The following is a 70,584-nucleotide window of genomic DNA, read 5'->3' on the forward strand; positions in this document are numbered from 1 at the left end:
CCCGATTCAAGAATTTGAGTAGCAATGAAATCAGCACTATCAAGTAAAGCAATGGAACGATCATCTAATGGTGTTCTTCCATTCCTTCCAACAACATCAAATCGACGACCAATTCTCTGAATCATTTCCTCAATTTGAAAAGACGAAGACACAGCTCTTTGAATACTTTGTCTAAAACTCTCAACCCTTTGCGCTTTGGGTCTCGGAGGGACGCATAACCCTAGTTTCTTTTTCGAGTTATCCTCTTTATTGTTTCCTCGACCATAAATCGGTGTAATGTTAGTATCACTAAGTTCGACTTGGCAAACAGGACATGATTTCATAATAGAATAGACATGAAGCCATTGATATAAACATGACCAACAGAACAAGTGACCACAAACGGAGAGAACTGGATCAGAAGCCATATCCAAGCATATATTGCAATCGAAAAAACTCATTTCATCAATATCAGTTTTCTCTTTTTCATCATCTTTATCCAACCCACTTCCTAAAAGATCTTCAGCTACTCTTTTACCTGTTTTATTACTCTCAGCTGTTCTCTCTTCGGCAACACTGACGTTGCCCAAACTCCCCTCTCCAATTTGAGGTCTTCTCTCCCCACCACCACCACCACCACCACCACCAGCAGCAGAACTAGGGTTTACTAACAGTTCTAGAGGAATATTTCTAGGTTCATGAGAAGATGAACCAGTTCTTCTCCTCCTCCATCGACTTCTAGTTCTAGAAGAAACCCCTTCCACTGAGTGATTATGATTATGCCTTCCTAACAAATTAGAGTAATAAATCTCTTCTAGTTCTTCAGGTAATAACCCTAAAGTTCCTAGATTCAGATCGAAATCAGTCAAATCTTCTCTCTCAGTATTATCCATTTAGACTAACAAATATTCCAAAATCAAACCCTAGATTTACAAGAAAAATGAATTAGTACACATAGAAACAAACTTTTCTCATTTTTAAAATCAGGATAGTAAGAAAATAAGAAGAGAGGAATACCTGAAGAAGATCGATTGAGGGCTTTGATTATAAATTTTGTTAGGGTTTGAGATGATGGATCTTCTTTCACTTTTTCTTTGTTACATGTTCACATTCAGGTTAATGGCTTCTTCCTTCGTTCCCTGTTTGTTTGTCTTTTTGGGTGCCTTGCCATGAATAAAGAGAGTTGTAGTCTTTTCTTTTTGTCACGTGTAATGAAATATCATGATGGTATGTTTGTTCACTCACCTAAGATAACAGATAAAATTCTCACAATTGGCCCCTAGTTTATGACCAGCCTCCCGCATAGCCCTTTAGTTTATCGAAAATATCTATATGATTGCCCCCTTTTTGCTGTTAACGTCAAAAATTCATTAACTTTATATTTTATCTTCCTAAGTTATCCAAGGCTCATTAATGATGCAACGTCATAATTTTTCACTACCTCTCTCTAAAAACTCTTTTTAATTATCTAATAAAAATGGGACTGACCTTGATAAAGTTTCATCACTTGAAGAGACTGGTAGTACTTAGTTCAGTTCCGACAAATGCGACCGAGAACCATTAAAAGGGAATTACAGATTTTTGGAGAAGGAGAGAAATTGAGACGGAGAGGTTATTAGAAGGTGGAATTGTGATAGTTCATTTTTATGGTTGGATGTGCACCACCCGCCATGATTCAAACTCAAGAACAATATATTCATCAACAATATATTAATCATAGACTCTGATCAACCCCAACAAGGACAACTCAAGTAACACCGAAACACTAATTGATCATCGATGTCCATCACCAACATCATCTTTCTAATTAGGAAAACGAGATAAGAGGAATCTCAAATTTCAAAAGAAACTGGTGTAATTAAAGAAAAACTATTATGATGATGATGATGATGATGATGATGATGATGATGATGATGAGAGAAAGTGAAGATTTTGATGACAGAGAAGTTCTAATTTTGGTAATTTGAAGAAGATCCTTGAATTGTATTTGATTACTACTTCGATCATCTTTCGATAAACCTAAAGATTTCTTTCCTTAATCAAGATCAACAATCGCGTTTGAGGTTTCTTCTGTCGTGCTTCAGGACCACCCAAAGCTTGAAATGAAGGAAACCATCAATTGCAAATTTGACATTCATAAACAACCCATATCCCTTTGATGTTGTAGTTGATTCTGTTAATCTTCTCCTCTTACATTTTTCTACCGAATTCTCTTCATATCATTTTGTATTATGATAATTATGACCATTAGCAAGAAGAATTAAACAATTAGTCAAATATTCTTCTTCTTCTTCTTCGGTACTATCTTTAAACAACTTTTTTCTTTCTCTGAAAAGGAGAAAGAAATGATGAAAAAGAGAGAGTTTTTAGAGAGGGAGAGAGCTGAAAAGTATGACGTTGCATCAATAAATTAGTCCTAGGTGGCGCGCATTGAAAGGCATGTTCTGACAAGACACATGGGTAACTTTGGAAGATAAAATATAACGCTAAATTTCGTTTGACTTTGACGGCCAAAAGGGGGTCATCTGACTATTTTCAATCAATGAGGGGACTAGGTGGGAAACTGGTCATAAACTAGGGGGTCATTTGAGAAATTATCCAAAAAAATACACCCATCAATATCCCATCCGCTACGGGGAACAAGATATTTTTCGGGGTGCAAATTTTTATCGAGAAATTATAAGAATTTTTTGGGGAAATCCTATTTAAAAAATAGAAAAAATTTAAGGTTATTTTCCAAATGACCATGAACAGCTTCCCGCATAGCCCCATACTTTATAAAAATACTCAGATGGGTCCCTTTTGTCTGTTACCGTCAAATATCCGTTAACTCTCTCCTCCATCTCACCACCTCTCTCTATCACGTCATCTCCCTCGCCACCTCACCATCTTCTTCGATAAGGTCGCCAGCCGGTCAAAATTTCCGACGACCTTCATACATAATTTTTTTCTCTCTCTATCCACTAGGGTTTTGGTTTTCCTCAAACCAGATCTAGGGTTTGGGTTCCCCAAACCCAGTGGAGAGAGAGATATTCTTTTTTTAGTACGAAGGTCATCGGTCGGTCGCCGAAAATTTTGACCGACCAACGACCTTATCATAGAAGATGATGAGGTGGCGAGGGAGATGACGTGGTGGAGAGAGGTGATGAGATGGATGGGAGAGAGTTAACGGACATTTTACGGTAACGGAAAAAAGGGGGTCATCTGGATATTCTTGATAAAGTAGAGGGATACGCGGGAAGCTGGTCATAAAGTAGAGGGCCATTTCAGAAATAACCTAAGAATTTAACAAGAAATCCAATAGTTTAAATATTTCTCAATTTGGTCCTTTCTCTATTATTTTTCTCTCTTTCTTCTTCTACCTATCATCTTTTAAAGTTTAGAGAGGGAGAAGCCTTCCTAAAATTTCAAAGAATCAAAGACACGGGCATACAAGTCAAATAACACGGGTTATTTCCCAAATAACCCCCAACTTTATGACCAGGTTCCCACCTAACCCCTTATTTTATCAAAAATACTCAGATGGTCCCCTTTTTCAATTACCGCTAAACGTCTCTTAACTAGTCAACACTTTTCTCTCCTCCATCTCAGCACCTCTGTCTGCCACCTCATCTTCTCGCCACCTCATCGTCTTCACCGGGGAAGGTCGCCGCCCGACCAATTTTCCAGCCGGCAACCTTCAAACATAAAAAAGAAAAAATTTCTTACTCTTCCTAAAAAAAACAAAATTTTTTTCCACTATCCTTTTTTCTCTCTCTAGATCTGGTGAACCAGATCTAGGTCCGTCGAACATATCTAGGTCTGTCGAACAGATCTAGGTCTGTTCGACAGACCTTCAAAGGCCCGTTCGAACCAGACCTAGATCTGGTTCACCACGAACCAGATCGAGAGAGAGAGAGTAAGGAGAGAGGGGAAAAAAATTTTAGAGAGAGAGAGGAAAAAAGAAAAAATATTTATGTTTGAAGGTCGCCCGACCGGCCGGAAAATTGGTCGGCCGGCGACCTTCGTCCGTGAAGACGATGAGGTGGTGAGAAGATGGGGTGACATAGAGAGGTGATGAGATGAAGGAGATAGAAGTGATGACTAGTTAACAAACATTTAACGGTAACTGAAAAAGTTGACCATCTGAATATTTGATAAAGTATGGGGCTAGACAGGAAGCTAGTCATAAAGTTGGGGGCTATTTGGGAAACAATCCAAATAACATCATCAAACAATCCTCCCCAATAACCATCATTCTTCTACTTATCATATTCTTCCCTATTCTTGATTTTCCATATCTAAAACCTTAATTTTTTTTTTTCATTTCGTAACCTATGGTTTAGATTTGTATTTAGTTTTTGTTTTTCAAAATTTGTTGGATGTTAGGATTTAGATCGGCATTTAGATTGGTTTTAAATGTAGTTCTTTTATAGAAATCACTAAGTCATTGTAATTTATCCACAACAGATCTCACGAACCAGATTTTGTAGGACGCGTCCCACAAAATCATCTTAACCTTGAAGTAAAAAAACAAAGTTCTTAAACTTATAAAGTTTAATATTTTGTACCCTGATTATTTAGAACATTTTGTTGTGTAGGTGTAGAAAACATAGAATGGATGAACCAACTCAGATATGCACATGAAACCCTACCTCTCCCAACAACATCCGTGAAAATTAGAAAGGGAGAAACTGTGGGTGTGCTAGAGAGTGAAAGATAAGAAGAGGAAAATGGGATCAAAGTTGTCGATATCTTTTTGGCGCTTAAGGGGCGAAAACGAACGGCTGGACACTATAGGGCCAAAAAGGTGAGTTGGTCACAAATTGGGACCAAAAACGGAATTAACCCTATTTCTACCTCCCCCAATTAACCATTAAAACTTTAATAGGTAGACCACACTGCTAAGTGGATGGATCATGGACGAAGCTCCCATCTCTCTCATTAAAGTTAGAGAGAGAAACTACTCATTAGAAAGAGAAAGGACCCATCTCTTCTCTTCTCCATTTTGATCTTACTTGGTTTTTTTTTTCACACTTTTCTCCCAAATCTAGGTTTAAAGAAACTACCCATTCGTTCAAACTTCAAGTAATCCTAATTTACACCATCGATGAGGATCCGAAAGAGACCATCTTTACCTTCTACAACAACTCGACCGTCTTCAGAAGTATTAATCACAAATCCACCATTGAAACCAGACCAACAACAAATATTTTTACCCCCTCAAGTTGGTAATAACAATGATGATGAAACCAAAACTACCCACTCCCCAAAACAAGATTTTCAATCTGTAAACCTACCCAAGTTAGCAAAAGATCATCTTCATAACCATCAACATGACCCACTTCCTAAATCCACTTCTGATTTACAACTCACCATCATAAGAGGAGAGGATGGTTGGATCTGCTTAGACAAAGGAGATGAAAGAAGAAATCAGAAAAAGAAAGAGTTGTTTACCATGAACTCAAACTCAAACACAAACCCCTCAATGGAGATGAAAGAGAAGGTAAGTGAAAGGATCAAACTTTCATTTTCTTTTTGTTTTTCTCTCTAGAATTGCACTTGTAACTTGGGGTTCTACCACTCTATTTTGTGCCCATTTGGGTGCAAAAGTAGATTGTTCTTGCTGGTAGCCTATTCATCTTCATGGGGTTATTGTATTTTGCAGAACTTGCACTGTCTACTAGAAGAAGAAGAAGAAGAAGAAGAAGATGATGATGATGATGGTAAATATAAGAGCAATGAGAGAAATCACATAAATACTAGGTAAGCAAAAAAGTAAAAGTTGTTGTTTTGGTTCTTACTATCTTTCTCCAAATCTAATGGGTGGTAAAATAACTAAATAAGTAGAAACTAGAAATACCCATGAACTAAAACTCTAGAAGTAGTCAAATTGATTTTAGTTCTAATATTTTCTCCATGACAAACAATCCTTCTAACCATATAATGACCATCATCCATCCTCTATATATATAGAAATATTGTGAAATGAGTTTTACTTCAATTCATTAGTGAACTTCTTTGGAAATGGTAAGATTCGAATTCTGGTCTCTTCGGTCGAAGACATACATGTTGCAAATCACCAAAGTGAGCTTCATACTTCTTTAGTTAACTAAAGGAAGGAAGTATTGATTGCGCTAGTAGTACGTGTCACCACTTCGAAAGCCTATAGTTTACATCCATTATGGCATGATAAGTTGGTATTTGCTTAAACAAATCATAGTGTGAACTGTGAAGTGGGTTTTGGTTTCTTATCTCTTCTTTCTTTTCACTTGTACTGCCAGAAAGAGAAATGGATCAAATGTTGCAGAAGCTATTTCTGATTCTAGGGTTCCTTCTTACATCTCATTTGACCAAGAAGGTATACATTTTTAGAACATCTTTCTTATTATCAATACAATATCTTTACTTAGCCAAGATGTCAAACTAAAAAAGCATTTGTGTTTGTCTTGGTACTTTTTCTTGTGCTTATAATCATGGGTTAATATACAAATTGAGAATTGAAAAGAAGTTGGAATGAAGTGGGAAGAAGATGAAGTGTTACCAGTGAGGAAGAGATCAAATGAGATGAGTTGTGACAGAAATAAGCCTATTGGTCATATGGAAGGTTCGAGATGCAGTCGTGTTAATGGAAGCGGATGGAGATGTAGCCAACAACCCTTAATTGGGTACTCTCTTTGTGAGCATCACTTGGGAAAGGGTAGGCTGATAAAAGGCATGAACAAACTTCAAAGACATTCTACTTCGATATCCATTGACACGGCTAAAGAGACTAAGAAGCTTACAATCAAAGACCAAGTTACTTCAGTGCTCGAGGAAAATGAAGTTGAAGAAGATAAGCCCTTGTTGAAACATATGAACCAGAAGAGAAAGAAAAAGATCGGCAAAGTGAAGGCTAGATCATTAAGCAGTTTGCTCGCCGAAACACAACATGGTATTTATTAGCACTTCTTGATATTCATGTCATATCTTAACTAAGCTAAGTACATAGTTATATCCATATAATATAGTCTTTTGAGTCAGTTTTGTGTAGTTATGAATTGTGAAGTTGTGATATTTTATGTGATTGTCATCATTAACTCATCACTCTTTAAGAGGTTTTGGGTTTGGTTTTCTGAAGTTGTGGTATTTCATGTGAGAAAATTAGACATGTTTAAGTTAGTAGACTTGTAATCTAAGTAGGTTAATTTACTGGACGACGTACATGATCATGTTATATAGTTTAGCAGTTAGATTGTGCTTATTACTCCCATTCGCTATGTATGTATTATCGATCTAACATGAAGCGGTCATGATTCTTAGAGAAGCATAATTTGTTTCGAGACCCATTTGCAGCAATATATTGCTGATACAGAAGAGGATTGTTCCATATATGGTATGGATAGGCCCCATCATTGGTTAGACCATAGATGTTTTTTTTGGAGATAAACTAGAATTTTCACGCAAAGAAGGATTACGATCCAACAAATTACAAGGTTTTGATTGTTTTGACTCCTTTGAGTACTACATGGATTAACTAAAATAAATAACAACAAGTCACAACAGTAAAGACAACATGAGAGAAAGTAATAGTACAAGATTGCAAAAATAAAATAAAAAGAGCCTAAAGGTCACAAATTAAAGATCCTAAAGATCACTAAAGAGACTCTAAAGGTCGTGAAGATAATTATACTAATGAAGAAAATTGAACCAAGTAGACACTCAACCATGGTGATCAAGAAATTGTTACGATGGATCCATCATCTTTAATCCGAGAAGAACCCTTTTAGTGTTATGGAGATTGATGATGAAGAAACCGTTACCCAACCCACCATCATTGTCTCTATCTCTTTGTTCTACTCCAACATGGATAATATTAAATCTAAAAGATTTATACAAACAAAGAAGAAAATCCGGCATAGGGATCCGCTAGTAAAATTTGAAGATCACGCAGGTAATTGCAGAAGAGAGGTCATTTTATCCTAAACAATTGGTAGCGCCACCTAAAATGAAATATCTCCGCTCCACTCTTTCTCTCTCCTCTAACGTCCTTTAAGGTTGATCATAGATGTTGTTGCCACTTGCCAAGGGATAGATCGGGAATGCTACATGTACAAAGTACTTGACAAAATTCTTGACTTAATGACTCATTTTCACTAAAAGACAAAAGTTGATCGAAGTTTGACTTTGATTGGGACCGTTCACTTAGTATTTTGTCAAGAATCTTGTCAAAGATTCTTTGTACATTTAGCATTTCCCGGGATAGTAACATTATGAATAAATGTTAGAGATATAGGATCTCTCGTATATCAGGGTTCAATTACTTTTACATTGATGAACGTATGCCAAGCCGGGCCTGTATTTTCAGTGGTTCAAAGCGAGCTAAAATTTTGTGGCCCTATTGAAGAGTCTTAATTCAGGGCCGTGGCTACCAAATTAGGGAATCAGTGCCAAACTTTAATCGATCTCTTTTATACAAGCAAAGTAAAATCGATTTTTGCACACGAAATAATAAACACAACTTTTTTTTTTTATAATTTTCCCGTATAAATTATATAAAATGTTTGACGAATCTAAACCAATATATTGTGTTGCCCTATCACGTGCCTATAATATTCAAATAAAGCTTCCTTGATCGATATAGGTTTTTAATCGAAATCATAGTTCCAACTTTGTCTTTTTACATGATCCAAAATCAAAGTTTAAAGAGATAGATTTGATTACAGAGAGAGAAAAAAAGGAAAAAATATTTTTAAAGAACGAGCCATAGACATTTGTGTAAAGAGATTTAATTTGTAGAACGTGAAGAGTTGCGGTGTCGAAGTCCTTAATGTATTACAAGCTCTGCAAATATACAGTAAGTTATTCGATTATCAAAATTATAAGATTTGCAAAGAATGTGGTGACGCGATTTGAAAGGTCTTAAGTATTATATGCTTGCAAATAGTACAAAAGATTATTTTATTATTAAAATTATAATTAATTAAAACAACAAAAGAAAGACAACATGCATAGAGGATAGACTCTTAAAGAATTGGATTGGGTAGCCTTAAAAATGCCCCTTCAAATAGGAAAAAACACCATTAGTGGGGTTCGATCATGCGACTTGTTACTATAACTCCAAGTAGGTAACCAACAAATTATTACACTTTTAATGTTCTAGTCTCGCGTTTAATCATATATTTAGACTAGAATTAACAGACTCTCAAAAGAATGGCCTCTTGTCGTGGGGGTCTTGTGCGGGTGCACGGTCCGCGCACCCCATCCAAGAGTATGTCTCAACTAAGTAAAACGTGTTGTGTATGAACCACCACACAATTAATTTCACATCATTTTCTTTCGTTTTTAAGATACAAATGTTTCCATTCTAGCCTAATAATAAAGATTACAAAATGAACTCATTAAAAATTTATTTCTCAAATTAAAGATAACAAAGAAAAATGAGATATATACGTTGTTTGAGTTAAATAAATGAGAGCCAATTTATATAAAAGACAAACAACCGATTGTAAATAAAGAACAAATATGCCCAAAGAGTTACAAAAACAAAAAAGAAGGAGAACTGCAATTGATTAATGTGAGGTTTTGACGTGAATAAAAATACCACGAGTTATGATGAATATTTTTCAATTTAGTTTCTAATACTTACTTTTAGTATTTAAAATGTATTTAGTGTCTATTTAAAACCAGGTGGTCAGCCGTTTTTTTTTTTATAAATGTATAATCCAAAAATAATTTTTGGTTAATGTATCAATTTTATGACTTGGTCATCCAACTCAAAATCAATTGGCAACGAGTGGAGAGGACCTAGAAAGTATACACTTGGTCATCCAACTCAAAACCAATTCACACGTGCTCCTCAAAACCAATTGATTTTGAGTTGGATGACCACAAACTTAATATGGTATCAGAGCTAGGCCCACATGTGATAGGCTTAAAAACCACATGTGCTCCATGTCACTCCCAAAAAAGAAAACACGTGTTATGTTAGGCTAACCACGCCACACGTAAAGTATATGATTTTTCTCAACCCAAAACCTGAATATTTCATGGTTTCAGAACTACAAAACTCTAAAGAGTATAATTTCAATCCTACTTTGCTTCCACTTACCAGCGACGGTAGCCGCTTCCATGACTACCGTCCGCCGGAATAAGAGTTATTCTTTTTGTCATTTGTTTTTCTTTTATAGTTTTGTAATTAGTTTCGTTCATACTTCTCAATAAATTTAATCAAGGTTTACTGACAAATTTTTTTGATGTTTTTCAATAAGGTTTTAATGATGGAGATTCTAATTATCAATATTATCGATTATGAGTTTGGGAGGTTTTTGTTATCAATGATGGACGAACTATTTATAATGGGAATGGAATTTTCATTCTTAACGAGCTTCGCGGATGGAGTTAAATTGGTGTTCAGGAAAGTTTACAGTTAATTCATTATTGGTGCGAGAACGGTAAGAAAAAAAGAAATCGTATTCTTGACTTTCTTTAAGATCGATTGTCGTTGTTTGTCGTCATTTGGAGTGCAAGGTTGCTGCTTCCTCGTTGGTGTTTTTTGTTAGTTTGTCTTCATAAGGTAGACATCTCGTGTTGTTGCCATGAGCCTTTGAACCCAAAGTAGTTATGCTCACTAAGTGCAATCTCATGTTTTTTCCTTATTACTGCCGTAATAATTCTACCGATCTACACAAAAAATAAAAGCTTCTTCATCAACCAATTCTATGATTGTCTTAATTAAGAATGTGCCAAAGAATGGTCTTATCAAGTTATTTTCCAAATTGAACTTTTGATTTGATCCTTGTTCAATTTGCGAGAGGGTAATAAGGGTAAAAGTGGTACTCAAATCAAATATTCCTATCCAAGATACAAATGAAGGAAACATACTCATATATATCTCCAAGATATAAATATACTAGAATTAGAATTATTTCTATGTAGACAACATATATATATATATATATATATATATATATATATATATATAATGTAGTTATAAACAATGGGGAATATATATAAATGTGGTGTTATAAACTGTTGACAACATATGTAATAACGTTTTGACTTGTTATAATATGTCGAAGACATATATAATTTCTCGGACTTGTTATAAAATGTTAAATATATATAGTTATGTTGTTAACAACATATATATATGCAATACATTAGCCAAAATATAATTTGTCTGTTAATGAGTGTTTCAAATACAAAGGATAATATGCATAACATTTTAATTTTTGCAAAAGACAAATGAAAAAAATGTTTAGTCTAAATGTTTCTAGCGAAAAAAAAATGCGAAAACCACTTATTTCTTCACAAGACAATTGTCTAAAGATTGACCAAAATGTTAGTGCCAGTCTGGGTTTGTGAAATGTAAAAGACAAAATGCAAAATATTTTTGCCAAACGATTTTTGAAGAAAAACGAATTTGTTCAAAAAGTTACAAAATTATTGAGAGCAAACTAAGGTTTGTTAAAAAAGTTTCAAAAGTATTTTACGTTGATTTTGGGAATAAAATTGTACTTTTACAAAATAAGTTTTTTTTTTCAAATATTATTCGAAATTGGATCTGTCCTATTATCCCAAAATTTTGGGTTTTTAAATTATCTTCCCCAAAATATAAGATCTCCCATTAATTGCATAATATGCCTAATATACTTTTTTTAATAAGTAAACGGGTACTAGCAGGCTAATACATATAGGTCAGGATCAGGTGGATGTCGAGTATCACTTTAAAACCCACACCCAAACCCGTATATCATTAGGCCATCTTGGTTAGGTCAGTAGCTATTACTTTGAGTTTTGAGAATAAATTATGATGAAGGTCACTCTTTAGGGGGGGTATTGGATTGGGACTTTCGCGGACATTTGAGAGTTCGCGAAAATCCGAGGCATTCAAATCCAGACATTTGAGAGTCCACGAAAGTCTGAGGCATTCAAATCCAGACATTTGAGAGTCTATGAAAGTCCGAGGCATTCGATTGTCTTCCAAAATGTCCCAGACTTTGGTGGACTTCATAGTTTGATGGATTTTGTGAAGGATTTGGGACAAATTTGGAAGCCAAAATGTCTTTCAAAAAACAAGAGACATTTGAAGTCCATCATGTTATCAAACAACAATAACAATATTAAAATAATAAATGTCTACCAAATGTCCACCAATATCCACAAATATTCACAGATGTCTACGAAAGTCGAAAAATATATATTTGAAATGTTAGTATAAATATATTATTTCATGTGATTAAACAATAATAATAATATTAAAATAATAAATGTCTAGCAAATGTCCACAAATATTCACAGATGTGTCTACGAAAGTCGAAAAATATATATTTGAAATGTTAGTATAAATATATTATTTCATGTGATTAAACAATAATAATAATATTAAAATAATAAATGTCTACCAAATGTTCACAAATGTCCACAAATATTCACAAATGTCCACAAATATTTATAGATGTATACGAAAGTCGAAAAATATATATTTGAAATGTTAGTATAAATATATTATTTTATGTGATTAAACAATAATAATAATATTAAAATAATAAATGTCTACCAAATGTCCACAAATATTCACATATGTCTACGAAAGTCGAAAAACATATATTTGAAATGTTAGTATAAATATATTATTTCATGTGATTAACAATAATAATAATATTAGAATAATAAATGTCTATCCCCAAGACATTTGGTCTATGGATCAAATGTCTTGAAATGTCTATAAAGACATTTTTGTCTACAAACTCAATGTCCTGAAAATGTCTATGAAGACATGTTGTCTATAAAAAGTCATCCGAAATGTCTTGAAATGTCTACGGAACATTTTGTCTATGAAAGTATGTGAAAGTCCCAATCCACTACCCCCTCAGAGATTTTACCTTCTTATCTTTCAAGCTTTTCTTGGTATTGAGATCTGAAATCTGATCCTGAAGTTTGATATTATCAAGTTTCAACTCCAAGTTAGTTTCCTCAAGATCTAGCATTACTGTCTCCAACAAACTTTTACCTTCTGCTATCAAGTTACTTTATAATTTTTCAAGTTCTCAAAATTGAATGAACGGAACACCATCTATGGTATCTATAAATCACTCATTTGTTTATAGTGCACGAGGAAAAAAAAGAGTCATTTTATAAGTTTAGGGATGTAATTTACACCGAAATTTTTCACGAGAGCTCGCTTAGCTTTTGACAAATATTCGTACTAATTTACATCGGTTTTGTATATTTGAATGTTATTATATTATCATATAAACTAACTTCAAACAGTCAAACATGATCTAGATGAGATATATCATGATTCATGAATATATGCATATGTTTAGAATTATAAAAAAGATGTCCACATTTCTAGTCGAAGTTTGTGCAGCTCAATGATATGTAGTTTGGATAATACTACTCGACAAGGCATAAATAGAACACACAGAATTTTCAAAATTTGTTCGGAAATCAAATATAATGAAATGTCAAAAATAATTTACTTAACTAATGATTTGAGCATTGATGAACTTCCTGGATGTTTCTAGAATACGATAAAATGTTGTGGGAATTCCTTTAACTCCGAGGAAATTTATAGTTAGTTTGAGACCTCTTAGGAATTTTCTAGAAAACTCTACCATATGGTTGTAATCTTTTACCTAACTCCGATTTGTTATTTCTTATAAGTAGGACAAATCTTTTTCACTTCTAGTTACCCTAACTATAATAATTTAGGTTTGTTATCTATGTTTTTCATTTGTGGTCTTTATTGTGAATACAATCTTTAAGGTGTTGGAGCAAACTAATTAAAAGGTTTGTAGACTAAATAACTTATATGACTAACTTCTCTATAAAGGTCCGAATTGGTAATCAATTTTTTATTATGAAGATAATTTCTTTCTAACTTATATGATTAACTCATCTTATCAATCTGTTTGCTGGTTAGATTAGATTTCTCTCTACACTCACCCTATTGTATTTCTAACGCTATTCTATTGTCTCAAATATGTGTCTAATTTTTATGATATTGCTTGTTAGATTACATTCATTAAGGGGGAAGAAAAACGAAAACAAGGGAAAGAACAAGAGTCAACAAGTTGAGGATCAGAAATGAAGGTCATAAGTCAACAACCATCAAAACCCTCACAAGATTAATTATGAAGATCTAACCATTTGAATTCCTCACAAGATCGAACAACTTGAAGCTTAATATCAACATTCTTTATTTGATCAGAAAGCGTTTCTCCTCTTATTGATCATTCAATCCTCTTCAGAAATATACTTCGATCTAAATCGTACAGATATTTAGATCTAACCATTAATTCCTTCCAAAATAAAAAACCTAAAGTTGGAATGCAAGACAATTAGGGTTCTTAATTTGAAAACCAAAAGAAAACACACTTGGTCTGTCAACAAATTATTTAAAAATTCTAAGTAAATCATATCAAAGTGTATCCAATGGACAGAAAATTAGGGTTCTTATTCATTTTCTAACCAAACAAACAAACTCTTACATATACCGTGAGTTACCTCTGTAAGAGAAAGAGTGTGTGAGAGTGAGTGCCCTTATAGTCTTTAATGTGTGTTGGTTAGTTTGTTAGGATAACCAACTTTCTCTCTCTATAACGACACTTCTTTAACTGTATATATATGAGGTTCTAGCTCATAATTCACTAATGAAATTCACTCTTTTACTCAATCTCTTTCTTCCTGTTTCTCTCTCTATGTATCTTTTGAGAAATCTTTCATGGTATCAGAGCATCTAGGTTAAGAAAATTTCTCAAATTCGAGCTTCATCAATGGAGTCAGAAAGCTCAGATCGATCAAATTCGTGTTCATCAATCTCAAAATCTCATTCTCCAACTCTAAATATCACAAATTATATCTCAGATAAACTTGATGAATCGAATTTCTTGGTCTGGAAAGATCAATTTGAAGCAATTCTTATTAGTAATGATCTATATTGCTATGTTGATGGATCTATGAGTAAACCAAAGGTTTCAATTACTGATTCAGAAGGAAGAAGTTTACCTAATCCTGATTATATCAATTGGAGAAAACAAGATAATTTTGTTAAATCTTGCTTGAAAGCAACTTTTTCGAAGTCAATTTCAGCAGATGTCTTAGGTCTTCAAACTTCTCGAGAGATTTGGAGCTATTTAGAAACAGTTTATACTGAAGAATTTGAGGCCAAGCAAGATCTTCTTCGTCGACAACTTCAAAATACAAAGAGAGGATCTGCATCTGTAAGTGAGTATCTTCGTAAACTCAAATCTCTTGCTGATTCATTAACTGCTGTTAGAGATAGAGTTTCTGATAAAGAAATGATTCGAATCATATTATCTGGCTTAGGCAAAGAATTCAATCAATTTATAATTACAATCAATAATAGAACAGATAATATTACTCTTCCTGAGCTTAGATCTAAGCTTCTTCATCATGAACAATGGCTTTTGAGCCAAGATCAAGATGATCAATTAGCATATTATGTCAAGACTTCTCAAGGTAAGAAACCTAATTCATATTCAAACACAAATTCGTATAGATCTAGTCAGTCTGGCTCAAAATTCAATCATAATCAGCCTTCAAGACAATATTCAAACACAAATATTTCAAAATCAAATGATTCTCATGTTAAAACACAAAATTCAGGATCAAATTCCAGTCCAAATTCAAACACAACTTCAAATTCAAACACAAATGTATATTCAAACACAAATCGAAATTCCAACACAAATTCATATTCTAACACAAATTCAAACCAGAATCTCCATAACCAGAAGGCAGTTAATTTTGATTTTTCAAGCATTCCTTGTGGAATCTGTAGGAAATGGGGTCATCAAGCTTATAAGTGTAGATTTCGATATGAACCTGATAAATATGCTCATCCTCAAGCATTTGCTGGCTTACATATTTCAGAAGATACTAAGTTTGATGAGAATAAACAAGAAGAATGTAATATAGCTATTGTTGAAGAATGTTTTACTGCTTCTATACAAAATGATTCAACATCAGGAGGTGCTTGGTTAGCTGACTCAGGAGCTTCTAGCCATATGACCAATGATGTTAAGGTACTAGCTAATTCTCAACCTTATTTAGGTTCTCAATCTGTTCTAGTGGGTAGTGGTCGATCTATTCCTATTACTAGTTCAGGAAATGTGCAAATTCAGTCAAACTCTCATGAGTTTTGGCTGAAAAATACTTTGGTAGTACCTGAATTAAGAAAGAATCTCTTATCTGTCTCTAAGTTCACTAGGGATAATCAATGTTCAGTGGAGTTCTTTCCATGGGGATATGATATCAAGGACCTAGCTACTCGGACAATTTTAACTGCTGGTCCTATGTTGAATGACTTATATCCTATAGAATTTGACACTATTATCTCTCATGAAGAAGCCTATGTGTCAAGTGTCAATGGTTCTTTAAGCCTATGGCATAAGAGACTTGGCCATACTTCAAAAAGTATCCTTGAATCTCTAAATAAGTCAGCTCTTATTAGTCTTGATCCTTCTGAGTCATTAGGAGTGTGTGAACCATGTCAGCTGGGTAAGAGCAAATCTCAACCCTTTGAGCTTTCTTCTAGTATCACACCTTCTCCACTTCATATGATTCACTGTGACATTTGGGGGCCTTCACCTGTTACATCTATCTCAGGAGCAAGATACTATATATTATTTGTGGATGATTATAGCAGATACTTTTGGATTTATCCTATGAAACTTAAGTCTGACAGTCTAAATTGCTTTAAGCAATTCAAATTGACATTTGAGAAGCTTCTTTCTGCTTCTATTAAACTGTTCCAAACAGATGGGGCTCCTGAACTCTCTAACGGAGACTTTAAGAAGTTTTTAGATGCTAATGGAATCTCTTTGAGGTGTTCTTGTCCCTATACACCTCAGCAGAATGGGAGAGCTGAGAGGAAGAATAGGCAGATTACTGAGATGGGAAATACTTTGGTTTTTCAATCTTCTGTGCCTAAAGAATATTGGTTTGAGTCTTTTGATACAGCCTCATACATCATAAATAGACTACCAACAAAGGTTTTAGATGGTAAATCTCCCTATGAAGTTCTATTTGGCCATCCTTCTGATTTTTCTATGCTCAAAGTGTTTGGATGTGCCTGCTATCCACACTTAGGAGCTATTAGAACAGACAAATTGAGTCCAAAGTCTGTGAAGTGTGTGTTCTTGGGATATAGCTCCATTTATAAAGGCTATAAGTGTTTGGATATGACTTCAGGCAGGGTATACTTCTCTAGACATGTGGTCTTTGATGAGGATTTGTTTCCATTTGCTATTGCTCAAAGTTCAACCACATCAAATGAAACTTCTGCACAAGTGGTCCTTCCTATCATCACCTCAACTATTACTTCTGGAATTCCAATTTTACCATCATCAAGTGGTTCTTCTTCTCAGCACATATCTCAAGAGAATAGTGTTGCTTCTGCCCCTAATTCATTTCAGGCAGACTCATCTCAAGGGAATCATTCAAGTGATTCAAATAGCTCATCTCATTTTGATGCTATAGAAAGCAGTTCTAATTCTGCTCCTGAACAAGTTATTCAGCCTATACATAGTATGACCACAAGATCCAAAGTGGGTGTTCACAGACCAAAGTACTTACCAGACTTTGTTTCTCATTTCACTGTATGTCATCCATTACCACAAGCATTTGTGAGCCTCTTGGATATACCTTCTGATCCCACCACTTATAAACAAGCATCTAAGAATCCAGCTTGGTGTCAAGCTATGCAAGAGGAATATGATGCTCTCCAGAAGAATGGAACCTGGTCTTTAGTTCCTTCTACACCATCTATGAACATTTTGGGTTGCAAGTGGGTCTATAAGACCAAATTGAAGTCAGATGGGAGTATAGACAGGTACAAAGCCAGATTAGTTGCTAAGGGGTTTCATCAACTAGATGGCTTGGACTACTCTGAGACTTTTAGTCCAGTGGTTAAGTCTTCTACTATAAGAGTGGTCCTTACAATGGCTGTTACAAACAAATGGTTGATTAAGCAGTTGGATGTATCCAATGCTTTTCTTCATGGAGTGCTTGATGAAGATGTATTCATGATGCAGCCACCTGGTTTTATTGATTCAGAAAATTCTTCTTTGGTTTGTCATCTTCACAAGTCTCTTTATGGCTTAAAACAAGCCCCTAGAGCTTGGTACACAAGATTCTCTGATTTTCTTCAACAGTATGGGTTTCTTAGAAGTTCTTCAGATCACTCCATGTTTGTGTATACAATAGGGTTGGATACTAGTACTCTTGTTCTTCTGCTATATGTTGATGACATCATACTAACAGGATCATCATCATCTGCTATTCAAGCTCTTATTGACACTCTGAGTCATGAATTTGCAATGAAGGACTTAGGTTCTATTCATTACTTCTTAGGAATTGAGGTAAATACTCTTCCTGACTCTGATATCCTGTTAACTCAGCAGAAGTATACCTTAGAACTTCTTCAAAAGGCTGATCTTTTGGATTCTAAACCAATTAGTACACCTATCCCATTTGGCAAGAGATTATCAGCTCATGATGGAATAGTGCTCTCTGATCCCACTCTATATAGAAGTCTAGTGGGTGGGTTACAATATCTCACAATGACTAGGCCAGATATATCATTTGGTGTTAATTATGTGGCTCAGTTTATGCACTCTCCAACTGATGCTCACTTCCAATTGGTTAAAAGGATTTTGAGGTATCTTAAGGGTACTTTGGGTTCTGGTATTTCAATTTGTGCAGGAGATCTTTCTTATCTCAAAGCTTATAGTGACTCTGATTGGGCTGGGTGTCCAGACACCAGGAGGTCCACTTCAGGCTATTGTGTTTTTCTTGGCTCAACTCCAATAGCTTGGTCTTCTAAGAAGCAGCCTACAGTAGCAAGGTCAAGTACAGAAGCAGAATACAAAGCTTTGGCCTTTGCTTCTTCTGAACTTCTTTGGATTTCATATATTCTTAATGATTTGGGCATATCACATTCAGGTTGCTTTGAGCTATTCTGTGATAATATGGGAGCTAAGCATCTTGCATTGAATCCTGTGTTCCATGCTAGAACAAAGCATGTCGAGATAGACTACCATTTTGTAAGAGAATTGGTGGCTTCAGGGGTTCTTAAACTTGAGTTTGTCTCTTCTTCTATGCTGGCAGATGTGTTTACAAAGGGACTGTCCAATCCTTTGTTTACTTCTCTTCTCAAATCCTTGATGGTTTTTAATGCTTCTTCAATCTGATTTCTCTCTGCTCATCAGCTTGAGGGGGAGTGTAAGAGAAAGAGTGTGTGAGAGTGAGTGCCCTTATAGTCTTTAATGTGTGTTGGTTAGTTTGTTAGGATAACCAACTTTCTCTCTCTATAACGACACTTCTTTAACTGTATATATATGAGGTTCTAGCTCATAATTCACTAATGAAATTCACTCTTTTATTCAATCTCTTTCTTCCTGTTTCTCTCTCTATGTATCTTTTGAGAAATCTTTCAACCTCAAACGAAAGAAATCCTAAATGATAATGTATCCCTGTTCCATCAAATTCAAATTCAACTATGAAGATCAATAAATAGAGGCATAAATTCGAGGTACACAGGATAAAGAGGGTATTACAACGAAATTAGGGCAATACATTCTAACCACTGCCCAATCATCCTTATATAAGCACTTCTCAACATAAGTCAAAGTTTAGCCGATAAACCTGCAATTAGTTCATTTGTTGACTCGTCGTGAGCCGTAGGCACCTAAAGCTCAAAAGTGCACCCATTAAGCTCGAAAGTGGTAGTTTTGGTTTTCTTTAATATCGATCACCGTTGCTTGTCGTTATTTAGAGTGCAAGGTTGTTGCCTCATAGTTGGTGTTTTTTGTTAGTTTGTCTTCACAAGACAGACGTTCTCGTGTTGTTGCCATAGCCCCTGAACCCAAAGTGGTTATGCTCACCAAGTGCAACCTTTATCGTTGTTATAATGTCATGTTTGTCCCTTATTACTGCCGTAATAGTTCTACCGATCTACATAAAAAATAAAAGCTTCTTCATCAACTAATTCCATGATTGTCTTAATGAAGAACGTGTGAAAGAATCGTCTTATCAAGTCATTTTCCAAATTGAACTTTCAGTTTGGGTCTCGTTCAATTTGCGGGAGGGTAATAAGGATAAAAGTGGTACTCAAGCCAAATATTCATACCAAGATACAAATTAATGAAATATTCTCATATATATCTCCAAGATATGTATACACTAGAATTATGATTATTTCTATTTTTTGTTAAATATTTTCAACCATTGTATTACTCTTCTATTACAAATAATTAAACATGGAGGTATATGGGTTTTCCTCAACCAAAACCTAAATCTTTCATTTTGATTATAAAATTAATATAATAAAACAGAAAGAAAAAAACTGACTATGTTTCAAATATATGGATATTATTAGGAGCCCTTACTCATTTGAGATATAATCCTTTAATCTTTATAGATGATTTTAATAATTTCAGGGTATCAGCAGTTCAGCACCAAAGATCACCTTCCGAAATAATGACCAGTAGGTTACTTTGACTTTACCCTCGTGAAAGACAAATTCGTTTTCGAAAAGCCAGCGCTTTGGGGAAAGCAAAATAGTTTTCGGGGTGTGAAAACTTGGTCAATTTTGTTTGACAATTTTATTTTGGGGAAAGCAAAATAGCTTCTCCACCTCACCTCTCTCTATCTCCACCTCACTTCTCTCTCCACCTCATCTTCTCTCACCCCACCACTCTCTCTCTTCTCCGACAGGTCGTCGGCCGGAAAATTTTCCGGCCGACGACCATGAAAAAAGAAATTTTTTTTTCTCTCTCTCTCTAGAAACTCCGGCGAAGGGGTTTCCCTTCGCCGGAGTCCCGGTCTGTTGAAGAACAGACCGATCTTCGCCGGAGTTTCTAGAGAGAGAGAGTGAGTTTTTTTTTCATGGTTGCCAACCAAAAATTTTCCGGTCGGCGACCTGTCGGAGAAGACAGAGAGGTGAGGTGGAGAGATAGAGAGGTGAGGTGGAGGGAGAGTGAGGTGAGGTGGAGGTTTTTTTTATTTCCCCTTAAAATTTATTTCCCCAGAAAATTTCTAAAATTCTGCATATTCCCTTTAAAATTTCAAACTCCGGAAAATATTTAGCTTTCCCCAAAGCGCTGGCCTTTCGAAATTATACAATGAAATTGGGGGACCCACCATTATTTAAGGAAAGAAATGGATTAAAACCCTTATACACCTCCAGTAAGGATCAATTAAATTGGAAACTCAAAACCTAATTTGATTTGGTTCCCATGTTGGATAACTATTGAGAATAAACTTCTTTTGAGTAGCTCCTCAATCAACCGAACCTACTGGTCTATTGATCAGAGGTAGTGTGACGCCCCAAACCTAGCAGTTACTGATATTGTCCTCCCTTTCGCCACCACCCTCGCACGGATGGTAGGAGGTTTTGTTCGTGACAAGAGCACTCCAAGCTTCCCCAAAAGGCCTCGGCACTTACCGTTACCAAGCTTGAGCATACACCTATAGTCCAGGCTCCGGACACTCTCGTGAGCAATGTGGGACTATCACAGGTAGTCATGTGCAATAAAAAGGGGATGAAAATTAAAATCTTAAGACACCACACAGAGTTGAATCAAGGGGAGGGGGGGGGGGGGGGGGACTGGAATCACCTTGGGAGGAAGTCGGACAGAGCAGAGACAACAACCAAGTTTTGAGATTATTTGACAGCACATAATCAACCAACGAGGATCATATTTTAGGGAGCATATGCCGAAGGAAGAGCCGATTTGGAACTCGGGAACGACGATATCTTCACCGAAAACACTAGTATATTATACTTCAATCTTTTTAAAGCTTCATAAATTATATTTTCTTCATCGAAAATTTGGTAGTCAACTTAAATTATATTTTCATCAAATGGGTTGCACTCAAGAACTACCTGTTGTTTACTATTATTCAAGACATGTTTTATTTTCAGAGATACGAGCTCACTACACCATCGCAATATTGCAATGGTTCCTTGAATTTCTCATGTTAGTCCTAGAGTCTGGGAATGGCTTGCGCAATTTTTTAAAAATAGACTATTTTGACAAATTAGGTGATTTTGTTTGTTTCACAAAAAATTGTGATGCTTCCCTTTTATTAATTGAGATTAAGGCTGGGAATCTGGCCCGAGAGCTCGAAACCCGGCCTGGAATGCTCCGGACCGATGAGAAAATCCCTCCCGAAGCTCGACGCGGGTACTGCCTGCCCGGCCTGACGCTAGGAAAGGGGCGGGTTGGGCTCTATTGAAAAAACCCTCACCCGAGTGCTACAACCGCCCGCGAAACCCAGTTATAAGGCCCGGTCACTAAGCACATTATATAGGCATACCTCTTTTAGGTTTTCACTATAAAAAGGTAGATCTTGCCTCTCTTCTTCCACCGCCCAAACACAATTTCAGAAAGGAGAGAGATGGTAGGGACCAAAAGAGAGAGAGAGAGAGAAAGAGAGACCACAAGTGAGAATGTGTGACAAACAGAGAGAGACCAAGATGAAAAAGAAGCAGAACATAAAGTGCAAAATCATTTACTAGATCTATATCTCAATGTGAAATCATTTTCTAGATCTGATAATTTCAGATCTGTTTTCTATGATATATATTCATTTCTCCCTCTCCATTTCAGTGTCCCTCTCCCTTGTACTTCTCTTTATCTCTCTTTTTGAAAATGAAAATGTTGAAGATAATACATTTATTCTCATGGCTCATATATTTGTTGATCTGAATGTTTTGCTTTTCATCTTTGATATTTATCAATGAAAGCTTAAGGAGGAACTACTTATGAAATAAAACAAATATAGGTTTAGGGTTCTAGTAATTTCTGTTATTTCTTTTTCAATCTTATATATGAAGAATGAGGGAATGATTTCTAAATTTTGTGCAGAACAGTAAAACAAATTGAATGATTTATGTTTTTCTTAAGAAAGAAATGTCGTGTTTGTGCCCGAGCCCGGCCCGCCCGAAGCCCACCAGGGAACCAAAGGGTTGGTGCTCATGACGGGCTTTGTGCAAGAAATTTCCAAATCTGCCCGGCCCGAGCCGGCTTGCTAAGGCATGTAGCCAATGAGTTGAGGTACCCGGAACGCCCGAACCCGAGATAGGGGTACCCACGGGTACCGAGTCCGACCCGTTTTCCAACCCTAATTGAGATCGTTACTTTGCTAGGTACAAAATTTATAGATTAAAGACTTGTGAATGTTGTCTCTTGAACTGAGTTTATATTTGTATGCTTTTTGTAGATTAAAGTAACACTATGCGACTGAGATATTATATGAAAAAGTACCATTCTAGCTTCTGTGAATGTTCCAGTCGAGAGTAAAGCTCAATATGGAGCAATCTGGTACGAACTAGATAGCTTATCAGGGCAGGTGAATTTACTTCCAGACATTCGTTTTATCGTCTACATGTTTCTAAAAATTTTCCACTAGAAAGTGACTAATGTTTGTTATTTCAGGTCTGTCGTCATATCAGAACAAGTAAACTTCCCGACGATCAATTGAGTGTTGTTAGATTTTATTTTTGTTATTTTATACTTTTATGGTTAAACTGTATGTGTCTATGTGTCTATTCTACTCAATTCGGTTGTTTGATACTGAACCATGTTCTGAGTAGAAATGTTGAAGTCAATACTCAGAAAAGGTTATCTTAGATAAGCAAGGTCCCACTGTGTGTCTATGTGTCTATTCTACTCGATTCGGTTGTTTGATACTAAACAGTGTTCTGATTAGATAAGTTGAAGTCGATACTCAGAAAAGGTTATCTTAGATAAACAAGGTCTCACTGTGGTTCATCAAAGACCTCAGCCGCTTCAGGCTATCTTTGAGCTCCCTCTAAATGAGGTAAGCCCGCCTTTCATCGTGAAAGTCATCTTCATCTGTAGAGCTTGATTTGTGTAGCATTCTAACTTTTTACATCCCTCTAAGGTTCTTTTGGATCATGGAAACACTTGATTTAACAAAATAAATGTTTTTGTTTTAGGTTGTTGAAAATGGTTTTTGATTTGCTAGAGAGGTCATTCTTGTATCATGGACGTGTCTATATTTCTTCATAGCATATTTGTTTCCATTCTAAAGAATTCTCTAAGCATATGAAGGTTAGGCCTTCTTCTCCATCGATTAAGGTTATGAATTTATTAAGTTTTATCTTAGTATTTTGTAAAGGAGGTCATTTTTTCATTTTTATTTACACAGTACATTTAAGTATCCGACTGATACTCTACTACAAATTCATTAATATTGATAGTAAGATAGATTGCTTGTGTTGACATTTTTTTTTTGAAATTTGTTAATTAAAAGTTCTCATATTCCTCTTGATAGGCGATTATTCTAGTAATTCAAGATACAAATGAGGTATGTATAGGTATCATTTCTTCAATGATTGTATGTCTTGTTACAGTTTAAGTGATGTGTTTACACATTACATGCTATTATTGTTATTGTTGCAGATAAAGAGGAGCCAATGTGCATCTATAAATCCTGCTATTATTATTCTCATGTGTGTTGCTGGATATGATGTACCACCGCTAGGAAGTCTAAATAATAACCTTATGTTAAGTGATGTGTTTACACATTACATACTATTATTGTTATTGTTGCAGATAAAGAGGAGCCAATGTGCATCTATAAATCCTGCTATTATTATTCTCGTGTGTGTTGCTGGACATGATGTACCACCGCTAGGAAGTCTAAATAATAATTTTATGTTAAGTGCTAGAGAAAAGCTTTCGTACCAGAGGCACGAGCTATACTCTAGTATTAAATAAATAAAGGCCGCGGCTATGGGGAATAAAAGAAAATCTCCGGGGAATAAAAATTTAGCTAATAAAATATTGAATTAAAGACATATTTGTTTTTGGTCCAAAAATTGACTTGGTGTTTGATTGCCCCCTAATCTTCATCTCCTCTCTTCTTTCTTTGTATATATATATACGTATTGTTAACATATTTATGAAATTTTTTGACATTTGTTATTGTGGTGAAGGTTGTTAGTTAGATTGGTGAAGCAATATGGAGTGAGGGAATAGGCACAGAATGCACAAAATTGATAGGTAGGGATGGCATAATCATCTCTCTCATAAATGGGGATTTGTAGGAGAGAGCACTTGGCTGGAAATGGAGATTTGATGAAGCACTGGATTTGTCGGACTCATCTAGGTCAATGTTGGGCCCCCATAACAATGATAGTTTGCTGAACGTGAGGTAGGTGAAGAGGGTTGATTGGATGAGATGGAGAATATGGCTTTTAATAATTTCAGTACTAATTAGGGTTTTGGGTTGTTCTTGATGATTAGTAGCCTTAACAAAATTTACCCTAGCTAGCTTGGAATCGTTAGTATTTTAATTTTAAATGTTCTTAATTTCTTTATTTTCTGTTTAAAATGTTTCAAACTTTAATAAAAGTGGAGGTCGCAATGGTGGTCGGAATATTAGTGATAGGAAGTTGTGGTGGTGAAGGTGATAAAAAAGATGAAGATTATGGGTCAATATTTGATTTAGCGACTTTTCGGACTAAACTAAAATATGCCCCGGAGAATGTACAAAAAAATTTGGATTCCCTAGAGAATTTATTCCCCGGAGATTATTCTTTATTCCCCAAAGCCGCGGCCATAAATAAAATAGGATCAAAAAGACTAATTACCAAGCTGACGTCAGACATTTTCCATTCTCAAGTGTGCCTAAGTAGCTAAAAACTAACCAACACCATGTGTCATGGAACTTGGTCATTAGAGTAGAAATTGGAATGCTTCGTATAGACAATGCATTAGATAAGGAGAGCATTGGTTTTAGTACAGGGAGACATAATTTTTTTTTTTTCAAAATATCCCAAAATTGATTAGGTCAAAAAAATCGACCCCTCCCCTAAACCTTCGGTAAAAAAGGGATGAAAACCTTAAACCCTAATTGATGGGCACAACAATCATCTCCACGGAAGGTTCATGGGCGACATCTACATGAAAGAAGTTTCAACTAAGCATAAATTTTTGGCCGCAGCTTTGGGAATAAAGAAAATTCTCCGGAGAATAAAAACTTTTCTTAAAACTAGTCAAATAAGATTGACTTTTATTGTTTCGTTTTATTGCTAAGGGGCTTCTAATTTTAGTAGATGCTATAAAAAAGGCTCCTTCATCTCATCACCTCTCTCTACCACCTCATCTTCACGCCATCTCATCATCTTCTCCGGCGAAGGTCGCCGACCGGCCAAATTTCCGGCCGACGACTTTCAAACATAAAAAAAAAATCTCTCTCCTCTATCTCTCCGATTTTTTTCCCTTTCCTCTCTCTCTCTCTAGAACAGGTCTAGAGAGAGAGGTTACATGAACAGACCTAGGTCTGTTCGTGATGAACACCGCTCTCTAGATCTGTTTTAGAGAGAAAGGAAAGGAAAAAAAATTTGGAGAGAGAAAAAAAAAAGTTAAATTTTTTGTTTTTTTAATGTTTGAAGGTCGCCGACCGGAAAATTGGCCGGCCGACGACCTTCACCGGAGAAGATGATGAGGTGGCGAGAAGATGAAGTGGCAGAGAAAACAGATGAGATGGAGGAGAACTTTTAAAAAAATGTATTCTGTATTCCCCATAAAAATTTATTCCCCGGAGATTTTCAAAAAAATCAGGGTTCCCTCGAGAATTTATTCCCCGGAAAATTTTCTTTATTCCCCAACGCCGCGGCCAAATTTTTTTAAACCAAGGCCGCTGAAAAAGTAAACAAGTTTCGTCCACAATAGGCGAAATATGACGTATTTCGCTTCTAAAGAATGATTGAGAAAATAAATCAATTTCATCTGATTCGGCTGAAATTTGTTGTCTTTTTCATTCTACCCAATCGAAAATCCTTCACGGATTATAACAAAAAACGACTCAAAATCCTAACAATGTTGGTCAACCATAAAGAAAGGCAAAAGAATATTTTTTCTTTACTTATGACATACTTATTTATTATATATGTCGTTGTTTAAGTCAGTGTCTTTTTTTATGTCGATGTCCTCGTTTAACTCAATGTCTTCATTTAAGTCGAAGGGATCTTCTTTCTTGATGCAGGTTGTCTCCTTCTTTCTTCATGGTGGTTCCTCATTCATGAGAGCTTGAGGCATCATAAAAAAAACTTGTAAATAAGACAATAATGATAGTAAACTTGTGTTTTGTAGTTTTTGTAATGTTAATGATGATGTTGATAGTAGTGTTAGATAATAGGGCTGAGTTGTCTATGTCAGACAAAATTACATGAATGAATAAAATATTAATTTTTTTTTTTGAGAAATCGACTACGATCTACGTTAGCCGTTACAAGACATTGATACATCATGACTCATGAGGATGTGATAAGCACGATAACCGCTTAAGTTAAACCAATAATGAAAGTGACATAAAACCCAAAAACATGAAAGAAACCTAAAGCCCGACAAACTTATTACATTATTTATACCCTTAATAATCTAAATTTAATAACCATGGAATCCACCTCTTTTAGAAATCGAATCTGAAACCTCCAAGATTTTGGAGTTATTTATTAAATAATCCTAACAATGTTGGCCTTAAACTAACTTTTTTTTTTATTGTTGAATTGCCTTAAGGGTCCGTTTGATACGTGAGAAAACCTTGGGTAAGAAAATTAACCTTTTCTGATGGGAAAGAAATCACTAATTTTACATGTGAATTTCAAATTTTATGTGTTTGGTACAAGAGTGGGAAAAGGGTGTCTTTATAAAGAATCAACGGAGTGCCTTTAAAAAAATCGAACACAACTCGTTTGTTCTTCAAAAAATATACCCAGTTTGGTTATCTCATTATAATCATCCCTAGGGCTTCATCTTCTTACCCAATTTGGGGATTTTTGGTAGAGAAATGCAAAAAATCAAGATCAATAATGGTAGTTTGTGGGTTGTCAATTAAAAGGCATGAGTAATCACCATCATCAAAGCCAATTTACAGTGCATCAAGATCTTGTTAGTGCTTCGTCTTCTCGGCAGCTACGAATCGTCGTCATCATCACCAAAGGCAACTTAAATAAAAAATATCTAAATTGGATAAGAAGATGAAGCCGTAGCGATTCGTATTCATGAAAATCAAGGTGTCATTTAAACTTGTGAACTCATGAAGATGAATACCTAGTGCATCAAGATGTTCATTGTATTCATGAGTTCATGAATTCACAAGTTCACTGTGTTTAGATCGAGAAGGATAATGATGGAGACCGAAGTGTTCACTTGTGTTCAGATCTTGCTTTAATGGTATATTTGATTTGCTTAATTCCTGTGCTTCACTGTGTTCTTGAGAGAGAAGAGAGGAGAGAGATAGTTTAAAAATGAAAGAGTCTTCATTCGAGCACATTGTTTCAGTCTATCAAAAACCATTGTTCATGGTGTGATTTGAAGAGAAAGGGTCATCTTCATTGATGTAGAGAGAGAGAGAGAGAGAGAGAGAGAGAGAGAGGAAGTTACGAGAAGAGAGAGGGAGAGGAAGTTACGGGAGGAGAGAGAGCGTGTTATGTGTGGGTGAGAATTGGCCTTTCCCATCTTTTTTGTGGGAAAAGAAACTAGCTCCTTTTCCTACTTTTTTTTCTCATAAGAATTCGATTTTCTTACTCAAGGGTCCTATCAAACATTAAAACTCCGAATTTCTCGAGAAAACGACTTTCTCAGCCACGTTTTCTCACGTATCAAACGACTTTCTCAGCCACGTTTTCTCACGTATCAAACGGACCCTAAACTAACTTGGTAAAGGAAGAGAAATACATAAATTTGACATTTTTTAATGCATTGCCTATATCAATCTTATGCCAAAGACCTGGAACTTTCATCAGTTTACTCCATTAAAAGGGATTAATTACATTTTAGCCCTTAATCTTTTTCCAGCTGGAGACTTGGTCCCCAAATTGATCTTAACTTTAAAGCTGAAAACCAGAATATGAAAAAGAAATTGAAGTGGGGAAGAACTTTTAATAACGCAGTTAGTGGTGATGATGATGTATACAATTCGTTCAGCCGCTAACTTCCCTTCTTCTTCTTCTTCCTCCACTTCTCTATCTCTTCTTCCTCCAGTATCAATGAAATCAAGGTTCATCTCAACATAAATCCTTTCTATTTTTTCATTCAGTTCTTCTTCAATCAAATAACTTTCATGTAATTGCTTTTCCTTTTTGTTTCTTTTCAGGAAAATTATTAGAATGTCTACTACAACAGGTGCCACAAACCCTAGTTTATCTCTACAATCTACCTTGTCTGTAAAACCTCCTTCTCACCCTACTTACGATCTTAAAGGTGTTATTAAACTCGCTCTCTCTGAAGATGCTGGTGATATAGGTAACTTGTCTTATCGTTCTTCAGTAATTCATGTAGTTAAAGTGTTTGAAGAAATGACTGACTGACTGAGTTTAGGAGCTGATTTTATCCCTATTAATTTGAATTTTATGATACTAGTCATTTTATCTTGAATGATGTGAACCCATAGAATCTTGTGGTGAAATAAAGATTCCAACTTTGGGTGATTGTTCTTTTTAATTGTTTTTAGGATTTTAGTGTTTTGATGGGAAATTTTGATTATAGGAGATGTAACTTGTTTGGCAACTATTCCTGTTGATATGGAAAGTGAAGCACACTTCTTGGCTAAGGAGGATGGTGTAGTTGCTGGGATTGCTCTTGCTGATATGATATTTAAGGAAGTTGATCCTTCGCTGAAGGTATAATAACGAACCCTTTCGTGGAATTACAATTATAGCTTTGGTTGGGCTTGGGAAATGAAATTGATTCCTCTAGTTTCGATGAAATTGTGAGAGTAGGTTGAGTGGTATCAAAAGGATGGAGACTATGTTCATAAAGGACTTCAATTTGGGAAAGTATCCGGTAAGAATTGACGTGTTTTGACTAGTATTTTTTTATGCTTGAGTTTATATTTGCAAGTTTAGATGTTAGATATATGCAAGTTTATATTTTGTCATGTTTTGACTAGTATTTTTTATGCTTGAGATATGCAGGACGAGCGCATAATATTGTTGTTGCAGAACGAGTAGTTCTCAACTTTATGCAGAGAATGAGCGGAATTGCTACATTAACCAAGGTTTGTTTCCACTAACGTATATTGTAATTGCAGAGAGAACTATGAAGATTCACAAGTTTTTGTGTATCTCTCATTGCTACTAAAAGTTAAAGAGAGACTGCTGAAATTTTGAAACAAAGACTGCACAAACGAAATACAAACAGAGAAGATTGTCATGTGTAGTTTTTTGTATCCATTTATTTGAAAAATCTGAAACAGGGACGAAACCAGGGTTTTTGTTTATGGGGCCCCAGCGGCGATTGTTGGTCATAACTTGATTTGTAAATAACATAGTCAGACCATACTAATTTTAACGACGATATGTGTACTTAGGGCAAAAAGCTTAATGCAATTGGAATTTAGGCATGTACAGAAGCTATTCCTCTAATTATACTTGGCGGTATGTATGGCCTAATCTGCATGGACCTGTTTGGGCTAATAGTGCTCTTCTCTATGCCAGGGAGAGATTGAAATGTTCATGTTTGCTGCAGGCGATGGCAGATGCTGCACATCCTGCGTGCATTTTAGAGACAAGAAAGACTGCTCCGGCTTTACGTTTGGTGGATAAGTGGGCGGTATTGATCACTTCTCTTTGTTCTTACTTCAACCTTGATTCTCCATTTCCTGTATGAACTGTTCTCGTTTCCCCGTACCTACACGGCTACTCTTTAACAGGTATTGATTGGTGGAGGTCAAAACCATAGGATGGGCTTATTTGATATGGTCATGATAAAAGATAATCATATTTCAGTAGCTGGAGGTGTAACAAAAGCCCTGAAATCTGTTGACCAATATTTGGAGCAAAGGCATCTTCAGATGGGAGTTGAGGTAAGTTCTTTTCGATTGAGGTTATATACTATACCAGGAGGCAGACACTGTTATAGATAATGTTTTGATGCCAACTGTATAAATCCTGCATTTTATGATAGAAATTATATTGTGACAAAACTGAATTAACGTTCTTGTTACGACAAACTTTATCAAATGAAGAAAAACATATGGAAGTATGTACGAGGCTATTAGAAATCTTTAATGTGAATGGATTTTCTGTGCCATATAATGATAGGGTTAATTCTGTTTTGGCCCCCAATTTGGGACCAACTCACTGTTTTGCCCCTCCATAAGTGTCTGGCAGTTTGTTTTGGCCCCCATAAGCCAAAAGAATCTCAACCTTTTCCCGAAATACCCTAGGGGGCCAAAATGTTGAAAACATTAAATCCACATCATCTCTCCATCCCTCCTCCATTTCATCACTTCCCTCCTCCACTTGGACCACTTCATCTCTTCCTCCCTCCACCTCACCATCTTCTTCGACGAAGGTAGCCGGTTGACCACTTTTTTTTGGCGATCTTCAAACTTAAAAAAAATTATTCTTCTCTCTCTCTTTTCTCACACTTCTTCTTCTTTGTCTTCTTTTTCTTATTCTCCTTTTCTCTCTCTATCTCCAACAAAAGGGAGGATCCCCCTTCGCCTGAGATAGTAGAGAGGGAGAAAAAGAATAAGGAAGAAGACAAGAAGAATAAGGAAGAAGAAGAAATAATTTTTCTTTTAAGTTTGAAGGTCGTCAGAAAAGTGGCTGGTCGGCAACGTTCGCCGGAGAAGATGGTGAGGTGGACAGAGGGATAGGCGAAGTGCAGGTGAGAAGTGATGAAATGGAGGAGAGAAGGAGAAATGAGGTGTAAATGTTTGAAATTTTTTTTTAGAAATAATTCCATTTTGGCCCCTAAAGGTATTTTCGGGGAGAGTTCAAATTTTTTTGGACCTTGGGGGTCAAATCGAACTGCCTGACACTTATGGGGGGCTAAAACCGCGAGTTGGTCACAAATTTGGGTCTAAAATGGAATTAACCCATAATCATGTTGTGTTGCTAGTTTGCTACAAATACTTGGTGTACGGAAATTTCAAGATAAAGTTTATAAAACATAAATTAAGTAGGACAATTGACTCCAAGTTCTTATTTGATATTTTTTTGGCGTTTAGTTTGTTTTTAGTTTATAAAACTAAAGTTTGTTTGTGCTAGGTCTCGTGCTTTAGTACTATTGTCTCTAACATAATATATTGTCTGATTTCATGCAGATTGAGACCAGGACATTAGAGGAAGTTAAGGAGGTCTTAGATTATGCATCTCAGTCAAAAACTTTACTGAGCCGGATAATGTTAGACAATATGGTCGTTCCTTTGTCAGATGGGGATGTTGATGTATCCATGCTAAAAGAAGCCGTTGAATTAATAGATGGAAGATTTGAGACTGAGGTAGCTTCTATTCACTATTTTTTTTTTTTTTCCTAAGATCAGCTCTACGTAACTATACAGGGTTTTAGGAAATCGTTTTGCCCATAAGCATAATGGTGTTAATTTCTTGTCATAGGGTTGCAAAAACCTGATATGTAAATCTTTCATCTTTAAAGTTGATGCAACTTTTAGTATCATTTTAGCACTACCGTTTGGCAGTTGCTAACTCTTCTGTTTGACGATGGCAGGCATCGGGTAATGTTACTCTTGACACGGTGCATAAAATTGGACAAAGTGGGGTAACCTACATATCCAGGTAACAAAGCAAAGACTTTTGATTTTATGAGCACTTGTTATTAGGAAAGGAAATATCACATCAGAAGTTTTCAGCTTCCTATTTCACGTCTAAAGGTCGGAAGGTTTCTACTTGGAATTTGAAACTTATCATATATATAGAAATAATTACCTAATAAAGGTGAGAAGTAGGTTATATGGTTAGAGTACGAAATACGTAGTTGGGTGGGTCTAGATGATGTTCAATTTATGACTAGGATCAACAGCTATAGATTCGACTATTTTTCAAAAATAGTATTTCTGAACATGTAAAATGAAGCCCCACAAAAGCAATGTTGCTTTGACAGATTCCTAAGTATCGTGCTTCTCCTTAAAGTAAGATCCACTAGTAGGTTAGATATGATCCTTTTCAATTTTCTTTCGTATCTTCCTTTTTCCATTATTATCAAGATTCTCATAAAGTGAACTAATAATAATACTGTTGCTATTATATTCTTAACCTTGTTGGTTAAAACTGTATCGCCAATTTCACGATTATAAATTGACATATCTCCTAAAATATGAACTTATATTTGCAGTGGTGCATTAACACATTCAGTAAAAGCACTCGATATCTCCCTCAAAATTGATACAGAGCTAGCCCTGCAAGTTGGAAGGCGTACAAAGCGAGCATGATCCTTTTGTTTTGTTCGCTCAGTAGCAGCTCTCATCGAAACTTCCAATATGAGCAAACCAACTTACCCATACGACATTGTTCTTCAGAACTCCTCGTTTTAATAAACAGAAAGTGTGTATGTTTTATTTTATTTTTCCATAATAGTGTTTCTCATCACGGCAGCATAAGATCCAAATTCTGCAGTAAAGCTTATATTCTGTACTAGGAGATGCTTGGGAATGCCCTTTAGAAACTCAATTAGTAGTTGGGGCATTGTCCATTTTTTTACATAAACCTACCTTGTATATGGTGTAAACGTTGCCGCTTACTTTATGCTACTTCTGTTTACTTTATGAAAGAGCTCCGAGGATGGCTTTAATGGCGGTAGATTTGAATCTCAATCAGTAAATTCAATAAAAATATCATTTGAGAAATGTGATTTTTCTTTCATTCGTATCTTTCAACTTCCATTCAAGTGAACGACATGATGTCTCTATGTTGGGGCAACTCTTATGCCTCTTAGAACATCTTCATTTCAGTATTCTGTTGGGGTTTTCTTTGTTTTTCGTCAAGTTATTTCTCTACTTGTTTCAGAAAGGGGGATTGGGTGAACCGTCCAAAACCAGGGAGGAAATAGGATTCCCATCCTGGGTTGCCAATAAATGAAAGCCAGGTCCAAATAGTCAGAGGCCCACGCGAAAATACCGTAACGTCCTTGTTTTTTCATCAAATTTACGGAATCTACCACCCAGAAAATTACGGAATTGCCATTCTAAAAAATCATGGGATTTACTTTCTCTCTCTACTCTGCGTTTTACTTTCTGTCTCTACTCTTTTACTTTCTCTCTCTAAATCTCTTTCCAGATTTATTTCTCTTTACTTATTTAACCAAATCCTAATTTCACTCCCAATTTAATCAAATTCTAACTAACTTAGATTTTTTCTCTCTCCAAATTTAACCAATCTCAACAAATATTTCCAGATTGGTTCAAAATTCTTTTTTTTTTTTTTAAGATTTGTTTCTTATCTCAAATTTTGAATTTTTCCAGATTGGTTCAAATTTCGAATTTTTCAAGATTGGTTCAAATTTCGAGTTTTTTTAGATTGGTTCAAATTTCGATTTTTTCAAGATTGGTTCAAATTTCGAGTTTTTTTAGATTGGTTCAAATTTCGAATTTTTCTCTGGTAAATTATTTTATTTACTGGGAATTTTCTTGGTAAATTTTTTTGTTTACCGGAAATTACTTTATTTACTAGGAATTTTCTTGTGTACTAGACACTTTTGTACCGGGAAATTTTCTTGTGTACCGGAAATTATTTTATTTACTAGGAATTTTCTTTTGTACTAGACACTTTTGTACTGTAAATGTTCTTGTTTACCGGAAATTTTTTTATTTACTGGGAATTGCATTGTGGACTATGCACTTTTCGAACTGGGAATTAAATTATATACCGGGAATTGTTTTGTATATTACCAATTGGGTTATGTACTAGACGTTTTTGTAGTAGGAAATTTTCTTGTGTTCTGGAAATTTTATTGTTTACAGAGAAAGTGTAAAATAAAATGAAAGTATTTGAGAAAATAAAGTATTTGATTCAAAAGGTAAAAAATCTAGAGAGAAATATGATAAAGAGAGAAGGAAAATCTGGAGATAAATCTAAAATTTGAAAATGAAATCCATCCAAAAAAACTTTAAGATTTAAAAAAAACCTTCCGAAAAGAGAGATAAATTTACTGTAAATTTATGAGAGAAATTAGGGGGAGAGATAAATCTAGAGAGATAAAGATCTTGGCGAAAATTTCTGGAAAATATGGCTGAATAGGAAAAATTTGAGAGATAATGGAGGAGAAAAACATGAAAATTTTAGAGAGAGAAAGAATCGGAAAGAGGGAAGGAACGAAAGTAGTGACTCTCTTAAGGTTTTAGAGAGAGAAAGAAAAAGAAAAGACAAAGTTTGTTGGACGAGATCCCAAAATTTCGGCCAAAAATTTTGAATTTTCAACAAAAATTTTCTTTCCCGCTTTATATTTTTAGAAAACACCAGAATTTCCTGTCCAGGGGCAAGAAGGGGAGAAAAAAAATAAAAACCAAGGAATAATGAGCTGTCCCTGACATTTGGACCTGCACTCAATATTTTGGCAAGTTTGGATTTTTTTTTTGTTTTACCCCCCTAAAATTGGACTGTTTACTCAAAAATCCTTTCAGAAATCATGTCTAAGACGATGTTGGGGTTGTTAAATAAAGATATCCCAATGTGACATATTTAATTATTTACGTCATCATTTCTAATATTTAAACCAATAGAAAATCATGTCTTCCTAACTCTCTATAATAACTAATCTTTTACAAAAAATACTTGTCACCTGAGTAAACAAAACTAGAGATTTGTATTAAAAACACAAAAATCGGAAAATAGAAATGAGAATCTTAATTGAAACTTAATACATTGGATTTTTAGATTTTTTTTTAAGGGTGTCTCCAAAAGTTCCCCATCCTTTTGCTCTTAGCTTTCCCCTCTCTCGGCACTTCCAGTGGGTCTCGGATTGAGCAGTTTTAGGTCCACAGCTTGGGGCAGTGTAAGAGCTCTCCGATTAAGTCTCATTACTATTGTTCAAGTTTGGCACGGATTAGTCAATCCGTGTATCCTCGTACTACCCCAGCCAAGAGTAAAAAAGAAAGGGCATATCTATTATACTTTCTTGAATGGGATACTTTAGAATATCATGTCCACATGTCATGGGTTTAATGAACCACGTGTCACTTACTGGTAGGAAATGAGTGTTCCAAAATTCAGTTGCTCTTCTAACGGTTTTAACTCCAGCTGAGTGGAAGGTCGCCTCAAGACTTTACCTTCTCTGTTGTTTGTCGTCCGCCATGGCTATTGGAGCTACTACTAAATTAGGGTTTCATTTGATTAACTCTAGTAATCTTCAACATCATAATCATCCTACATTTGCCATAACAACACCGTTTATTAGTCTGAGAAATACTAATTTAAGTTCTCATAGATCCTCTCCTTCCAGTAGCAGACGAAGACTTAGAGAGAGAAACTACTCCAACTCTCGAAGAATTTCAGCGTCATTACTCGAGGAAGAACAAAAACAGAAACAACTTTCGTTTACTGAACCTGAAACTAAACTCATTGATGCCCTAATTGGTATTCAAGGAAGAGGTCGTTCTGCTTCTCCTCTCCAACTCAAGGTTTTCCAATCTCCCTCTCTCTCTAATAATTTCCAATCTCTCTCTCTCTCTCTCTCTCTCTCTCTCTCTAACTTTGGTTGTTGGTAAATTAAAACAGGATGTAGAAAGGGCAGTGCAAAATCTAGAAGGTCAAGAAGGTGTAGTTGATCCTGTGAGTGTGAAGACCTTACTTTAATTTTTTCCTGTCATTTTAATTCTACCAATGTCTTGATTGATTTTGAGAATCCCCTTCTGATGATAACTAGAAATACCTAAAATTCAACTTAATTGAACCATTTTTTAGGTCAAAGATCTTTCTTTATGGCGTATCTAGCTAGTAATTGTTGATTATTTTGTAGTTTGATGCTAGTAATTGTTGGGTAATGGGTTTAATGTCAATGTCTTGAATCGTCTTACACTCATATCCAATTAAAGGTAGACCAATAGATCGGTTAGCTTATTTCATGGTTCCCTCTTGATGTGAATTGAGTTTTGTTTAAGGTTCTTCTCTTAAAGGAGAAAAATATTTGTTTTGAAAATTGTAAACCTCTGTTGAAGCTTCTGCCGAGGTGTTTAGATCGCCTTTAGAGGGGCCTAATAGGTTTTTGGGTTTGCACTAATTAGTCTAAGTCTATCCGTCCATTAGGGTATACAGAAAGATGAAACCTAACCAACCTCAGACAGTTAAGTAACAAAGTTTGTGCATTGAATTTATATACTGCAGACAAGCTCCAGTTTAATTGAAGGTCGATGGCAACTAATCTTTACAACAAGACCTGGAACAGCATCACCTATTCAGGTTAGTTCCCCCTTTTGTGCTCTCGAAAATTCATTTTCATCAATATATGAACATTTCACTTAGGAATTGCCTCTTTTAGAATTGATCGATTAATTGCTTTTTCATCAACTTGATGCTACTGATAATAGATTGTCTAACAATTTGCAATAATCGGTACTACTGATGCACATGAAAAGTAGCTTATATATATCTTGGTTGATCCGTCGATTTTTACTCATGTTTCATTTTATCAAATAGAATTTGCACGGAATAAGAAATGTAGTTGCTTATTATTCCATTTTACTTTTCAGAGGACATTTGTTGGGGTTGACATATTCAGTGTCTTTCAAGAGGTATACCTAAGGACTGATGACCCAAGGGTGTCAAATATTGTTAGATTCTCTGAAGCAATTGGTGAGCTAAAAGTAGAGGTATGTCATCAATTTTGTAGCTATTATCTGGATCTGGATTTGAGCTTTTGAGAGAGTTGATTTCACACGTTTCTTGATTGTCCATCTAGATTGTCTTAAAATGCCTAAGGATGAAATTTATACACATGAAATTTAAGCTAGGTTGAATTCAAACACACCTTTCCGTAAACCCCTTTACAATTTCCCGTTTGTTTTATTATAGTTTACATTCTTCGCTATTCCAGCAAATGAGAATGTGAATACTCAATTGGGACAGACAGACTCCCTCCTAATATAAGCTGCGAGGCATGTTTCCGCCATGTTTCTTATAGAAAGGATCGTCTATAAGATACTCTATTATTTGTATTTGATCTTTTATAAGCTGTTCTATGTTATGATACAGTCCAATAAGATTCTATGCTCGTAGATATGGCCTTGTGCATCCGTTGACAAAACGAATTTTTGTGAGCTTATGTTCATGACATAAAATTTTGCTTATCTCTCACATGCTGCAACATTTTTTTCTATTAGGCGGCAGCGTCAACCAAAGATGGGAAACGTATTCTTTTTCGGTTTGATAGAGCAGCATTCTCTTTGAAATTTTTGCCATTCAAGGTACCATATCCAGTTCCGTTTAAGCTCCTTGGAGATGAAGCAAAAGGTTGGTTGGACACTACATATTTGTCTAAATCTGGAAACATCCGAATTTCAAGAGGAAACAAGGTATTTATGGCCCTATAGAGTCAAGCTTACTTCATGTCATTATTCCGAATACTCAATTGTGTAGATAGTTTTGTTCTTTGCCGCAACATCAAAATTCCGATATAGAAATAAATAAATTCTTTAGTGTTTTTCTCTGTCTAAAGACATTCAAAAACTTGTATGTAGTGCAGGGAACCACATTCGTGCTTCAAAAGGAAACAGAACCGAGGCAAAGACTACTATCAGCCATTTCAACTGGCTCGGGAGTAACAGAGGTCATATGTTTGAACTCGAAATGGTTTTCTTTAGCGTTGAACATGTCATAATGCATAAAACTTCAGCAATTTACTTGTCGTAACATCTACAGGCTATTGATAAGCTCGTGACCCTAAATCAGAGTTTAACCAAAGAAGAACCACAACTTCAAGTGGGCAAATGGCAACTCATTTGGAGTTCACAGGTATCATGGAAGAACTACAATATTTACTTACTGAGCGATTTTCCGTTGAACCACGCTTCCAGATTGGTAGACTCGTGATCCCATCATTGTTTTCATTATATAATCCCAGAGTTTACGTTATTAAAGTCCCATCCTCAATGGGTTGGATCTTGATTCTTCTTTCCTTTAATGATTGTCACATCTTGACAGGAAAACAATAGATATCGGGAACCTAAACTCAATAAGGATATTTCATATTTCCATGTTTCCTTTTTCAAATTGCAGATAATTTAGTCTTCAACATTTTCTGTAATAAATTATTCCTACTGATAGTAAAAGTGCCAATCCAAGCCTGAATATTGTCATTTTCTCCTTTTTCCTAACTGTAGCTTATTCCTCCGGTAATAAGGAAAAGTTTTTCGGTTTAAGTTTTGATTTTGTTAAACTTCCAAAACTTTCGTCGAAGTTGAACTGAAGTTTGTCTCTCTTTATGCAGCAAGAAACTGACAGCTGGTTAGAGAATGCTGCTAATGGACTTATGGGGACGCAGGTAAGCTGCAAAAACTAATCGAATTTGTAGATTGAGAATGGTTCTTCAACAAGCTAATTTTTATTAACAGATTGTTAAGGAAGATGGACAACTAAGGTTTCTGGTTGACATTTTGCTTGGGTTCAGATTCTCAATGGATGGCAATTTTGTGTGAGTTCCCTAAGCCTTATTCTCTAATATAAGTCGGTCGTATCCGAAAAATCAGAAACTTATGTTGTCAAAATAGTTGTTACCTGAAACTTGAATCGCCCGGGATATGGTATGGGGCACCGATAAGCTACCATGTTTATGCGGTGAGCTAGGGGTATACGTGCCTCTAAAGACTACTTACACATTAGGTTGAGGTACGTTTTAGACGATTTCCAACAATACACTTAATCTGAAACATACCTACTCCATAAAACTTAAAATCTTTACTTGTTAATTGAACAACTCAAGTAGCAATTCATTACATAAAACCGAAAAGGTTGAGATGCTATATGAAATATAAAGTCCTAGAGATATATTTATATTACTTTTTGACAAGAAATGAAATTTGCCACTTCCCCTTGTTGTCCCCATGCATGTCTGAAAAGTTTAATGTAATCTAAAGTTTGTATGATATTGAACTATGGCAGAAAATCGGGTAACAAAACATACGATGTTACGATGGATGATGCAGCCATTCTAGCTGGACCATTTGGAGTTCCCATGGAAATGATAAGCAAGTTCAACCTTGAGCTGCTGTAAGAACTGAGATATACAAGACTAATAGAGCTTTTGTTATTCCATTATAAATATCTGATATTACTACCTCAAGAATTATGACTTTATTTCTCTTTTGCAGTTATAGTGACAACAAAATCAGGATAACCCGAGGTTATAATCGAATACTCTTTGTCCATTTACGTGTGGACGACTCAGACAAGAAGTAAATCCAAATTTTAAATCTTGTTTGTTGGAAATTCTCGTTCGTTTAAGAGAAACAAGGTATATAGATGTATAAATGTTTGTGTACTTATTTTTGTATGTAGTGTGAATCTTGTAAGTTCTTTGTGTTCCTTCTGTTCATATAAGAAGTTGGCATGAGATTAGACCTCTCATGAAGCTTTTGTGATTTTTTCTTAAGCACAGTTTGAATCTAGAATTTCTCTTTTTAAGTATAATAAAGAATTTACTAGTTGGGGATGACCATTGTCCATTCCCCTTTTTCTTTCTTTCCATCAAGTTCTCAAATTTGTTAAACGGTAAGCGCGAGAAGAAAGATATAAACTGAGTTACTGAAAGAGGTGAAAGTGTAAAAGATATATAATAAAACCGAGAAATGATATCAAATTGCCGGCCCAACCCAGCTAACACAAGGGTCGTGCTAACTCCTGAGCTCAAAAGGTTGGTCTAACTGAAGTGGGATTCTCAATTTAGGAAAGATATGAGAGAAGCGAAATGTCATTTGGCCCGAAAATAGGACCGACCACCGCGTCTCATGAGCTCAATAGGTTGGTCCTAGCCCAAAATCCAAATGATATTCTCATTTTAGGAAAGATGTGAAAGAAACGAAATGCCATTTGGCCCGAAAATGGGGCCGACCACGAAATGTGAAGAGAAAAACATCTGGAACAATGAGAGCCGACTATATCAACTTTCAGACTGTGGTCAGTTATATTTTCAGGCCAACACCACATCTCTGACGAGGGAAATGAGAGCTGGTCAATTAGATATCAAATATTACTAGAAAAAGTAAGTCTTTACCTTTTTTTCGATGAGAAGTAAGTCTTTACCTTATTTTATAAATTTCAACAAACACTCAACAATGATTTTACAGCAAAAATGTAGGAGACATAGATGGTGTAGGACCACTTTCAACAAAAAAAAAAGATGGTGTAGGACCAATTCCATTTCAATTGTAATGACCCGGTTTAGTTGGAAATTAAAACTTTGAGAGTTGTCCTAATCACGTGCTACTCAATCATTTTTTTTTTTTTTTTTTTTTTTTTTTTTTTTTTGTTGAGGTACGTGCTACTCAATCATGACGCACGTGTTAACGACCATCTCTCTATTCCCTTTCACAGGCTGTTTCATGACAGAAAATGGAATGATGAGTTGGCATTAGAAATCCAAGTCATCATCACTTAACCAGCTGTTTCCATCGAAGATCCAGATCATCTGAACCGTATAAAGAGAATGTTTAAACGGTCAGGATTATATAAAGTGAAATTTGTGGTTCATTTAAGTTGAATTTCATTTGAGGTTGAGTTTCATTTCCATTAGTGTTCCAGTCCTTTTAATACAAACGTCGCGGGGAGTCTGAAATTAGAGAGAGAAGAAAGAAAGAGAATAGAGAGAGAGGGAAATCTGCTGTGAGACTCACGAAGGAGATTTCTAGGGTTTCATAGGTACTGCTTTTCTTCTCCTTCTTTGAATTTGATTCTTTAATAGTGTTCGAATCATTGATCTGTAACATTTTGTGAAAGATTGGTTTCTTTAATTATTCAAAATCGAATTGTTTTCTGCGGTTTGATGATTAAGATTGATTCGTATAGAAAATGTGCCTTGATCTACGTTTTCTTATTAGTAATTTATAGAAGTTCACTTTGAGAAAACTAGTTCGTTTGAGATATTTAATAGAAATTTGATAAGAAAACCTATTAGTTCGTGAATATATTGTGCATTTCATTGATCGATGGGGCTAAAAAATGATTAAAAATATTAGTTTTAGATCTCTGAGAATAGTCCCACATTGTGAATGGCAATCCAACAACTTAACATGGTATTTGAGCTAGACCTAAAGAATGTGACACCCAAAGAATGCGAGACACGTAAGGCAGCGTACGAGAATAATCCTACATTGGGAACATAATGTCTAGGTTCTTTCCACATGGTAATTGGTAAGAATGGATTAGAATGTACTTATCTGGTTCAACGATTTATGGGTATTTGATGTCACCCAGTGATTTACGATCTGTAATCTAGTTGTGGGAGTATCCAAATAAAGGAACTAACAAGTAATGATCTAAAGGTTTTTTCGCTTTCTCTTTCTCCTTGAACAGGCAATAAAAGATGGCAGATGCTGAAGATATTCAACCCCTCGTCTGTGATAATGGAACTGGAATGGTCAAGGTACAAACATTGCCTTCTTGCTCCTAATTCCTAAAGCTTATGATTAGTATATCGTAGAATTATAATTAAGTGATCCATAACCACTTAAGAGTCAAGATGATTTATACGACAACATTGTTGTTTTACCACTTTCAACTTGAACTTCTTGATTTATTGGAAACTTTCAGGCTGGATTTGCTGGAGACGATGCCCCAAGGGCTGTGTTCCCTAGCATTGTGGGTCGCCCTCGTCACACTGGTGTGATGGTTGGTATGGGACAAAAAGATGCTTATGTAGGAGATGAAGCCCAATCAAAGCGTGGTATTTTAACTCTGAAATACCCAATTGAACATGGGATTGTCAGCAATTGGGATGACATGGAGAAGATCTGGCATCACACATTCTACAATGAGCTACGTGTGGCTCCAGAAGAACACCCGGTTCTTCTCACTGAAGCTCCTCTTAACCCGAAAGCTAATCGTGAGAAAATGACTCAAATCATGTTTGAGACCTTTAACACTCCTGCTATGTATGTCGCCATCCAGGCAGTTCTGTCCCTATACGCCAGTGGTCGAACAACTGGTAAGCAAATTATTCATGTTGGTCCCTTGACAAACTTGATTTTAAGTTATTTCTCAATCTATCTAGAATGTATTCGAAAGGTTTGTTTGATAAGATGAAGTAATATTTGTGCTCTTGTTCACCAATCGTAGGTATCGTCCTGGATTCTGGAGATGGTGTCAGCCACACAGTTCCCATCTATGAAGGATATGCACTTCCACATGCCATCTTGCGTCTCGATCTTGCTGGGCGTGATCTTACCGATGCCCTAATGAAAATCCTAACAGAGCGAGGTTACTCTTTCACCACCACAGCCGAGCGAGAAATTGTAAGAGACATGAAGGAAAAACTAGCTTACATTGCTCTTGACTATGACCAAGAATTAGAGACATCCAAGACCAGCTCATCTGTGGAAAAGAGCTACGAGTTACCCGATGGGCAGGTAATCACCATTGGAGCTGAACGTTTCCGATGTCCTGAGGTTCTTTTCCAGCCATCAATGATCGGTATGGAAGCTGCTGGTATACACGAAACCACATACAACTCTATAATGAAGTGTGACGTCGATATCAGGAAGGATCTGTATGGAAACATTGTTTTATCTGGCGGTTCTACTATGTTCCCTGGAATTGCCGACAGGATGAGCAAGGAGATCACTGCACTTGCACCAAGCAGCATGAAGATCAAGGTGGTGGCTCCGCCTGAGAGGAAATACAGTGTATGGATCGGAGGATCAATCTTAGCTTCTCTCAGTACTTTCCAACAGGTACCCACCATTTTATATTGCGATCACATGATTACTTACCGAGTTCATTAATCTTCTTACTAACACGAAACTAATTTGGTTTTCTGAATTTTAGATGTGGATTGCTAAGGCTGAGTACGATGAGTCTGGTCCATCGATAGTTCACAGGAAATGCTTCTAATCAGATCATCACCCACCAGAGGGACGCCAAACGGAAAAAAAGGAAAGAAAGAAAAAGTAAAAAAGAGAGAAGAGTTATTTTTTAATGCCTCGGAAATTTGAAACTTGTTACTTTAATTCGATTGTTAATTTCTTTTCCTTCCTCTCATTTTTAATATCAGAAGAATTGATTTTTGTGATCCTGGAACATTGCTTACTTTTCATTATTACTTTTTATTAGAGAAGTTGTGTCTTAGTACTCTCTCTACTGGATAAAATTGAGTTTGGCTTGAGTCTGTGGGTTCTAATATTTACTTCTTTATTATTAAGATTCACTTTTTTACACTTGAAAATGTTAGACTGCTCCAAAATCATTAGGTCATCAAAACTAGATCTGTACGTAATATACATTGCAACTACAATATTTTACTTCACACAATAAATACACAGGCTAACGCTTAACTCAAAAAGAAGTCAGACATCCGATGATTGCCCCACACAAACAATATGGTATGCTCAAAACCAACAAAATAACATCTACGTCGCCTATATTCTTGTCAATTAGTTTTGAGCTGGAGGAGATATTGTACACACTCTTTTAGTTGTTAGTCTTAAGTCTTTTATATTATTTGCACGGAGAACTTAGTTTGTGTTGCGTAAAAAAAACAAACATTTCATACACATATATCTACACTTTCACTAAACAATTAACATATTAATGATGCATTTTTTGTTTGCATGATGAAAAAACAGAATTAAAAAATAAATGAACTTATTACCTTCCTTAGTCCTTACTGATGAAACTTTGTTACAATGATAAAAATAATAATTATTACTTTTATGTCTTCCTTACCGAAATGTTCGGAGGTGTATTCCATATTTTCAAAAACATTCTCTTTCCAAAAGCTCTCCAAAGTTATATTTAAATGTCTCCAACTGACCATGAAACCAACCTATCTTAAAATTTCCGTAATTCCGTGTCTGAAACTAATAACAAAGACATTGCAAGATATTTGAAGTTCTCAAACGAATAACAGAGACATTTAAGGACATTTCGAGAAATATGAAATGTCTCAAACGAACAACAGAGACATTTTTGGACATTTAAATTGCCCAAACGAATTATGCAGGCATTTAGGGACATTACTACTGTCCCCAACCAATAAAGGGTGTCCTGCACCGCTAACCCCCTTAAAAAATAATCAACATTTGAAATGTCTCAAACGAATAACACAAACATTTCAACACAATTCAGGGAATTTTGAAATGTCTCAAACGAATAATGGAAACATTTCAGGACATGTAAACTGTCCCAAACGAAGAACACAAACATTTAAAGACATTTTCCAAATTATTGTTTGGCTCACAGGAATGTAAGGAGAATCTTATTCCTATGGGAATAGGATTCCTCCTAAATGGGGTAATAATAAACCCAAAGAGGGGGGGGTGGGGGGGGGGGGGGGGGGGGAGTTTGTGATTCTCGTTCACGGGAATGCTTTGTTTTAATATTTATGGACAAAATTATCCTTAATAAAACATTAAAATGACTAGTAATCGTTCTCTACATAATATAAGAACTAAAAAAAATTTAAAACTTAGGGTTAGCCACCACCGTAGCAACTCTCTCTCTCTCTCTCTCTCGCTCGAACGTAACTCTCTCTCCCTTTCTCTAGTTTTTTTTTTCTCTTTTTCTTTTTTCGTTCCAATCGATTTCATAACGTTTAAAACGAAAAGTTTTTAGCCGAGACCCTTATTTATTTTAAATAAAATTTTAAAATACTACTTAAATTGGTGTATCACGTTACTATTTCATATCTACAAATTTGAATAGATTATACTGCTTAAAATATATAACAAAGTTGATGTTATATTTATGTAATTTAAGTAAAAAGATGTAATAACACTTTTACAAAAAATTTACATTCCTATTTCTATCAGAAATCAAATTCCTATTCCTAGTCAAACCAGACATTAAACTGAAATAATCTGATTCCTTGGAATCGCGTTATGAGAATGTAATTCTTAAGAATCAAATTCCATTCTCGCGCGCCAAACATGACCTTATAAAACAATCAACAAAAATTCTTCCCTATCGATTTTCAACGAAAGAAAAATCTCTAATGAAATATATAAATAATCTCTAACTCATTATTTGATGTTTGAATGCATAATCTATAAGAGTCAAAGGGTTTTTGTTAGAAAACTCGATTAGCAATAACAACTGGAATGAGCTCATCCTAAGGCAAACCTTCCCGGAAAATATATGCAATCTTATAAAAGCTATTCCGATTCAGCAGGAGGGAACAGATAAAATGAAATGGAATCTCACGAAATCAGGAAACTTTACGGTCAAATCCATGTACAGACACCTTATCTCAATAAATCAACCTCCTCCCTCGGGGGAGATAAACTGGAATTTTATTTGGTCTTTACCCACTATTCCTAGAATTAAGCTATTCATATGGAAAATATGCACAAAAGCGCTACCGGTTAGGCATCGCATAGGTAAATACATCGGAAACATAACTAACTGCCCTAATTGCACAGAAATCGAAACTATTGAACATGCGCTTTTACACTGCCCTATAGCAAAGAGAATATGGTTTCACTTTAACATTATTTCCGAACAAATCACCTTAGTTGCTGAGTGGATCATGTCTTGGCAGAATCAGGATTACACCAATTGCAATATTGGCAATGTGCAGTTTATTACTATATTATGGTTTATTTGAAAAATGAGATGTGATCACTGCTTCCAACAAACCGTGTATGATGTTAACAAGGTAATAGAATCGATAAAATCGTTCCCGCAAATAAATGAAAGTAAAGAAAATCCAGATAAAAAAGTCATCTCGAAATGGCAACCTCCGATTCAACCCTATGTGAAAATTAATGTCGATGCATCGTTTGTTAACGTAACTCAAAAAATAGGAACTAGTCTGATTGTTCATGATTACAGGTCTAAATTCATGGGAGCAAGCGTAAATAGTGGCAGAGCAAGAAACAGCGAGGAAGGAGAAGCGTTAGCTATTCTAAACGGCATTAACTGGGCAAAGGAAAACAACTACATGCAGGTCATCATCGAAAGCGACAATATTAACCTTATCAAGCATTTGAATAACCCAAAACATCAGGTCCAATGGCAATCACTCGCATACACTCGTCAAATCAAAACTGTAAAGAAAGAGATACACCAAGTTAAATTCCAATACATCAAGAGAGAGCAAAATACTCAAGCAGACAAGTTAGCTAAATGGGCGCGTCGAAATGAAAGAGTTAAAAAGTGGAACTGTATTCCGTATTTTCTTCTTAATATGTACTGTAATGAGATTCTGATTTAGTGTTTTAATATATTTACCTTTAACAAAAATAAAAATAAATAGAGCCGTCTGTTTATAGCACAAAAGCGGAGTGCCTTTAGTAGCCACTTCCTCTTATTACCTCTGTCTCCATTGTTTGACTCTTTGTCCAGGAACGGAATATTGTCGTCAAAATTTGTTTAATCTCTATCGGAGGTCTTTCAGCTCTTGCCAAGGTAATCTTCAATCACCCGACCTCTTAACCTAATTTTTTTTGGATGATTATAAGTTAAGAGTTTCTATTCGAAACAATTGGAAGGTGTTTTTATCCTCAAGTTGCGATTTTTATTGTAAGTCCATGCAATAAACCCTAATTTGAGCAAGTTTTGTTAGAAATTCACTTATATTGTGAAAATTTCAGATGGTATTGTTTATTGAAGTAAAGTGATAGTAACTCATTTAAGGTTTCTAATTATTATGACTTATCAAGAGATTTAAACTCAGTAGGTGAGCTAATTACTAATTAAATTTCATCACTAGTTCAGCATTTTCTAATAGTTTTTAAGTTTATGACTGATCCCTTGAGAGATGCCAGAAAACAAAGATAAGATTCATACTCATGTGTTCGAAGAAATGCCTGAATGAATAAATGAAGTATTTATGTGCATTTTTCGGGAACAATATCAAAAGCATTAGATAGTGAAAGACACAAGTAAGGATTCCTAGAACAAAGACCTTAATCTTCTTCTTCATTTAGGAGGACCTTCTATATATTGTTTTGAGTCCTACAAGAAGGACGAACTAACTATTTCCGTAATTCAAATAAAGAAATAACATTCACGGTTACTGAAGTGACATAAACCCATTTGGGATGAAATGGTATATGAAACTACAGATAACATGATTCCTTAATTAGTAATAGGTCTATTTATGTATCATATATAAATTGTAATTTGTACATCATATCACATGCTGTAATTTTCATTCATTATTGGATATACATGGTTGATATGTAAGAAACATTCTTTTATCATTCTTTAGCGTGGGTTTATGTTAGTTTTGCTCGATTGACATTTGACACTATATGGTTCTTCTTTGACAATTTTGGTGCACACAAATTTGAAGGATCTTTCCCTCGAAAAACTGTCTCTTCTTTTCTTGAGTGGCTTCACGTTTAAGTGCAACGGTTTTATCGAGTTTGGTATGTTTCACGTGGGTGTACTTGTATTGTAGTAAAGGTAGTAGAATAACTCATGGTGTCAAATTACATATGTACTCTACCAGGGCAGGCCCAAACAATTTCGGGGCCCAAAGCCAAGTTAAAAATTGGGGCCCTTTTAGGTGTCTAAGGTAAGTAAAATTAAATTAAAACACTTTGCTTGGGGTCAAATTCGAACACCTGCCAATCATTACTCAACCCTAGTCCCTGACCACTGAGCCGCAGGTTAGTTTTTGTAAAGTTGTTAATTCTCGTTTTATGTAACTTATAGTAAGAACTTCTCCATTAAACTCCAAACTAGAGGCCCCTGGGCCGCCCCTGTTTACTACTATCATAAATGACTAATCTATTGATTCTACTTATAAGCAGAGACAAGGTTTTTACTTGGATGCAAGACCTAGTTTGAGCTGAATTTTTTCTAGGTTCAAAGATAATTCTTGCACAAATTTTACCACAGCCCTAAGGAACCAGAGAAAATGAATCTTGAGTTTTCTCAAATTTGACTGCAATTTCCACATAGTGCTACCACTGATAAATAAATTGCCTTTAAGTATTAAAAACATAGGTAAGGAGCTCGCTAGATTTAACTGAACTGAAATATAGGTTTTTTTTGCGTTTTCTTTTCAAAAAAATGTGTCAAGATTGGAATTTTTTAATTATATTTGCAGCATTCTTTCTATGATTCAGGGGTTCTGTTTCTTTAGTGCTTTATACCTTATTTGTTATCTTGCAGTTATGGCATTTCGAGGCCGAGGACGAGGAAGGGGGCGTGGAGGGTTTGGTGGTGGTTTTGGTTTTGGTGGTGCAATTCCAGAGCCTTATACCCTTTTCCCAGTGAGTGGACATATAATTTGTTGGAGCTGTTTCTCTTTATATCTAACCATAATTTGGTTTTAAATTTATGGTCGTTATTGTAAAGCTGCATTTTTAATTTAATTGCGAAATATATTTCGATAAGGCTCAAAAGATTTTTGAATATTTGTTGATAGACTATAGGAGTTTTGAAGTGAATCGCATTCCAAAGTTATACAGATGAAAACTCAACATTAAACTACTGTGTTTCTAGACACTTCGGTGTAACCAGGATTTTAGTTTTGAAGAATGAGCAGTGGAATAACCGAATAACTATCATTGTTGTGTGTGCACAATGTATGTATTTGAAATTAAAAGCTAGAACAAACTTAATAAAAGTTTTGGTTGTTTTTTCAACTTATTTGGTATTTGAGAAAACTAAGTAGATGTCAACATTCCTAAAATATGTAGATCCTGTATCGTATATTCGTATGTAAGATGATTAACCATACAAGTGGTCTTTATGATGCACACTTTAACATTTCCCCTTCTGTAGTTAATAATTTGAGCTAATATTTTTGATAGGAGTAACTAAGAGTAGAGGGTTTTAACTTTTAAGTAGTAGAATGTTGTACAAAATCCCCATTATCTTTTTCAAAAGGTTTTTGTTGTCTTACGACCCTAAGAAATGGTGAAAAGTTTGGTTTTAATTTCTTCGTTGTACAAAATCCTCATTTTTAAGGTTTCTGTGTTGTTTGTGGGATTGCAGGAAGATGTCGCTTTACCTGAAATTAGTAATGTGTCGGAGGAGACGACGCTGGTCTATTGGAATTTGAGATTACTGTCTTATTGGAAATCATCTCCATATTATTTAGAAGGGTCAGAAGCAAACAGTAAGATATTAAAAGTTAGCTGTTATTTTAGCGATTTTACCAATACCGTAACTTCCAACTCAAAGAAAACTACAATTGTATATGAACTCTTAGTTCTTGAAGCAAGAATATTTGTTCATATTATTATTATATATTTTGAACATGTTAAAGACAACTTACCCTTCTACTTCGTATCATGTTATTACTTTACTTCAGCAACTCTATTCTGTACTACCCTTGCTGAAAGTTTTTCCGAGACACTTAACTATTCACAGATCCTTTGGGTTGTAAAAGGAATAAACATTGTGGTAAAAAGTACAATGTTTTTTATTAGTTAAACATATCGCTGGAATTACAACTTTACAACATGAATAAAAGTCACGTTTCAGAAGTACATGTCAAACCCACTCTTCAAGCACACGTCAATATGGTTAAGGAACAAATCTGAGCTAATATATTCTCATTCCAGATGACGTACGTCACATACCTTCAAAGAAGCAGCTAATTTATAGTATTTGACACAATTGCTTCTGCAATAAATTGGCATTGTTCGAATGATAACGTGAAATACATCCATTGAGTTCTCCATTGCTACCTTGACCATTGGTATTTGAACAATATTTACTGCTAAACCTTTCATAGAAGTTATTTGGTTTTCAAGTACATCATAAGCAACTGTGTTGTCTTACCTAGTAATATAGATTGTAGTGTAATATGATTTTCATCACATATGATTCACGTTTATATTGGTTTGTTGTATACATCCCATTTCTTCTTTGTACTTCAATTTATATTTGTAGTGAAACTAGTTCTGTGCTAGTGCAGAGTCTATTTTGAGATTCCTAACCAACCGTTGTCAGCCATCTATTACTTTATTTTAGTTGTTGTAAATCCTTTAAGATGACTATTGCCTTTCTTATATACGATACTTGTTTTTATTTTTCCAAAGAGGAAGTACTGTTTTGAATGGTGGGATGTATCTCTTTTACATTTTCTGCTTTTTCTTTTCAGATACCCAAGACATTGATATCGAGAGATATTCTGATAGGAAGAAGCCAAAGGGCCGAGGAAAGCGTGATCCTCTTTCATTACACCTAAAGCTTGCTCCTGCGTATTTTCCTCAAGAACTTGTTGAAGGTTTGCAATCTGGACAACTTCAGAGATTTCCGTACGGTTTAGACTTTTTTCTAAACCATATATCCAATTTCATCCATTAGATGCTGAGTTTGTTTTCTTGCTCTAGCCTTGCCAGATTTTGTGTTGATTTGGTGAATTGTTTGATAGGTTCACGTGTACAACATAACCAACGGAAAGTGAGGTGGAATCCAGAATTAGGTATTGGAGGAAAACAGTTCCAAATTATTCAGTGAGCTTGTTACTGTATTTGCTTTCACATCTGTTTTGAGTAATTATGTCTGCAACGAGATTTTGATTTACCATGGGCTGGTGGTCGTTCATGGATAATCACTCTGTTTTAAACCTAACCCTGGTCAAGCTGTTGGTTTCATACAGAAATTTTGCTCATGAATAAACATATACCCGTGGCCTCTCAGAAAGAGATCCATACTGGAATCTTTTTCTTGCTTTCAAATGTTTGTTACAAGAATAGTTTTTGGTTTCGATATTTGTCGTTTATTGATCTGATATTTGCATATATTATATTTCAAACATAAGATTTGGCTTTGACAATTTTTGTATTAACAAGCGATTTCTCGAAGCCTATTTAGAGGGAGGTTCCTCTGCCTGAAAATAAAAAGCCTAATTTAGGAAATTTAGGTTCCCTTATATTGCTGTTTTTCCACTGTCTAGCTTATGTATATTCTGTCGAAGTGGTTCAAAGAATTTCTCGAAAAAAAATTGCTTTTACATTTTTCATGAACTTTTACCTTCTTGATTCTCTTTACCTGATAACCAGCACATGCCTTTTTTCATATTAGTGGTATATTTTATCAGAGCATTGACATATTTGATTTCACAGGCGAACAGAAGTTAGACCTTTTGGAGAAGCTTGAACAACAACATGAGGTAACAAAGAGCTAGGTCTTTAATCAAATTATTTTTCCCGATAGGAGCTTGAATTACTTGTTATTAACTTTTGGCAATTAACCATGCACATGTTGTTGTATACTTGTATTTGCGTCGTCCTTCTTTCCTTTATTTTAGTTTCCTTGATTCCTGCTCATGTGTTGCTTTTTGTACTGTAAGTCTTATGTTCCTGATATAAACGTTGTTGTGTTTTGTTCAGGCTAAAGGCGATAAAGATGACAAGGACAAAAAGAAAGAAGCCGAAAATGAGGACGAAGATGAAGAAGGGGTAGAAGAAGAAGATGAAAGCATGAGTGATGATGATGACTATAAAGAGGTCCCTACTTTGAATTTTGTTATTCTGCATATTTGGACTCTAATATTTGAGCATTAGTATTTCAAACCTTATGACACAATTTTTTTATGCTAAAAAGTCCCTGATAAATGATCTTTCAGTCTATGAGTTGAAAGTGAAAACTTTATTTTCTTAAATGAATGCTACCGATTTCGCGTACAGTATTTCGCTCGAAAACAAGAGTTTTTCAAAAATAAATTATTTTTTCTTCAATATCATATATTTAATTATGAATATAAGAAATATGATAAACCATTTTTATATTTTTTCAGGGCATTCATTTTGACGATGATGAGGACGACTTCAACATGGAGGATGAGGGAAATGGTAATTCACACTTCTTTATCCACATCTCTAATATCTCTAACTTACTTTTTTTTTTGATGAGAACTAATTTACTTGCTTTAGCAACTACCAGTATTTTAATTTCTTTCATTTTCCATTTGTGGACCAATATATTTTTGCAGTGCTAATAGTTTTATACGTTTCAGATGAGCCGATGTATGGAGGAGATGATGATTACTAGTTGCCCAAACATCAAGCTTTTCAATCTTCGTATACAGACTGAAAATTGGGTACTCGTTGTAAATGATTAAGCAAATCTTGTTCTTCAATGGAGCCACAGAGTTCCGGCTTAAGAATCCAAACTACAGGTATAGTAGGATACTAGACAAGCTATATAGGACAGTTAGTATTACTGCTGTTAGATTGATATTAATCGACTTGGGGCTGCAGTTAGCAGACAAATTTCATGTATTCTCTTTCGGGTAGGGATGTTTTTCGTAGTTATGTGTTATTTATATCAAGAACGTAATTTGCTTTTTGTATTAAATTTTTACACTGGGATAGATAATAGATTTAACAACAACTTTTCGGTATTTAGGACTACCCTAACTAGAATTAATATTATAGGGAGAAAAGGCTTCTGACTGTAAATTTCTTATTTACTACAAAACGTAGCCTGTCCAAAATGCATTTGATCATGATTAAATACGTAGTCTTTATTTTTTTTTTTTCTTAAATGTTAAATTTATTTCAATCTCTTCTTTTCTAGTTACTCCTAATGAGTCCTAACTATTTAGAAAGAAAAATATTTTAGCCTTTCCTAAGACTAAAATATCAACTGAGCTATCAATTATTGGCCAGTATCTAAATAATTGGGAGCCTCTTTAGACATTTTGCTCGTTCGTAAGACTGCAAATATATAGGTATCGCGGTGACCATGATCAAAATGGGTTGACTCAGAAATCCTGAAGGCGCCTCTTTACGTGTTGCATTTCCATTCATTTTTGAATCAAGGTGTTCTGTCTGTTGAGAAATTTTAGACGCCTTCCATTGAAGGTAAACTCTATGACTTTGATCGCGGCCAACCACCACCCCTCACGGTTCCTTGACTGGTTGGCACTCCGTCTGCACGGTTGAACCTAAATTTCATTACACATAAATGGAGCATTGGAGCTCATATCTCTGATGATTTCGAACCACCATTAGATCATTACACATAAATGGAGCATTGGAGCTCATATCTCTGATGATTTCAAGTTTCATTTTCTAAAGGAAAACTATAGACTAAAATCAACCTTTAAAGTATCTCCTATCAAAATGCTAGAGAGTAAAACCCTTTGTACAAAATTAGAAACAAAAAGCTATGTAAAAACAATTTCATATACTGCAAGTAGAAAGAACAATAAATTCACAACACTAATCAACAACTTTTTCTGGGTTTCACCACAACTCATTATAACTTTCACCATTACAATTTCTTGTTTTCTTCTATGCTTTCTTCGACTTCTTTCTCACTGGCTCTTTTGCTTCTTCTCCTTGTTCTTCCTTGACGTAAGTACGTGAATTAAGTGAAACTAGGCTTTCTGCGTAGACAATTGTATCCAAACATCCTAATATACCACCCACTTTTGCTATGCTTGTAATACTCTCTTCCTTTTGATTGTATGTAACTAAAGAATTGCACTTACTCTCCCCTTCTCCAAAATCCGCCTCAAACACGATATCACCATTTTTATGAAAATACAATGGCCTTGTGAAGTCAATCGATTCAAAACATCTTGGTTGAGAAACAGTTAACAATTTACTCCAAGATTCGCTCACTGTGTAATCCTTCAACACCCAAATAACAACATTATTGATCTCATAAGAACTGCAACACACGTAAAGATGACTTCCCAAAACACCCAAACTTGTCTCCCCTGTGGTGTCATCATCAAAACAATTATAAGGCAGTGGAAGTTCATAGAATCTCTCTTCTCGAAGATCGAAAGTAACTATAACTCCTGAATTTTCCGAAATCCAATGAAGAGCTCCATTAACAAATACCCCAATGTTATCAAAAATACTATATGGAATAGGTTGAATGTTTTTCCATGTATTTGATCTTAATGTATAGACTTGAACTTCATACAATCTAGTACAAGTAGTAGTATTCACAATTCTTACCAACTTATAATCCTTTTCTCCATCATCATAACCAAAACCATATACCTCTGCTTTCGAAAGGCTAATTAGTGGTGGAGACTGTATTACCTTGTATTCCTTTGTTGCTGGATTCCAAATACATAGAAAATTTGGCAACCCTTTTATACAAATCAAACCTTGACAAGAACCAATAATATCAACAGAGAGATAATCACGCTTCATTGGGTAATTGATCTCATGAGCATCAACATAAGATGATAATGATATTGCATTATGATTTAGTGAGTAGAGTTGTCTAGCACTAAACATGAGATTAAAGTCTTGATTTCGTTTAGCAAAGTCATGGTGTTTTTGAATAAAAGTCGGATCATCAAACAACTTACTCCATGATTTGCATACGCATCTGATTCGTACGATGTATTTTACCGGCAACCGTAAAAGAATATGGGTCATGATTTCATCTCCCAAGATCTCCGCCATAGTTAACTTCTTCTTGCTTTTCTTCTTCTTCTTCTTCTTCAATTTAAGATATCAATTTAGGTTTAAAAATAAAACCACAACAGTATATATATAGGTTAACCCACAAATCCCATCTTAAAAAGGGTAGATTCCATACTAAAGTCAAACACTTATCCACAAATGGAAGATTAATAAGAAGTTTCTAATTTAACCCAAGGCGTTTTAGGTCTCATAGTCGGTTACACTAGTGCCCTTGTTAGGTGAGGCAGCTTGTTTGCATGAGTTGATTTTTTGACACACTCCTTAGAATGTGAAAGTTAAACAATTTTGGAATAGATCTTGTAACCTACTAGCAATTACTTGCAAGTAAAAAATTTTAATCTCTCAACAAAAATAAAAAAAGTAAAAAATTTTAATTAAATATTGACAATATCTATTTGAACCAAAATAATATTTAAAATAAGGTTGTTATTCAGTGAACGCAGTCTCACACCGTCAAATATGAGCTTGAGATCATGACCATTAGATTTTTAAGGATCTGAAATCCACACTCAATTGTCTAGCGGTCTCTCCTTGATGTAACGATTTTTTATGTAACAAACAATCGCCCATCTAAACCTCTATAATTACAACATCAGCTTACATCTTTAGCACGCCAAAAACTCTTGAAGCAAAGTTCGTTAGACACTTTATTAGTAGGAGATTCAGCTATTTGAGTCTATATAATATTCAAAATGAACAAAAAATAACAACAAATGTTTCATAATCATTATTCACGGTCAAAATATTTATATAAACTAGAACTTTAATAGATATTTTTTCCAAAGATCTAGAGCTCAACTTGTAAAACTCAATTACTCGAGACACCGGAGTGATTGATTCGATCTTCTTCCTTTTTAGTTAGCTAGAACTTATTTTAGCACCGAAGGTAAGAACTTCTTAGTGACTAGATAGATAACTTGAGAATAGATTGTCTTTGTTGTCTTTTGCCATTGTAGTTAGAGAGCTAGAAATTCAGAATTTTCCACACTATTGCTATTTGAACCATGTCCTTTCATAAAGACTTCGAAAGTCAGAATTCTATTTGAAAGATGATTCCTAAAAAGACCATAAGTAGATTTATTAGAGTTCCTCTGCAGTTGGGATTCCGGATGGGAGTTATCCCATATGGGATTGCCTAGAAATGGCCGACCAAGAGTCCCATTACCAATGTGGCTCTGCTGGGTTGGCTCCATGCTTTGGCCAGGCCACATTGGGTCAGCCGTAGCATCGATGGGGCTCCTAGCTAGGCTCTTTGGATACTTCTTGGGCGGATCCAATCTGTGCCATTTATTCCACTCCTTCTAGTCAGTTCTTCTGTTTGAGTCGACACTCTTTTGTGTAACTCATTGTAGGATTCGTTCGTCGTTAGCCACAGGTCATACGAATGAACCACATATTGTAGTTGGTTTCTAGCTAAACATTACGATCCCTAAAACGACTGGAATTGACGATCTTCATCATTTGTCTTATTCGACAAATTGATTGCATTGTCACCTTGATCGAAGGGCATCTTCTTCAATTACAACCTAGATGCAATTGTTATTTGCTAGGTATAGGCAGTCACTTTTTCTTTCTCCTGGTCAGTGTGCAACCATCTTTTTTTACCTACTCAATCTCGAACTCTCATCTCCCGTACCCACACTCTGAGTCGAACTCTTAAGTCACATTTTCTCAATTTCATATTTACTTTTGTCTCTCAATCCCTAACCTAAAAATGTGGAAAATGGTTGTAGATACTAGAGAAATGAGCTACTTTTGTAAGGGAAAGAAACCCTAAAACTACATATCTAAGATTCTAATCTAATAAAATATATATAACGGGAGTGCTACATGTACAAAATTCTTGACATGATGAGTCATTTTCACTAAAAGACAAAAAAAATTCAAAGTTGATCAAAGTTTGACTTTGATCTGAACAGTTCTTTTACCCGTGTGACTCATCGTGTCAAGAATCTTGTCAAAGATTCTTTGTACACTTAGCATTTCCCTATATATAATGAAGATACTTAATTTTATGGCTCTCATGCATGTATTGGGCTTAATTGACGAGCTCAATGGTCGGGCTCAATACTCCCGTAAGGGTCTTGTGATAGGAGCTCAAGACTGCCCACAAAAGTCTAAAGACCAGACGGGGTCAAACAACTTGGGCTAAGTCGATTTCCCATTAGGTTTGGACGATCCAGGTTAGGTGGCGAGCACTCGGGCTATGTTCACACCCTAGAATTAGATGAAGCTGCCCTAAAGAGCATAATAATCCCCTTGTGTGCATACGCAATATTGTTGACAAACTCTTCTAAAGACCATGATAAAGTACCCCAGACTTAACCCACAACCTCCTAGCAGATTGGTGAGGAATGCACAACCCTTAGGCTAGAACCCCATGTGCACTTTGATGGTATATGAAAAGAGTACAAGGAATATGTACTAAATTAGATAAGAAAACCACCAAAAGTATACATCATGAGGAATATGATCAGTTTGAAGAAATATTTTTCTACCACTTGACTAAATGAGAGACGACCTCCAAATTAAATACTACATAAAATCATAGTAAATTTAGGTAGTACTCGACCGAAACTTGTAAGAAAAGTAATCAAAATTAGATCATTAATTTGGTATTTTCCTATCACCTTGAAGTTTTTTGTTTGGTTAATTAATCCATAAAATTTAGTTAATTAATTTCTCACAAAAGAACAAAACACAAAATCTTTAATGGTGCATTGTTTTCATCTTATATTACAAAATGATCCAGAGAGAGAGAGCTAGACAGTAGCCATGAAAGAGAAAACCCTAGTTATAGATTAACTACAACAACTCATGTAAATGAAATTCAAATACTCAAAGAAAAGAAGTCATCATCAATATGTAAATTTCTCATATATATTTACAATAATATTTAGAAGGGAAGAGAAATGAAAGAGAGAGAGAGAGAGAGAGAGAGAGAGAGAGAGAGAGAGAGAGAGAGAGAGAGAGAGAGAGAGAGAGAATTCATGAGTCAAGCTACAAACATCTTAATTAAGAAAACCCAAATCAAATTAGAACTCCAAATATCAAAACCCAATCTCAAGGAAACTTAATTCCCTGAAAACAAATCATGTACTAATAAGATCTAAGCAAGATAAGTCTCTCCAAACATATCCATATGATGAGTTGTTGAACTCAAAGGAAGTAAAGGAAAATCATGACTATAACCTTGCAAAAAAGTTTCATCAATATCACTACTTAAACCACCAAACAAATAATTATTATTAGTACCACTTGTTGTACTTGATGAATTCTCACCTCCCCATGATGCATCTTGATCTTCTTCCTTTATAACTCCATCTTGATTATGACCACCATGACCAGAACTTTGAAACCCTAATTTATATCCTCCTGATGAGACCACTACTTGATGATCATTCTTGTCTTCTTCAGAAGTAAATTTTGGTTTCTTGTTTGAAACTTTTTGATTAGATGATGAGGTAGGAGGTTTTCCAGTAAGGGTTTGAACAAGTTCTCGAAAATTCGAGACATCGGTTTTAATGATCTCTGGTGCAAATATATGAACTATTCTGATTTTAGGTTTGAATTTTGATATCATATGTGAGTGTTTGTGCATGGCTAGTGATGGTTGATGATGATGAACCCTATTTGACCCACACGTGCTTTGTAGCTTCATCATCTCCTTCATGTCTTGGAATGAATTCTCCAATAAAATTTAGAGGGAGAGGAAGAGATGTAGAAAGAGGGATATGTGTAGAGAGTGTTTATGAGAGAGAAATTTTGTGGGAGATAAGAGGAGAGAGTGGTAGTAGGTGTTTGTTAAGAAAGTGATGAAAAATCAAGATTAGGTTTAAATAGAAGAGAGAGAGAGAGAGGAGAGATGGGAAATAGTAGAGAAAGAATCAAGAGAAGCCAAAAAGTGAAGATTTGGAGAAGAAAAACAAAAGGTGGGTGTCTTTGAGGGAGGCAAGGATAGGATGAAGGAATCCTACTCTGACAAAAAAAGTAGGGACCACTATGAATAATGTGTCCCAATAGGCAGAAGTTTAGCCAAATGTTGGGCCCCACTCACATATTTGAAACTGAAACATGTAGAGCAGGAGGGAGTAGTGTTGAAATACTTGCACTAGTTAATCATATTGTGTAGATGAACAGCTCACCCTTGACTTATTTGGTTTTAGGAAAGAATAAGAATTGGGGTAGATACCAAGGTAGTGTGTTCTTTTTGGGTTAATTCCCTTTTGGCACAGGAAAAGAAGAGTAAAAATTGAGTAAAAGGAAGAAATAAAATAGGTTTAGGGTTTGGTGGTGCTCTGAAGAAGCATAACTGATTTTCTTTCATATGAATGAAGGTTGCCGAGAAGGTGGATGAGAGAGGGAATGAAACAAAGGAGAGAAGGGTGTCGAGCCGGATATTAATGTTTTAACATTTTCTAGGTTTATTTTGGACTCCAAGGGTATTCTAAAAAAAACATGAAAATACTTTAAAGTCTTAAGTGCCAACTAGAACTGCACACATTTCTGGGGGTTAAAACTGTCAGTTAGTTGCAAATTGGAGATTATAATAAAATTGACATTTTTTAACCCTACTTGAGCATTTGACTCGACTGGATGAGCGACTAAGTTGATTTAGGACCATTTAGTTCAAACATAAATAAGTCGGGGTTAAAAGTTCATCACATGAAATAAGTTAAGATGTAGTATATGAAGCTTCTTTAAAATCCCCAATTTTGTTTTTTCGGGGAATGGACTACAAATTACGTTAGTCAAAACATGACATTGATACATCATCAAGATGTGATAAACACGATAACCGCCTAAGTCAAACCACTGAAGGGGCCAAAAACCCAACAACATAGTAAAGAGCCAAAAGCCCAACAAACTTATTATTTATATCTTTACTATCCCAAATTCAATAACCACAGAATCCACCTCCTCTAAGAATCGAACATGAGACTTCGGGGGTTTTGGAGTTTATGTCAACACTATCAACCACTTGGACAACCAAGTGTTGATTTCCCCAATTTATTATTATAGGTGCCCTTTTTTGTCATAAGCCTCTCGTGTAAAATTGACCATCGAGGGCACCAAAGGCAATATAAGGTACTGTGTACAGATAAGGGCGGAGCCAGGAACTAAATTTAGGCCCAGCTAGGCTGTAAAAGGAGCAACCAGAAAACAAAAAGATACTGGATGTTGACAAATTTTATGTCACTTCTTCTTCTGGAGAATTCTAATCAGAAATTTCTGTTTCTTCTCCCAGACTAGCCCAACAAATCAAAGTTTTTATCTTTCATTCTCAGATCAATTTCTAAGCGTTAAAAATGGCATTATTGGAGGGTGAGCAGTTTTGAATTTTCACTTATTATCATTTGATTTGTATGGTGGAGTTTCTTTTTTTTAGATGGGGTGAAAGGAAAGATAGAGTTTGAAGCAATATGGCTCTCATTATTTTATTCAGCTATCTTCAATCCTTTTCAGACTATTCTTGTGCTTGGGTATTTAGGGATTGATGGGAGTTTGTGTTTTAGTGGAAAGCTTTAAAGGTGTTTTCTCAAAACAATTTTGGAAGGGGATATGTGAGAGAAGGAGACGTCGTTAACACTTATAGGGGGTGATGATACATAAAATTGTCAACCGTTGACTGATGTCAATAAGTCAAGAAAAGACTAAAAGTCCAACGGGTTAACCCGTCTTAAGGCAATATGACAGCTGAGCCCGAAGAGGTCTGCCACCTAAGCCCAAAATAGGGAGGTCGGCAAGATCATCTAAAGAGCTCCAACCCTGTTCTGTCTAAAACACAACCAGATCTGCCTCTGGGATTTGCAAGAAGTATAGGCGGCCCAAGCTAAGCCGATGCCTTACGCCCTGAATATGGGAAGGCAGAAGCGTGGCGCACGCTCACCAACTTAAGCCCGGATCTTCCTAAAGATCTTAATCGGTTACAATCCTGAGTGTTTAATTGACTTGGGCTACAAGAGTCTCAAAGGAGGAAACATCTCCTAGAAGATCTATCAACTCGGCATGACATCTAGCCAGGATCATTGAACGAAGGAACTTCTGATTATCCTAGATACGAGACAAACTCAAAAGGAACCCCTAACTACGAAATAGCAGTTTCAATACAACACGGTGGATCTCAACCGCTTCAATCTCACCGTCTATCACAATCGGTCCAAAGCAGCCTATAAAAGAGCATCACATCACCTTCAACATGGTACGTTCCCAAAGGATCAATACTCAATACTTTAACTGCAACGGACAATCTCACTGTCTTGAACGTCGGAGAGATTTCTTAACTCTTTGCAGGTTTTCCCTCAAGTTTTCAAGAGCAGAAACAGGAGTTAAGGAAGTAGTATTACTCATTCAGATTCAACCATTCAGACGTGATTCATCACCTAGTCTCTATTTTCTGACTGATAATCGGAATTGCCATTTTTGACATCAGCATGGGCGTCTTTCACATTTCCCTTTTAGCATGATTTATGATAGATCCGAAAATGAGTTCGGAGACTCAAACTGGTGTCCTGTTAAGGATACAACCTTACATTGGCCCATCTGAGCGGCTCAAATCTTGTTGAATGTGCTTACCTCCTAGATGACATATTCGAAAATCAAATCCTGGCTACAGCAGGATTAGTCTACGTGTAGCTCCACCTGTGCCTACAGAATTCCCCATAGTTATATTGGAACACTGACCAAACAAGTTAAATCAGATGATTCTGACTCAGACAATTTATTCAGATGAAATAACCATACTAAAATACCTAAGGGTTCATTAACTTTTGACAAATCAAATATGTTGTGAGGCAGTATTTATACTTTAAAGGAATTATAGACTTCATTCTTTCACAAGAAAATCATTGCAAATGTTTTTGCTACAAAATTAGCTAAATTATAGTACATGTAAGATGTAAGATTAATTGAAATGGGTCTTTGTCATATCTTGGAAAGAGACACGGTAAAATTTAAATATTTTAAAGCTATTAATCATAAAATAGAATTTGAACTTGAACTTCTAAATTTATTTTTCACTATTTGACATGTGGTACTTTAAAGTCCCATGGTAAAATAACCCCTCACATAATTTGGGTTTGAGATGAAATCAGGTAGTCCCTCTTCTCACCGTTTTGAGGTGGAGCCTCATTCTTGTATATATCTTTTTCTTTCCCTATGTTAATATATATTAAGAAAACGACTATTGTTATTTTATTAGGTTATACTACTAAGGGTGTTTCTAAAGGCACTGGGCCAAAAGACTGTTAGCGGGCGGACTCTATTAGCACCAGACCCAACAACTATTTTGTCTATTAGCACCGTCTTAATCTATGAGTACTCTTACTCATCTAACTAAACCTTAACCTCCATCGACGTCTTAGAATTTGAAAACAAATTGGGATAAAAACCTTAATTTTCTCTCTCTAAACCCCTCCATCAATCTCCTCACCTAGTCTCTCATATTCTCACTCGTTTTTGTCAACTCTTTCCCTAAATCAGTCATTTTACTCTCTAAGATAAAAAAAATCAACGAACATTTAGTGAAGACGAAGTAGAAATCAAGCTCGATTTGCTCCTTTAAGGTTGGTTCAAAAACACTAAATTTTTATGATTTTCTCGAATTAATTTGTTGTTTGATTGGTTGTGGACATCAATAGAATAATACAACATGTTTAGAATGTAGTTTACTATATTTTCAAACATATTTAGAGGGTTTTATGTCAAGATTTTAGCTCCCATGAGTCTGTCCTAATTCATTCCTGTTGCTGTTACAGCTCAGACGGACTAGTCTAGTCCGACCCGGTCTTTTTGGTCACAGACTACCCTATCAGTGACCTTTAAGGCCATAATGGGTAGGGAAATCCGTGACAGACTGAAATGTCACGGACTACCCTGTCCATGACTTCTTCTTATTTTTTTCTTTTTATTTATTATATTTTTTATAATCGAAAGATTTCACTCGCTCTGATCTTCATTATATGTTTTCTTTAGCTATTATGGCATCACGTGTTCCCCCAACTACGAGTGAAAGAGGTCGTAAGCAACAACGAAGAAGAATGAATTGAACTTCCTTTTGTTTTGAAAGAAGAAGATGGAAGAAGCAAACGAAGGTGAACATCACCCACGTTAAAAACTGGTACTTATAGAGAACTCGGGTCAATGACCATTGACCCGAGTCAACAAAATGGCCGCCCGCTAACAACCTTTTGGCCCAGTGCCTTTAGAAGCACCCAATACTACTTGATGCCCCCACTTTGTCTTTAGCTAACCTCACCAAACCACAATAGTCAACCATTTGATAGGGATACGCTTATAAACTGTTCTTTGCTCTCACTTCTTCAAATCATATTAAGATAAAGAGATAAAGGAAGACTAAACTCTGTTAGTTTCGGTATACTGATCATAAAAAGTCAGAATTATGACTATTACTCGTACTACTCTGAGTTTCAGAACAATGATAAACAAGAATAACTTATAATTTAACAACTTAAATTAAAAGAAGATAGAAATTAATGAAGGACATATGTGAGTTTGTCGCTCTTTCCTTAAGACAGTAGTCGCATTGTGTTTCAAACTAACAGTGATGCAATTTGCCTCCCAGGATACTACTGTCTTACCTTTCTGATCTGAAGGTTCTTTCTGATCGGAAATCGGGCGAACTCTTGCAAGCAATACGAATTTTCTCTTGATTCTTTCTCTGGATATTTGTTACTTCGAAGTGACTTTTTCAGTATGGGTTATTAGTCCTTTGTAGACTAAGAACAGTCACCATGGTTATTGAGTCAACATCACCATGGATTTTGGGTCAACAGTCATAATGACTGGTGAGTCTAACCGACTTTGACCAGTCAATGAGACTGTTCTAGTTCATTAGATGGTGATCTGTGTGATCATTACCAGACGAGATTGTATCTAAGGTACAAAAATAAAAATGGAAAAGCTCCCACGCTTTTAGCGACGATGCGAATTAAGTGCGGGCGCCTCTAAAGCGTCCAATGCGCCCTAAACGCCCATTCGCCCACACGTGCACGGTTTGCGTGGTACACCCCACTCAAAGCACTATAGAACGTCTCACTTGTACCCAAGTTTAAGTGAGTAATTGCTTATAAGCCTTAACGTTTTTGTTTAGTACTAGATGTGGGACTAACTGTAGTTAGCTCTCAGCTTTCCTGTTTTAACTCCAACTTCAAATATTAATATCTCATTCATATGAAATTTGTTTTGTGCAAATCTTTAGTCGAAATTCAAGCCCTCGATGACACGAACATAACCGTACCTGTTTATAGTTGTTTCGACGAGTGTACCACACTCAAATTTGCCAAAAAACGTACTTTGTGTTTTTAGGTTAGATTCCAGCGAACTCTACAATATTTTTTTTAGTTGAAATACTAAACTCTATAATATGATTTTCAAATAGGAGAAATCAAATGAGACAAAATTGTGAAAGATAACGTGGTTAAAAATGAAATTTTAGGCTGTTAACAAAATTAAAAGTAAGGCCAAGGAACGAGAAAGGAAAGTCTTAAAAGGCCCCCGAAGTGTCAAACGCGCCTCTTTTAATCTCACATTCCCCCTCAAAGTTAATTTCTACTTTTGGAAGCAAACAATCGGTAAACATCAGTTCATGACAAAAGAAACAAATTCAAATACATTTAGCTCGGAATATTTTGTCACAAATGTTATGATCCAAGTTCTAATCTCTCTAGTAAAGAGACATACATGTTACTACTTAACTAAAATGAATTCACCACGATAGCTCAAAATTTTACTCCAACCTAGATATTGGTTTCTTCTTATAAGAGTCGAGTCGAGTCGTTGTACACATTGTGCTTTTTTCTTCTTTTTTCATTCATGTACTCCTTCTTACATGTGAGTTGTACTAATTCCATCATATTTACATACACTAACAATTATAACTATACATATATATGTTTCACGAAAATATAAATAATAATATTAAATAAAAAAGGTTTGTTGATATATAGAATACGAGGAGGCAAGATAAAGGATTTTAAATGAATAATTTAAAGCAAACTTTTGTACATAAATCTCACTAGCAGGCCTTAATGAGAGAGTTGATAAATAAGTTTGAAGTTAGTCTTAAATCTTCTTCTATTTGTCTTCTTTGTTTATCTTTATACCTACCATATTTTATATTTAATTAAACAATATTGAAATTGCCGAGTTGTGATTAATTAGCTACTAACAGAGCTTTCCAAGCCTTGCAATCATAAATAATGAACCCTTATTTTATTAACTATCTATAATCATACTTATAAATCGTTAGATCCAAAGATAATCTAAATTTGACTAATTAATTGATTAATATATACTAATTAACAAATATTACAACTTCTCAACAACAAGAATTCTAAATATTTCTAAACAATGTTTTATGTTAGTTGTTGGCAAGTCTTATGATATTTTATTGCATATATTAGTTGTTAAGGGAGAACCCTATCGTGGGTGTTTTTCGAACAATAATTTTGAGGTATTTATATACCGAAAAAAAAAGTTATGTTGTTGCCATGATGTGATATATCTAGTTTAGATTAGTTGTTTTAATCTTGTATATCTTTTGGAGTCTTCTAGTGATTAAAAAGAAACACTCCGTAGTATAATTTACTGATTCGGTCTAATTATACTGAAAATGAAATTTAAATCATGGTAATTAATCATGTGCCTCCTTATAAATGTGTATGATATTGAAATTCTCCAAATGATTAATCATAAGCAAACTAGTTTCCTAGGCAAATGAGGTTACCTCCCCCAACCACTTGGAACTTAACTTTTTTTTTTTTACTAAAAAAAAGAGTTCTGAAATCCATTTTGATTGGATGACAACATGTATGATCCCTCTAGTCAGATGATCAAACTTGAATATTAATTGTTGTTTTCAAAGAAAAAGAACAAGAGCAATATTAGAAGTATTGCCAGATCTTGTAAAATATTTTCTTGTTATTTTAGAACTTTTTTTTTGAACAATGATTATAAAAATCAAACAAACAATCGTCCAATACAATCAACATACAGGACAATAGAGCAAATAACAACAACAATCAGGTACTACTGAGGTACCAATTCCTCGTAAGCAAGTAAATGAGGAGTTTGAATTTCGGTGACAATACACGTAGCTGAATGATGTCGTTTCTAAGTCGCCACGGGGTTTCAGCTTGACCGTTCGATAAGAGGGTCACCATGACCCTCGAATCCCTTTCTATTTGGACACCCAATAAATTCGAATTTTCAGCCATTTCAAGACCTAATCTGAAAGCTCTCATCCCACTATAGAGAGCTGAGAGATTTTTAGTCCACATAAAATAGGTTTCACCGTGTCCAAAAGTACATTGGGTGTACACAAAGCTTCTAACGCAGTTTACTCTCCGTTCGTACGCATTTGTTGTGAGATATGTTTTTATCGTTGTTACATTAAGTCAAAATTACTTGTTCTTTAATTAAGATTAACCTACTTAAATGGTTCAAAACCACCATTGAACAGTAGGAGCCTTTTAATTGCACTCACCATTTCCGTTATATACACTCTCAATCATAGTCATAGCTAATGAATTTTTTGTTCAAGTTAAAAGAGGGCCACTGTTTTGGGAAAGACGCATGGTTTCCGAGGCAATAAGTTTTGGGTGGAAACAATTTTCTTTTGTTTCCTCCAAACATCACTTTTTCAATTTTTTATATTTTTTTTCTTCTCCTCTCACCTCAACTAGAACTCCGGTGATGATTGCCGGCGATCACCATCAAGAGACTTCTCCCTTCTTTCTTCTTTCTTCTCTCTCTCCTCTCTCCTCTCTCCTCTTTCCCTCTCTCATTATCACAGGAACTTTCCGGCGAAGGGGATCTCTCTTCGCCGGAAACTCGTCTGGATCTGAAAGAACTAGATCCAGACGAAGGAACAACACCTTCGTCTGGAAGACGAAAGGACAGCATCTTCGTCTGGAACCAGACGAAGGAACAACACCTTCGTCTGGTCCCAGACGAAGGGTTCCGGCGAAGGGTTTTCCCTTCGCCGGAACTGTTACAAAAAAAAGGGGAGAGCGGAGAGAGAAAGAGAGAGAGAGGCAGTTAGAGGAGAAAGAGAGAAGAGACAGAACAGAGAAGAGAAAGAAGAAATTTTTCCGACCTTCAATTCCGGCCGGCACTTTCATTCCGGCGACATGTGGGGGAGTGTTTGGTTTGAGTTTTTTTTGTTTTCCACCGTATTCCCCGAAATTTTTTTTGATTTCCCCAAAACGCTGGCCTAAGGCAGGTAGAGTGCTGAATGTATATAAAATTTTCTTAAATCATTTTATATTTAATTTCACCAAAATATTTAACTCTCCCGTGGAGTTCCACAATGTTTGGACCGGGTCTGGCCCGGGCCCTTGGGTAAGAAAATAATAGAGGTAAAGAAGTCGTAACTTGTACGAATGAAGACAGAGGGAGTAGGACGTGAATTAGACCGGGAAATAACCGTCTTTGATATCCTCCACCTCGTGGGGGCACACGTGATTTGTTAGACATGATCTCCTTATCTTGACCCTACACCGACAACAGGGCCCGCCTCCTTTCCTTCTCTCTCTAAAATCTGGAATGATTCTGAGCATATTTGCATGCATAAGCTTTGCACGAGGCTTCTGCTGCCACTTCTACGGCCTTCTTTGCAATAACATCTTCCCCCACCTCCCCAACACTTGTTCATCATGTCTCTTTGTGGGGAACCTACCTTTATTTCCCATCTATGCTGATACCTAGTTAAGCTCTCCCATAGTGTTCTTAGTGAGTCTGGTACCCCTTTGACTTGGTAAATCTGATTTGATGTCTTTGGTTAAAGATACTCTAAAATTAGTAGATTAATATCTCGGCTCAAAGTTTACTGAATTCAACTCCAAAAAAATTATGAGCCCATATTTGTCACAATATTCGGTTTGAGTATACTGATTTGAATTGTACGCAGTAGTAATGGTAAGGTTCAATCACAAAATCAGTTCAGAAGTTGGAATTTGTGGACTTCAGCTTCAGCCAATTTTGTAACCAAGTACCAACTTTTCGTACTAAGCTTATATTAGGCTTATAAGCTTAATATTTTTCTCGTGTCGAAGCCTCTACGTTATGCCAAGTTTTCATTTTGATCGATTTTGTTACCTTTACTCAAAACCCTGATACGATTTTCCAATCCTGCGTTTGTTATGCTAGTTTTACTCTCAACGTTAATCCAAATATAAGACTACTTCAAAGGAAAACTTTCAACAAAATAAATTTCAAAATAGAGAATTAGAGATCTTCAACTGCTTTTTGATCTTGTTTAGGGCCTTTGGGTGAGTGGGTGATGTAGATTGTTGCGGAAGCGTAAAAGTAATGGAATCCACCATTGTTAATAAACTAAACTAACGAAATAAAACTGATAAAATAACGATAAACAATAAACTTGATTAATAATAAACTTGGTTGATAATATTCTCTGATCTGATTAACAAAGACAGACTGGACTTCTCTTATATAGAGATTGTACTTTCCTAGATAGACTCGAATAAAGAAAGAAGATAACTACTAAGGAAACTTCCCTAGATTGCTTGGACTCTAAACATGGAAACCCTAAATACTAAAATCTGGAAACTACGTTAATGTAGCAACCTAGCCGTTGGGCCCACTAATCTCTTGGCCGAAGGGCCCATTAAGGAGATGGCCTCCATCATACTCCCCCGCTGCGGAACAACTTGCCCCCAAGTTGGTGTTGTCATAAAGCGGATCATCCAGGTAATGAGGATCTATATCAGCGATGTTGAAGGTGACTTCGGCGACGAGTTTGAAGGCAATCCTTAGTTCCCACTTTTCGCGAGATTTGTCGGAAATTGGAAGAAGAAAAATAAGGACCATAGCACCAAATATAATCGGAATCGTATGATGCCAAGAAACTCGCAAAAGCAGTAGTAGTGCATAAAAGTCCAATAAATTGCGTCAACGCCCGTCGTCTCTTAGTGTGATGAAAGAAACCACAATTACTACCTTATTCGTTCCTGGAAAAACCATGAATTTCTGCAACCAATTCATCATCTTGTCAAAAGCAACATTAGAAATCTTCTTACTCAAGATAGGAGCTTGAACTGCAACAACTTCGTCAAGATAAATATTCTTACAAAATTCTTTCTCCTTGAAGACGTCTTGCAACACTTGTTGAATTTTAGGGGTTCTAGTAAGACCACCTACTCAAATAACATGACGAACATTGTTGTCACCCGTCTTAGAAATTCGCATACACTTCTCAACTTTCTTCATACACTTCTTAATGAGATCCGTGTTCAATTCCCCGAACATAGCACGGGTAATGGTGGTATAAGAGTCATCAAAATTTGAAGTCTTAGGATAATCCCAATCCAAATAATTCAAGTAAGCAATAGAGGCATCAAAGTACGTAAGATACTCATCAGGCATCAAAGTAGGTAAGATACTAATAAAGTGCTTTTGATCTTCCTCAATTGAGCATAGAGGGTCCTCTACAATCTTCCCACCATTCCAAGTATTATTGTCCACTGGGAGCATGAAATCCAGATGCGGAATTGCTAAGGCAATGTAGAGCATGAAATCCAGATGCGGAATTGCTAAGGCAATGTAGAGCATGAAATCCAGATGCGGAATTGCTAAGGCAATGTTATCGTTGGCGTAATTCTGCTGATGACTGAATCCTTCATTACCGACATCAAAATACCGATTGTCATTACCGCCGAATTCTTCCACAGGAATCAAAATGTCATCATCCCATTTTTCCTCAACAAAAGAAGCTCCATATTGTTCTTCATTCTTAGGTTCACTTCCACTATTCTGAAAAATTTTACACAGTACAAATTCATCTTGAGCAAAGCCTACTTGCCCTAGTTGATCATTAATCAGTGTGTATTCATGTATAACCCAATTTGTTCTTCCTACACGAGGAGCTCGTCCAATATGATAAACAAGGGCTTTTCCCATACCTACAGTACGATTACCCCGTTGAATAGATCGATCCTTACCCGTAGTCTTCCAATAACCTTGATTAGTAACTTTATTAGTCCTCCATCTGTTTTCATATTTCTTATCTAGTGCACTAAAGAAATACCACTCAAGATTGCTCTTCAATCTCGAATACCCGAAAAGATCCCATGGTTCAGAGTTATAAATATCAATTTCAGAAATAACATTAAAACGAAATAGTCTTCCACGAACTTTATGCTTTAGATAATAACTAACAAGGTCTTCATCAGTTGGATGAAATCGACAACCAGGGGCAAGAGCTGATGAAGGTGATTCGCCTCTAACAACTCCTTTAGCTAATCCTTCAACAACTGTTGTTTTACTCACGCCAGGTTCACCAAT

At 35.5% G+C, this 70,584-nt stretch overlaps 7 protein-coding genes and 1 long non-coding RNA gene across 9 annotated transcripts in view; 6 read left to right on the plus strand and 2 right to left on the minus strand.

Annotated features, from left to right (window-relative positions):
- The window catches only part of LOC147558948 (uncharacterized), a 1,946-nt gene extending 746 nt beyond the window's left edge, over positions 1-1,200 (minus strand). The window contains exons 1-2 of the mRNA XM_086660702.1: positions 997-1,200; positions 1-902 (exon numbers count right to left, since the gene is read on the minus strand). The exon at positions 1-902 is cut by the window's left edge and continues 746 nt beyond it. Coding sequence (XP_086516828.1) covers positions 1-872 — 872 coding nt within the window. The 5' untranslated portion in view covers positions 873-902; positions 997-1,200. The remainder of the gene's footprint in view (positions 903-996) is intronic.
- A 3,656-nt stretch (positions 1,201-4,856) lies between these two features.
- LOC147558949 (uncharacterized) lies at positions 4,857-7,201 on the plus strand. The gene is made up of 4 exons (XM_086660704.1): positions 4,857-5,464; positions 5,627-5,724; positions 6,243-6,319; positions 6,467-7,201. Exons 1-4 carry the CDS (start codon positions 5,069-5,071, stop codon positions 6,901-6,903), a joined length of 1,008 nt encoding a protein of 335 aa, XP_086516830.1. The 5' UTR covers positions 4,857-5,068; the 3' UTR covers positions 6,904-7,201.
- A 16,210-nt stretch (positions 7,202-23,411) lies between these two features.
- On the plus strand, positions 23,412-24,595 carry LOC147558950 (uncharacterized). Its single transcript, XR_015233552.1, has 4 exons — positions 23,412-23,796; positions 23,936-24,050; positions 24,274-24,306; positions 24,402-24,595. It is a non-coding gene; the product is annotated as an uncharacterized LOC147558950 (long non-coding RNA).
- A 4,232-nt stretch (positions 24,596-28,827) lies between these two features.
- Positions 28,828-33,600, plus strand: QPT (quinolinate phoshoribosyltransferase). The gene is made up of 10 exons (XM_086660705.1): positions 28,828-29,007; positions 29,104-29,252; positions 29,496-29,629; positions 29,729-29,792; positions 29,924-30,006; positions 30,477-30,560; positions 30,661-30,813; positions 32,062-32,238; positions 32,466-32,533; positions 33,090-33,600. Exons 1-10 carry the CDS (start codon positions 28,910-28,912, stop codon positions 33,184-33,186), a joined length of 1,107 nt encoding a protein of 368 aa, XP_086516831.1. The 5' UTR covers positions 28,828-28,909; the 3' UTR covers positions 33,187-33,600.
- Positions 33,601-35,709: 2,109 nt separating this feature from the next.
- Positions 35,710-40,394, plus strand: LOC147558952 (Plastid-lipid associated protein PAP / fibrillin family protein). The gene is made up of 11 exons (XM_086660706.1): positions 35,710-36,369; positions 36,467-36,520; positions 37,073-37,147; positions 37,438-37,557; positions 38,068-38,259; positions 38,430-38,513; positions 38,606-38,698; positions 39,174-39,227; positions 39,298-39,377; positions 39,845-39,952; positions 40,054-40,394. The coding sequence occupies exons 1-11, from the start codon at positions 36,043-36,045 to the stop codon at positions 40,139-40,141; spliced, it is 1,275 nt and encodes a 424-aa protein (XP_086516832.1). The 5' UTR covers positions 35,710-36,042; the 3' UTR covers positions 40,142-40,394.
- Positions 40,395-41,407: 1,013 nt separating this feature from the next.
- LOC147558953 (actin-1) lies at positions 41,408-44,057 on the plus strand. Its single transcript, XM_086660707.1, has 5 exons — positions 41,408-41,599; positions 42,254-42,323; positions 42,491-42,884; positions 43,016-43,629; positions 43,724-44,057. Exons 2-5 carry the CDS (start codon positions 42,264-42,266, stop codon positions 43,787-43,789), a joined length of 1,134 nt encoding a protein of 377 aa, XP_086516833.1. The 5' UTR covers positions 41,408-41,599; positions 42,254-42,263; the 3' UTR covers positions 43,790-44,057.
- Positions 44,058-45,928: 1,871 nt separating this feature from the next.
- On the plus strand, positions 45,929-53,207 carry LOC147558954 (uncharacterized). 2 transcript variants are annotated; one of them, XM_086660710.1, is made up of 11 exons: positions 45,951-45,978; positions 47,109-47,302; positions 49,019-49,119; positions 49,847-49,970; positions 50,961-51,086; positions 51,234-51,284; positions 51,928-51,974; positions 52,195-52,311; positions 52,602-52,656; positions 52,821-52,904; positions 52,949-53,207. In XM_086660710.1, exons 3-10 carry the CDS (start codon positions 49,021-49,023, stop codon positions 52,853-52,855), a joined length of 654 nt encoding a protein of 217 aa, XP_086516836.1. In that variant the 5' UTR covers positions 45,951-45,978; positions 47,109-47,302; positions 49,019-49,020; the 3' UTR covers positions 52,856-52,904; positions 52,949-53,207. The 2 variants fall into 2 exon arrangements, with proteins under 2 accessions (XP_086516835.1, XP_086516836.1); XM_086660709.1 differs by having other exon boundaries at positions 45,929-45,978; positions 52,821-53,207.
- Positions 53,208-53,978: 771 nt separating this feature from the next.
- LOC147558955 (F-box protein CPR1-like) lies at positions 53,979-55,390 on the minus strand. The gene has a single exon (XM_086660708.1). The coding sequence runs from the start codon at positions 55,237-55,239 to the stop codon at positions 54,103-54,105; it is 1,137 nt and encodes a 378-aa protein (XP_086516834.1). The 5' UTR covers positions 55,240-55,390; the 3' UTR covers positions 53,979-54,102.
- Positions 55,391-70,584: the final 15,194 nt, after the last annotated feature.

This window comes from Eschscholzia californica, unplaced genomic scaffold (assembly GCF_041429995.1).
Source record: "Eschscholzia californica isolate CP2 unplaced genomic scaffold, dmEscCali1.0.p SCAF_2, whole genome shotgun sequence".
Taxonomy (NCBI): domain Eukaryota; kingdom Viridiplantae; phylum Streptophyta; class Magnoliopsida; order Ranunculales; family Papaveraceae; genus Eschscholzia; species Eschscholzia californica.

Excerpts from the sequence above, each read along its gene's own strand:
- LOC147558949 (XM_086660704.1), top strand. The coding sequence starts at position 5,069 with ATGAGGATCCGAAAGAGACCATCTTTACCTTCTACAACAACTCGACCG. Across the intron at positions 5,725-6,242 it reads AGAAATCACATAAATACTAG|AAAGAGAAATGGATCAAATG; the intron begins GTAAGCAAAAAA and ends TTGTACTGCCAG. Across the intron at positions 6,320-6,466 it reads CATCTCATTTGACCAAGAAG|AAGTTGGAATGAAGTGGGAA; the intron begins GTATACATTTTT and ends AGAATTGAAAAG.
- QPT (XM_086660705.1), top strand. The coding sequence starts at position 28,910 with ATGATGATGTATACAATTCGTTCAGCCGCTAACTTCCCTTCTTCTTCT. Across the intron at positions 29,253-29,495 it reads TGAAGATGCTGGTGATATAG|GAGATGTAACTTGTTTGGCA; the intron begins GTAACTTGTCTT and ends TTTTGATTATAG. Across the intron at positions 30,561-30,660 it reads GTTTGGTGGATAAGTGGGCG|GTATTGATTGGTGGAGGTCA; the intron begins GTATTGATCACT and ends ACTCTTTAACAG.
- LOC147558952 (XM_086660706.1), top strand. The coding sequence starts at position 36,043 with ATGGCTATTGGAGCTACTACTAAATTAGGGTTTCATTTGATTAACTCT. Across the intron at positions 36,521-37,072 it reads AAGAAGGTGTAGTTGATCCT|ACAAGCTCCAGTTTAATTGA; the intron begins GTGAGTGTGAAG and ends TATATACTGCAG. Across the intron at positions 37,558-38,067 it reads TTGGTGAGCTAAAAGTAGAG|GCGGCAGCGTCAACCAAAGA; the intron begins GTATGTCATCAA and ends TTTTTCTATTAG.
- LOC147558953 (XM_086660707.1), top strand. The coding sequence starts at position 42,264 with ATGGCAGATGCTGAAGATATTCAACCCCTCGTCTGTGATAATGGAACT. Across the intron at positions 42,324-42,490 it reads ATGGAACTGGAATGGTCAAG|GCTGGATTTGCTGGAGACGA; the intron begins GTACAAACATTG and ends GGAAACTTTCAG. Across the intron at positions 43,630-43,723 it reads CTCTCAGTACTTTCCAACAG|ATGTGGATTGCTAAGGCTGA; the intron begins GTACCCACCATT and ends TCTGAATTTTAG.
- LOC147558954 (XM_086660709.1), top strand. The coding sequence starts at position 49,021 with ATGGCATTTCGAGGCCGAGGACGAGGAAGGGGGCGTGGAGGGTTTGGT. Across the intron at positions 49,971-50,960 it reads AGAAGGGTCAGAAGCAAACA|ATACCCAAGACATTGATATC; the intron begins GTAAGATATTAA and ends TTTTCTTTTCAG. Across the intron at positions 51,087-51,233 it reads TCCTCAAGAACTTGTTGAAG|GTTCACGTGTACAACATAAC; the intron begins GTTTGCAATCTG and ends ATTGTTTGATAG.
- LOC147558955 (XM_086660708.1), bottom strand. The coding sequence starts at position 55,239 with ATGGCGGAGATCTTGGGAGATGAAATCATGACCCATATTCTTTTACGG.